Genomic DNA, 72089 nt, shown 5'->3' with positions numbered 1-72089 from the left:
GAAAACCATTTCTACGATGGCATAAATTAGCTGGTAACCAAGAAGAAATGACTACGGCGGGGTTAATAAAGGATGGAATGAACTCAGCCCAAACCAGTAGCTTCCAGAAAACCTGTTGATGATCCAGACATGGCTTTCCCTCATCCCTGCTGATGTCTTTGAACTCAAGAATTGCCTGTGGGTTCAAAGGAAAGGTCAAGTCCCAGTTGTTTTCCCCATGTGCAGGACCATTTTCAGCTCCACCTTACTCATTGGGGAGGGGGTGCACATAGTTTAACTAAAGAAGATGAGCTGTGTGTGCTGGGATGTGGATCACACAGCTCATTTTCCCAAAGGATCCTTCCTTCCTTCCTTCCTTCCTTCCTTCCTTCCTTCCTTCCTTCCTTCCTTCTTTCTCTTTCTTTCTTTCTTTCTTTCTTTCTTTCTTTCTTTCTTTCTTTCTTTCTTTCTTTCTTTCTTTCTTTCTTTCTTTCTTTCTTTCTTTCTTTCTTTCTTTCTTTCTCTTCATTCTGGAAACCCAATTCCAAGGAGGAAAAAAATACTCAACTTAGACCTATAAGAGACCATTGATCTCTTCAGCCTGAGCCTGTTCATGGAAGATGCACAGGAAGGAAGTTGAACCCTGCTGCCCAAGCACTGAAGAGGCACATAAAGGCCACCCCTCTGATCCAAACGTACATGGTCATGCTTGGCAGATGCACCCTGCATGTGCTATTAGGCACGTGGAAAGGGAGCTGCTTTCAGCAGTGGGCTTCATCCATCTGCCACAGTCTTGACATAGATATTATGACCCTCAATGGCAAGTGCAATTATGGCACTAGAGTGTGTGNAGGACTCCTGGTGCAATTGTGGAGTAATGTGAAGAGGAGGAGACCAGATAAAACAGGCAGCATTCAATCCAAAGTCCAGAAGGGCACACAGAGACTTTTTTTTAGTCTGTTGCCTGCCTGGTGTGCTGAGTCACGGCCATAACTTCTGTCGTTGGAAAGTTTGCTCGTATCAAATTATGCTGCACCCAGGAAGCAGAGCAGCCCATTTGTACTGGCAGCCTTGTTCTCGTTCAGTCACTGGAACTACAGACTGAAAAGACCTGTTAATGCCTCTGTCTGTCCTCGGGGGTCCGATGTAAACTAGATTATTGTATGCATTGCCTCTGTTTCTTCTTCCATCTGCTTCTGATTAAGAGAGTTGAGAGGCTATCCATGGCCTGATTGGGCATCTGCAAAGCCTAAGAATGATGGTGGTGTCCAATCAAATTACCCAACCATGACAGAATCACCACACTTGGATAGGCACTTCGATGCAAAACTCTATTTACGGAAGTTCTTCCTTGCATTCTTTTCTTAGCAGTTGCACTTCCTCAGCTAATTCATTCTCTCCAGAAAAGGGTAGTTTATTGATTTGGGTAAATAAAAAATAATGTACATAATAATAGTTAGATACTGTTTATAGATCCTATGCCCCTGATGTTATGCTATGTGTTTCATCATACTCAGTCTCATTTCATTCCTACAGCCCGGAAACTAGTCATTATTCTTCCCTTTTTCTAAGGAGGAGAGAGAGACTGAGAAGCGAAGCAGCCGACAGTCAATGGCAAGTGCAATTATGGCACCAGTCGGGCCCCTTCAGGGGTCACTCAGAATCCCATCCTGCCTTGATGCCTCCCCTCAGGGACAGCTTTATTAAGGCCTTTGAATCCAATTCCCCCAGTGTGATTTTCATCATTGGCCGATGTTATCATCATTCTTAGTTAGAGGGATATGTGGAAATACAGATATCCCCGGGGAAAAGGAGCGATTTGGAAGAGGACCCACCAGGCTCATTGCAAACATCAGAGAAGAGAAGCGCCCACCGGGTATCACAGATACCCTTGTCCCTTATGTGCTCTACAGGCCTGGGGGAAACACGTCCACAGATGTGGAAAGCCATGGTGCTTGCCTGAGTATGGGAATGGCAGAGCTCATGATGCCAGCCAGTTTCTCTGGAAACACACAACACTCGGCGTAGGTAACCACTCTGGTGAGAGCATCATGCTCCAAGCAGAGCCCCACCAGAGGCGTGAAGACATAAAACACGTTGCTTTCTTTGTTTACACCACTGGCAAATAAAAACGTATTCCCAAATCAGCTTTGTCCTTCCCATTCAACACAGGGGTTAGGGCAAATTCTTCATGTACAGTGTTTTTCTCCAGCACACAGGTCGATAAATGCTATTTCTACAGAATTCATCAGAGGACGTGTCCTGCACAATCTCTTGACATCGAGAGACTCTCATTTTTTTTTTAATTTCACCATCAAAAGCGTATAGCAAAAGCTGCACATTTGTTATGCTCTTTCTTTCTCTGTGTTGAGGGTTAATCACATAGTAAGTCTGAAGGCTCTGTTCCCCCTATCTCTTTCAATTTTATGAGTTATTACATTGGCCTTCTAGGTTTAAATCAACAGATATCCGCTAGAATTATAACCCAAACTCCATTTGAGCTTTCTGATTGCATGGGCTTTCTTCTGGACTCAATGACAAACATGACCTCCGGAAGAGATGGAAAGAGCTCCCTAGGAAAGAATGATCAACAGACTTTTGAAAGTAAAACATCTTCAAATTTAAATTCTGCAGCTATAGAGTTTATAGTTGCATCTCTTAGGAAAACACATCTACTGAGTGTTTTATTATGTTCCAAATATTCTCAGGATCTCTCATATACATCATTTTCATTTACCCGTGTGATCTATTATCATCCCTCATTTTTCAGCAAAGGAAATGGATTGAAAGGTTACGTGAGAGACACAACTAGAGTCTGAAATAAACCTTGTCTTGCCTTAAAGCTCATGGTCTTTCCAATACTCTGGGCTGTAAAGCAGGGTCAGCAAACTATGATCCTGTGCCCCCCCCCACACTTGTTTTTCTAAATAAAGTTTTATTGGAATACAGCCGTAGTAATTTATGTCTTGTCTGTGGCTTTTGCAATACATTGAGAGCTGAGGAGTCATGATCATATGTCTCACAGAGACTGAATTATTTATTGTCTGGCCCTTTACAGAAAAAGTTGGTTGACCTCTGCTGCAAAGAGTCACAATATAATCCAGAATACACAGTGATGAATAAACATGGCCCCTACTTTCCAGCAACTGAAATTCTAGTTGAAGAGAACAACAAGCACTCTGTAACAGAGATATTCTACCTCAACAGAGTTTAGACTTCAAAATAAGGGAACATCTTTTTATTTTTGTCAATAAATGGCTCAAGTCTCCTATCCCTTTGGCAAGAATATCATTTTTCAACTTCTACAATTGCCTCTCCTTGAAAATCCCGGGAGCCCCGGAGCCCCCACAGTCTAGTGCATCAATCCTAGATACAATTAAATTTTGTAGAAAGAAAAATGGGACCGCTGATCAGTGCCTCATACCATTGTGACAGAAGGAAGGTTACAATGTCATTGCTGAAATGCAGTTGTCTGGTCCGGAGGACCAGTGTGTACAGGGCACATTCCTCCACAAAACCTGGTGTCTTCTTTTGTGCTAATTGCTACTCATTGACTTAGAGATCATTCTGAGCTAAGGGTCTTCCTTTGTGTTGGCTATAATTCCTCTAGCACAAGATCTCTTGTTTCTTTGATTTTTGACACTTCCCAGGGACATCCAGTGCTCCAAGTGGCTCCAAGGCCACTTGTCAGAGTTTAAGTCTTGAGTCATTGGGCCAGTTGGCTCCTCGGTCTGAGGTGGCATAAGTGCAGGCTTCTAAACTGAGGCACGACCCTGTTCTACCCTGCTTCCAGTGAGGCTAGACATTGCATATTTCTGTTTCTTTCCAAAGAGTTTCAAATGCCCCGACTTCTCTTTTCCAGGCTTAGTGGCAGAACGCTAGCCTTTCCTTCCAGTCTCCTGAGAGCAAAGAAATTATTTCTTTGAACCTTCTGATTTGGTCAAACTCAAGGGATTGTCAGCCAATCTGTTATATCATTCCCCATTGTGATGCCATTGAATGGGGGCAGTTTTCAGCTGGTCAGATACTTTGTGCAAATTAAACTCATTACTTGATGACTTAAAAAAAAATATGGGCATTATTTTCTAGAGCAGCTATAGGTTAACAGCAAAACTGAGATGAAATTCCAGAGATTTCCATACACCCATGTGTCCACATTTGCATGGTCCTCCCCCCATCCCCACCACTATCAATATCCCCCAACAGAGTGGTACCTTTGTTCCAGTTGATGAACCTACATTGAACCATCATTCTCACCCAAAGTCCATATTTTATATTAGGCTTCACTCTTGATGTTGTACATTCTATGTTGTACATTCTTGATTGTATACTCTATGCTGTACATTCTATATATAATGACATGTATTCCTTATTATGGTTCCATACAGTGTATTTTCACTGCCCTGAAAATCCTCTGTGTTCTACCTGTTCATCCCTTTCTCCTCCCTAGCCCCTGACAACTGCTGATCCTTTACTATCTTCATATTTCTGTCTTTTCCAGAATGTCATAGGATTAGAATCATCACAATATGGAGCCTTTCCATATTGGCTTCTTTCACTCAGGAATGTGTGTTTCCGTTTCCTCCAGGTCTTTTCATGGCTTAAATAGTTTCCTTCTTTTTAGTACTGAATAACATTCCATGGTCTGGATGGACCAAAGGACATCATGTTTGTGTCCAGATTGTGACATTTATGAATAAAATGCCTGGAAACATCCATGAGTGGGTTTTTGCACCAATATAACTTTTCACCTCCTTTGGGTAAATACCACAGAGTTTGATGGCTGGATTCTATGGTAGTGGTATGTTTAGTTTTGTACTTGATACCTTTTGGGAAGCTCTTGTCTTCAGGTGTGGACATTACACCTGTGTATTACTGTTAAAAACAGATGGGATGTAGCTAACTGAAAACTTTCTTAGATTTGCCTGTTCACTGGGTTTTACACTGAGAGAAACTTCCCAATCCCTCAGTTCCTTCTCATACCTCGAAGCAGAGATCAATGGACAATTCCATTCCTGCTCAAACATGGAACAGATAATCATTCTGAGTCATGCAGGGAATACTACCAGTTCATTGTTTATTCTTATCTTTCAAATATTTTTCTATGGCTGTGATGCTGTTAGCTGAATGTTGTTTGGTTAAATATTTCACTTGAAGGTCCCTTTGAGGGGAACAGGGTATGACCCGGGACATTTTTATTCCACCTTAGTGGAATACTTCACACAGAAGTAGACTCTCAAAGTCCTTCCATATCAGAGTGGAAACTGATTACATAGGAAACTTCCATAGGAAACTGATTACAGAGGAACATTTATCTCAATAGGTCTTGGGTTCTTATTTTTACTTCTAGTCCCTGAGTCTCTAGTAGGAAAAGATTCTGCATAGCAATTGAAGTGATAAATCACCACAAANGGTTACCAAAAAAAAAAAAAAAAAAAAAAAAAGGTTTGCACATGTAACGAGAACTATCTGTAGTACTTCCACATGAACTTCCTATATTAGAAAGTTACTCTGCTGTATGATCTGAGGCTTACTCTTACAGTTGAAATGATGTCCTCAGATCTCATGGCACCCCACCTCCCACCCCAACCCCAAAACTGTTGCATTAATTACTGGTTCTTTGTCTCTTCAGATGGCCAACATGATCAGGGGAATCTCCCTGGGCCCTGAGATGATTTTCCTGGGCCATCTTCCAGCTTGGGTGGGGGACGTGGTGAGGCGTGACATAGAGTGAGAGAAGACTCCAGCCCTGATAGAGAATTTCAACTCAAATGAGTGAGTTTAAAGCCTGAACCAATTGAATAAATATCCCCAAGAGACAATTTGAAACTGGGAGGGATTGAGTCACTGTCAGTGGAGATTCCAGAACTACTACAGGGGAGGATTGCCATCCTATTGGAAGGGAGGAATAGGGAACTATGAAGTGTGACATGCATGGAACTTCTAGTGACCTTTTTTTTAAGTGCCAAGCTTAAGAAATGCTCAACATCAGTGGAAGTGGCAGGTCCAAAGATAAGATGGCACATAAACATTGCTAGTGCTTATGACAATGTCTGGCCATTCTCTCCTTTGAGATACATATTTCTGTAAGGGTGTGTGTGTGTGTGTGTATGTGTGTGTGCGTATGGCCATCTGACTTGCTCTGAACAATCAAATTTGAATGGAAATGACATATACCATTTCAGTCTGGAAACATTTATGGACTGCCGCATGTACAATTCTCTCCATTTTCTTCTACTCTGGCAAAACCTGAAGACTTCTGTTAAGGTGTTAATGTCATAAGATGATGGAGATTCTATCATCCTGGGGTTGTAGTGACGACGGATTCATATTGAACATGTATCATGAGTGGGAAATAAATCTTTGTTATTTTAAGCCATTGAGATTTGGGGGTTGTTACTACAGCTAGCATATTCTGATGAATAAAGGAATTCAGTTATAGAAAAATAAAATTCTATACATGCACATCTAACTTTGTCTGTAAATTTCAAACCTGCTCCACAGAAATTTAATTTATATGAATTTGACTATAGCTGCTCAGCAAGGAAAATAACAAGCTTTGAAAAATGTGGCTGATTAATCCTGATCTCTTTCAAGAAGTGTCCATTCCAACCTGTGATATAAACCTACTGTTCTTTATGGTAGTGTGGGTCCCCTACTCTGCACATAGTGAAGAATCCTCACACTGAGGCACTCTAGCCTTTAAAGGTATATATTTTGGGGGCACCTGGGTGACTCAGTCGATTAAGGGTTGGATAGGTCATGATCTCATGGTTCGTGAGTTTGAGCCCCACACCAGGCTCAGCACTGACAGTGTGTTGCCTGCTTGGGATTCTCTCTCTCTCTCTCTCTCCCTCTCCCCCCCTTCCATCTCCCCCACTCACTCTTTCTCTTTCTGTCTCAAAATAAATTTTAAAAATAAAGGTATATATTTTTTAATACAAGAAAACCCAAACATGAATGAATTACTTCATCTAGAGTTTTATTTAAAAAAGAAAACCTCTTCCCACATTGAAGCAAAATACAGGCTGTCACTGGTTCCTCATGTTAGTACAGGGAACACAGTTTGTGAATGGGATGTCAAGTCTTACTATCAGGCAGATGTCTGCTGGTGAAATTAGGGGCTTCCTGAACCTACTATAGATCAATCTATAGGTCCTCAAATCTGTTATTCAAATGCAGACAAAGGGTCAGTGGGTTCAGCAAATGATGCATCAATTAGGCCACTGCGGTCCCCGATCACTTGGCAACACATGAAGCCTGAAGACCCACAAAGTGCTCAGGGTTGGGAGACTGGGCTCTCCTCTGGTCCTGGACCTCCCCCTTCCTTGTTTGTATTCCCAGTAAAAACTGAAGTTTCAAGGTTATGTCAATTAAAGTGTTTTGGAAAAACGGAATTCGTTTGAAACATCCTAAAATACTCACCAAACTGTAGGAGGTCTTTAATTCACTTTAACAGGGCCATCTGGTACTTTTAATGGTTTTAGAGGACTGTTGCCCATTCGTCCCTTTCTTACAATACCATATGCCCTACAGATTTAACTGAGGCCACAGAACTGACCTATGTGACAAGGGCTAATTTCAGAGCTCTTGCTCCCAGGTAGTTTAGTGGAAAGATAGTTCTAAGAAAAACACAACTATACCATCCATATATAATATAACAAGATATAGATAGAAGATATCAACGCTTCAGGATGGCTCATGTCCAAATCACCTTTGTGATTAACACCAGGAAGGGAGAAGAGGCTCTTAATTTTTTTTTTGAAGAATCTCCTTTCAAATGGTTAGAGCTCTAACCATACTTTCTTCATTCTTTTTCATGAGAGCCATTTGATAATATATAGCTCTTAATCCTTTACCGCATAGTTCTCTCTCTTGCAGGAAGTCCAGAACATTGCACTATAAAGTGTCTGATAGAATTCGATAATCCAAGCACGTCTGGGTTTTACCTGTTTTTGTTTGTTTGTCTTCTTGTTTGTTTTTAACTGGCTCACTGGGGGGAGCATTTAGACACGGAACGCCAAACGTTATTGTCCTGTTATTCGGTGGATTCTAAGGTCTCAGAAATGATCAAGCTCCAGAATGTTCCTAGGTCCTGTGGCCCTATTTGTTGCCATTTTCTCAGAGCACACACATTTTTTTCCTCCTATTTTCCTGGTGCTAGGCATTCATAAAATAAAATCTCTCTGGATTAAATTTAAGAGCCCAGTTGGGAAAGCTTCAAGATGTGAAACTCAGAGAGGTCGTACTTGGCTCTTCTCCTTTCTATTTTCTGTAGTCTCTGAACACAGGTGGTGCAGGGGCGGATCACCCAGAAAATTTGGCTCTGGGTAAGCATGTTAAAATCCTGAAATGAGTTCCTAACAATGCAAACATCTTTTGCATATTTTCTGGATCAAAGCATGTAATTGCTCACCCCACTCCTCCTGAAAGTTTTCCATCTTGGCAATCAGATGATGAGGAGAGGCTAACATATCCCAATTTAGTAAATTTTGGTAATAGGAATGGCTTTAAAGAACTTCTTCTAAATGTACCTGAAAGCAAGGGATGAGTTCGAGAAAGGGTAGAAAGGACCCAATCCTGCTAACCGAACACCTTCTGTGTGCAGAGAAAGGTGCTAGACGTTTTACTTACTCCCTATGGGGCTCTCAGTAAGTACCCTGTGCGTAACTTAGTGTCTGTGATAGGATCCTACGTCCTGAAGTCCCAAGAAAGTGTGGAAGCTGGACTTTGAAAACTAGAGTAATAGTTCCCTTGTGTTCCTATCTAGGACACTTGGGGTGCTTCTTCCTAACTCAGAGATGGCCATTTGTATCCACCATAACTCCCCCTCTCCCAACCCAAGTATAGCTGTATTTATTTCTAGTGCACAAAGGGAGGCTGCAAAACCACACCGTTACTATTTTTGACAAACAAATCAGAACATATACTTCAAAATGAATGGTGTTGCCTATGACATAGCTCTTATCAGATACTAGATATTTGCACCAAGGATGTTTTCAGGGCTCAGGGTAGTACTGAGAACCTGGATCACCTCTTGGGAATTGCATCCTGAGTTTTTGTGTCATTTTAGGGTATTCTCAGGATCTCCACATTGTCTGCTGTGGAGGAGTTGTGAAACAAGAAACTAGAAGTTAAAAAGACTCTATCATTATGAATTAAAAGGATGAGATGAAGCCAGATAGGGCTTGGCCAGGATGGACATTACAGTTGGAAGTACCCACATTCTCTGGGTACTGAATGTGCTGGTTAGGGAGGAAGGGCTAATGACACTCGAGAGCTGGGGATCGGACATAGGTAAAACTGAGGACACAGATAGGACTGTATTAGCCTGAGTCCTCTGAGAAGCAGGTGTTGAGATAAGATGGAGGAAATACTTGTAGGAGAGAAAACAGGAGGCTGGGAAGGTCATCAGACCTCAATACAAGCCTGATCCCCAGTGATGGATAAAAGAAGGGAAGGTTGGGCAGAAGTTTCCTGGATGACCATGTAGTCTAAGAGAGGTTTGAGAGGTTACTAGGAGTCCTTGAACCAAAGCTCACCCATTGCTGACCACATCTCCTTGGCGCCAGGTGTCCCTGCCTTACTTTGTGATTGACTGGGAGTAGCCGGTGGAGGAGGCTTTACCTCCATGCAAAGCACAGAAGCTGGAGCCCCTGGCTAATTAACGTGGCTGTTTACTGTTGATAGAAGCCTTTGAGGCGCATTTCCACGATGTCCAATATAACCAAGAAGAACTCTGAGAAGGAAGAACAACAGCCAAACAATATGGCGCCCGAGACGCCTACTGAGTCAGAACTGAATTTTGAAGCCAAAACGATAATTGGTTCACTGATGAGGTGGGAGACAGGGGATTCCAGGTGTGTGGATGGCATCGACACTGGGCAATTAAAATGGAAGACATTGCGGGTGAGACACTCCTCTGCAGCTGCCTCCCAACTGAGCCCAAGTCCAGGCCAGTGCCTTCCTGCTTCCCAAGGGAGCTCTGGAAGCTTCTGAGAGACAGATGCTCAAGCTGTACAGGGTTTATTTTGATTATGAAAAATGACATGAGATCCTCAAATGTGGTCCTTTCTTGGTGTGACTAGTAAACTGGCTTGAAAGATAATGCTCCAATTCCAGAAATAGTTTGATCAACAGTGACATTATTGGAATAACTATTTTCCCAAAGGGACTCCTTTGAAAGAAACAGTGCTCATTTGTACACATAGGGTTTTGTGGCTTTGTATTAAAATAGTACTTATTAATACTTAACTAGGAACTGATTACTTTTAAGGGGTGATTCACAACCGTTTTTATCTGCCTACCCATTGAACACACCCTACCTGTTACCATCAATAACATCTTTACTATTTCTGATTATTTTGAGGAAGTGGACAGGAGAGCATTCAAAAGCCACTCCCCCACTGCACCCTTCCCTCCCCACACCCAATCCATCACCAGGAGAGGCCTGAGGTTAACTATTGGGAGATCTGAGATGGCAAACATACTTCATTCCTCCTGGGGGCAGGATGGTGCCAGAAGACGGGAGATTTTCTCCATGACTCCTTTGTTCCTTTCAGGCTCTTTAATTGGATGCAAATTCTCCCATCCAGCTCACCTCCCTACAGGTATTGTACTAAGTGATAGCATAACTTCTGTAAGGTCTCTGTGGGTATTAGGGTCTTCGGAAGGATGAAGAATGCATACTTACCTTTCTGGTATATAATAAAATCTAGAATTCAGAGTTTTGAGGTGTCTGATGTAAGGCACCATGGAGGCTAGCTATTTGGAATATCAATGGATGAGGCCGACTCTTTGGAGAAAGAGCAGATGTCCCCTGCTCTCCAAACCCTTCCCTACTTTTGTCACGTTGATGGCATCGGGGCTCTTCTGGGATGGGGCCAAACTGGGGGGATGGGATTCAAGAATTCTAGCTTATAAAATAATTACGGAAGGGCCTCTCTGTGTCTGACGTTGTTCTTGCTCATGATTTGGAGTGGGGAGTTTGGGGTCACTGCACTTCCCCATGAGAGAGGGGTATCATGTGGCCAATAAAATCTCCCAAGAGTCTGAAAGACAAGACCTTTGTCTTAAGTGACCATACATCTGAGTCTTAGGGCCTATAGCTTCTAGGAAATGTGTGTACACGTGTGTGTGTGTGTGTGTGTGTGGTGGTAGTGGTGGTAGTGGTGGTGGTGGTGATGATGGAGGGGAGATAAGTTTTTTCTAAAAGTCCCCTCCCCTTCATTCTACTCCTCCTCCCAATTTTGAAAATAACTACTGGGGCGCCTGGGTGGCTCAGCCGGTTAAGCGTCCCACTTAGGCTCAGGTCATGATCTCACAGTTCGTGGGTTCGAGCTCCACGTCGGGCTCTGTGCTGACAGCTAGCTCAGAGCCTAGAGCCTTCTTCAGATTCCGTGTCTCCCTCTCTCTCTGACCCTCCCCTGCTCACGCTGTTTCTCTCTCTTTCTCAGAAATAAATAAAAACATTTTTAAAAATTTAAAAAAAAAAGAAAAGAAAATAACTACTCACATATCAGATTGTAAGTTACTCAATGTAAGATCTAGGTTATAATTTCTAATTTTGCAAATGGTAGAAACACGATTACTATTGCTTTTATGCACATTTTCTGCTTGACTTTGTTACTATCTGATGGGTAATTTTCCATATCCATGAAAGGTGAAATTCATGAAGCTCTCTCTGGAAGAGGGCAGGATGCACCATGTAACATCACCCAGTTGTTGGCAATCTGTCCAAAGCAGAAAGTTCTAGGCCAAGGATGTGTTGTTCCTTCCCTTGGGAAAGAGCTAGTTTGGGTGATCCAAATTCAGAAAGCTTTTAAGAGATAGATTGGTAAGAGGTGGGTAGTTGGGAGGAGGTAAGAAACAGAGCCTAAGCAACTCACTGCCTTCCCCGAAGCTCATGCTTCCTGTTCCCAACACAGGTGCCTGGAGTTTTGGACTCGAGAGTGATGTACCAGGGAGTGCATGTAACCAGAACAGGATCGTATGTCTAGTCCTTCTCAGACTTAGGACCTTCAGAGCATCTGGACAGAAGGGAGAAGAAATTTCAGTCCCCTAGCAAGGATGAGTATTTGCTGATATTCAACATATTTGGACCTTGGTCCCATTTCTGACCTTCCAGTCCCTGAGCCATCAGTGATAAATCACCAACATTCAAGGAACACACCCATGCACACCATTGCCCAAAGCATTCATCACTGTCTTTGGCAAGGACTGGGGCTAAAAGCACGTACTCAGATTGGATGGCAGAAGAGTAAAGGAAATGAGGAAAACCCTTCAAACCAAATTCCTCATCCTTTGTCATTTTGTCCTGACAAGGTCTTCTTATTAAACAAGTCCCTGTGTTTGGTTCCCAGGGATCTTCCTGTCTTCACCATCTGAAGAAGGTCTCCCTTTCTCTCACCCTCCCAAGCTTCCTTTATACTTCCATCATTGTACTTGTCACTACGAGAAGCTATATTCTTCACTTCTTTGCTTTTTTATTGTGGTTCTTCATCTTCTAGAACATATGAACACAAAGAAAACAAGGGCCGCATCTGTCTTGTTCACTGCTGTAGTTGACATCACACACATTAGACAGTAATTACACGCTCAACAATCACCAAACTTAAAGCACATAGTAATCATCTATTAGAGAGTTGTTAGATGAGCACTTAAGGTCCCTCTAAACCCTGAAATCCGATGACCCGTGGCATTAATTTGTTAGCTATCTATATTTTTTCTTTTCTTACAAATGTTCCATATTTTTCCAAAACAATTCCTTTGGAAAGCCTAGAAGCACACCCCCATTTTAAAGATCAGGTGTGCCTGGGTGGCTCAGTCGGTGGTTAAGTGTCTGACTTCAGCTCAAGTTATGATCTCACAGCTCTGAGTTCGAGCCCCACATTGGGCTCTATGCTGACAGCTCAGAGCTTGGAGCCTACTTTGGCTTTTGTGTCTCCCTCTCTCTCTTCCTGTCCCCCACTCGCACTCTGCCTCTCTCTCTCTCTCTCTCACTCTCTCTCTCTCAAAAATAAATAAACATAAAAAATTTAAATCAAGAGCCACAGGGATATAGCACTGACTATTTGTACCATACACTTATTTCATGGTATGTTATTAATATGTTTTCTTTCCTATTATGTTCTTACTTTTCCACTAGGCAGTTCTTCTTAAGAGAGAAAGAAAATTTATCTTCTCTATATCCACAGTGCCTCACATACTCTCTGCAACACAGTAAGCATACTCCAAGCCCAGGTCCGACAAAGCTTGCAGGTTGTATGGAAAGGGTCCATGATCTTGTTCTGCAGCCCTGCTTTTGCTTCCCAGAGATTTCAAACTCACCGTCCTGGTCTGCGAACTGTCAGGTGGGACAGAACAGGACTCAGACTCACTCTCCCAGATGTGGAGCTTCTGGCCGCAGGCGTCAGGCACTGAAAGACTCAATGTGTCAGTTTCCAGGTGTGCTTCGCTTCCGACACGTTAGCACGGCAGCATCGCACCAGGGTCCGCGGCTTTGCAATCATCATCCGGAGCGGCCTCCCGGGTCAGTCTCGGCCAAGGAGAATAGTCTCAAGGAAACCACTTCCAGGACTCACAGGGTGTGTTGCTGACATCAGTATTTGTCAAGTACCAGCAACTCCACGTGAGCCTCACCAACCAAAATTCAAAGCGATGGCAGTAATGAGGAAGGCAGCCATATCAACATCCATAATCGCAGCAAAATTACAAAGTTAACAGTGTTATTAGGTTCAGACAGAGGGGGTAACTCCACGTGTGTTCTTTTCATGTGCACTCCCAAACTCAAGGCCTCTGATCTCCCGGGAAGATGCTATTTTATGAGGCTCTCAGGGCAGCAGACAGGAGTCACGTGGTCCTCTGGAACCCCATGGTGGAGAATATGGCTTCAGAATCACTAACAGTGAGTGTGTAAGAAAGTAGCTGTTATTCTTTGTTTAAATTTTTTTTTACTGTTTTATTTATTTTTGAGAGAGAGAGAGAGCATGAGCGAGCGAGAGAGAGCACATGCAGGGTAGGGGTAGAGAGAGAGGGGGACACAGAATCTGAAGAAAGCTCCGGGCTCTGAGCTGTAAGCACAGAGCCCAACGTGGAACTTGAACCCACAATCCGGGAGATCATGACCTGAACTGAAACTGGTTGCTTAACGGACTGAGCCACTCAGGTGTCTGAAAGAGGCTGATATTCTGGCCCAGCACTCCACACCCAGAAAACACTCAATACAGGGGCACTTGGGTGGCTTAGTCAGTTAAGTGTCCAACTTCAGCTCAGGTCATAATCTCATGGGTTGTGAGTTTGAGCCCTGCATTGGGTTCTCTGCTGTCAGCATGGAGCCCACTTTGGATTCTCTGTCCCCCAATCTCTCTGCCTCTTCCCTGCTTGCTCTCTCTTGCGCACACACTCTCCCTCTTTCAAAAATAGATTTATAAAATCAAACTTAGAAAATACTTGATACAGACTCTTAAATACAGAGAGCAAACTGAGGGTGGATGGGGGGTGAGGGAGATGGGAAAATGGGTGATAAGGGCACTGGGTGTTGTACAGAAGCCAATTTGACAATAAATTATATTCATAATGAAAAATAAAAGTTGATAGTAAAAAAAGAAAATACTTGATACAAATTATTGGCAGACAATGTGTGACATCTAACAATTTTGCAGATGTTAATTGATAGAATGGTCAAATATTAATACCATGTCTTGGCAAATAGGTTTTTCTTGCTGTAATAGGATTCTCCCTGACACGTGCTATGAGAAGAAAAAATTAGCACATGAATAAAGGAAGCAATCTGTCTACTGGAAGTTGTTGAAGATGTGATAACAGAAATTCAGTTTAGCTTCCCATCCTGTCCTCTACCAAGATGTCAGTTTCCCATTCTAAAACCCATGATGGGCTAAAGTAAAGGCAGAAGTAATCTGCACGACGTCCCATGTAAATAGGCATCAGTGTGGCACTGACCATGGTAGCAGTGCATTTGGGAGATTCAGCGCGGCCTTTGGAAATCCAAAACCAATGTGCGCACTTTGAGTCATCGGCTGATCTTACATATTAGCTTCCCATTTATATAAATATCTTTCATATCAACACCACTGAAATGCTCATCTGTATTTATTATGCAGTGCTTTCAAAATGAGATTTTTTTTTGGATACCATTAGGGTAGGAAGACTGGTATTCTTTGAGGCAGACATTCAAATGCTGGGTAGAAAGTTTTCCTTTATAGACTCTCTCTCATACTTCCAAGGAAGTAGCCCTGTTGATCCAACTTCTGACAGACTAGCCCTCATTATCTTCAAGGATGTGAAGGCACTGCATGCCTGACCAAGCATCTTCTCCAATCTATTTTTTAATGGTTATTTAGTTTGAGATAGAGAGAGAGAGAGAGGGAGAGGGAGAATGAGTGGGGGAAGGGCAGAGAGTAAAGGAGACACAGAATCCAAAGCAGGCTCCAGGCTGAGCTGTCAGCTCAGAGCCTAACATGGGGCTTGAACTCATGAACTGTGAGATCATGACCTGAGCCGAAGCCAGATGCTGAACCGGCTGAGGCACCCACATGCCCCACATCTTCTCCAATCTAAATGAAGATGGCTCCTTCTCCCATTAATGACATGGTATGATTTCAGGTCCTCTCGCCATGATGGTCATAGTTTTTCGGGGTATGTTCCAGAATTTTAGTGTCCTCCTCCAATGCTGCTAGGAGCAAACTCAGCTTGAATGCAGAACAGAAGGGAAATTCAACCTCTAGCCCTTTTGACAGCTAGTGCATCTTATTCTCCCCACGCCCCCCCCCATAAAATTATATTAAGAATGCTTCCATGAGATCTACTCTCTTGACAGGTTTTTAGGTGCGCACAACAGTTGTTATGTACAGGCACAATGTTGGGTTCTCTAAAACTCAGTCATCTTGCTTCGCTGGAAATTTATACCCTTTGATTAACAACTCGCCATTTCCCCTCCCCTGCCCAGCCACTGGCCACTACCATCGTATTCTTTGCTTCTATGAGTTTGACTTTTTTTTATTTTATTCTCATTTTGTTCTATACAGTCTGTGTTTATTTGGATTAAATGACATAAACACATACATGTCTTTGCTCTTTATTTCTCCCAGCAGCTCAGATTTTTGATCTGGGAATTTCTCCTTCCTGAAATACATGCTTTAGAAGTTCTTTTAGGATAAGGTGTGTTGGTAAATCTTGGTTTTTTTCTTTTTTTGAAAATGCCTTTATTTCATCTTCATGCTTGTCTAATTGTTTTAGGTTGGTTTTTTCCCTCAGCACATTGGAGATACTCTCCCAGTGAAATGCAGCACAGAGTTTGACCATTTTAGAAACCTTATACACGTGAAATCATGCAGTATTTGTCCTTCTGTGACTGGCTTATTTCACTTACCATGATGTCCTCAAGATTCCTCCCTGTTGTCACATTTTGCAGGATATCCTTTTTTTCTAAAGGCCAAGTAGATTGCCCACCCCCCCAGAAAAAACCCACTTCTGCTTTGGAAAAGCAGAATAGAGCAACATGCGATATAGATCTGTGATGAGGGTATGAGCTAAGAATCTTATTAAAAGAAAGAAAATGTCTTCTCATTCCAATACATCATCAGCATTATTGTGATGATCATTTATTGAACTGTCTTCATGAGTTAGTCATTGTACTAATTGATTTACTTATATACTTTCATTATATGTAAAATTCTCCATGTCTGGTACAATCATCCCCATTTTCAATGATAGGAAACTGAGGCCAAGGATAATTAAGTGGTTCCTGTAAAGTCACACTAGTAGTGAAAGGTGGATTTAGAATTCATGCCCCGTACTGTTTGATTCCAGAACCATTGGGATCTTAACTATTACACAGTACAACCTAGCTATGAGCTAGTTCAAATTAAGTTACTAGTTCAATCTAAGCATAGGAGTATGGCTAGATAGAGAACCTGACATAGAGTTTTTATTTCTACTAATGGGACAGTTTGGTCTCATAGAAAAAATAGACACAGCAGAGCCAGTTACAATTAGGTTCACATTTATTAGATTTGGAGCCTCCACCAAGTGATGGGCTAGACTATGTGCCGTTGCCTCTGGAGAGGTACTCCCTGCCCTTCTCTACCCTGCTATGTGTCCCAGGAGACTAATCTGTACTACACTATGTCTGCCTCACTTCTGGCTGCTGTAACAAATTACCGTGTATTTTACATGTACGTTACACATATATTTCTTACAGTTCTGGAGGCTGAATGTTCAAGATCAAGTTGCCAGCACGGTCAGGTTCTGGTAAGAAGTTTTTTGAGGGGCTGTGGATGGCCAATATCTCACTGTACCCTCACATGGTGGAAAGAAAGAGAAAACTCTTCTGGGGCACCCGTGTCATTCGCAAGAGCTTCAACCTCATGACCCAATTACGTCCCACAGGTACCACCTTCTACTACCGTCACATTGAGGGTTAGGATTTCAACATTTCAACATATGAACTTTAGGGGGACACAAACATTTGGATCATAACAGAGGTTTCCTTCTGTTACCTGCCTACCTCTGGGCTTCCAGTTGGTTGGGCCAATGGGTACATGGGGAGCACATTAGAGATGGGGAGGAGAGTGAGGCCAGTATACTTCTATCCTTGGTTTTCTTCCTGTATGGATACTGTGGGGGCCACTGCAGGCCATTGCTGTTGATCAATGACCCTCTCAGTATAGCAACTCCCAGGGAATTGTGGGCCACTCTCTCCTGCATCTTCAGATGTAGAGGTAAAAACACCTCCTCACTGTTGCTTGCTCCAGGGTATTACACCATGTTTTGTTGAGTTCCCCAAATCTTGCCCCCTCCTTTGTAGTTAATCTCCACTCCCCTTAATTTCCAAGTTTGAGGGTCTCTTCTGTTTCTTGCCTGGAAGCTGATTGATAGAAATCCCCTCAGTTCGGTCTTCCCATTTGTAAAGTTGACAAAATAACGCCTTCATCATATAGTATGAGGTTGAATGAGGTAATGAATGGGCTTGGTGCATGGCCAGACTTCATAAATAGTACTCAGAATGGTGATCGTGATGACCCCCTGCTTTTTTATTAGCCTCTCCTGGATGAGAAGTCCATCTCCTCTGGACTGGGTCAATGTGTGCAAATGTTTTGTAAGCTAACACATTGCTTAGAAATACCAGCAAGTGTCATCTACAATCCAGATTCCAACTTCTCTCTCACCACTAGAAGTTCCGGCAACACTGAGCTCACACAGTTCAGTGGGAGCTGAATAGAGGTGGTCTCTTTTCGATGGGACAACGGTTGTCTAGTTTGCCATAGTCTCCACCGGTCCCTATTAGGCATCGGTTGGCTGCACACATCGGTAATGCCTACCCACTCCCATAAGTATAATTATGAACTCCTAGGGAGCAAGTGCTTGACTTATTCTTTTTTGTGCATAACCAGCTCAGTGATATATTTTATTAGAATAGAATAAACAAGTCTGCTTTCACTCCCTGGTGCCCGGACACTCCCCCTTCTGCCACCACCCACTCATACTGTAGCCATCTGCTGTTCTAATAACCGCAACGTCCATTTGACCAGTTGAGTGCGGAAAAGGAACATAGTGCAACATGGCTGAGGGAGAGAGACTGGGCCAGGAGGAAGACGTGGCTGAGGATACGGGCTGCAGGTGACACTGAGGAGGTATGCGAATCCCTCCTGGCACAGAGGAGATCATTTCTTCCCCCTTGTATGATGCTTCCCTAATTGGCTTAATAAGGTATGCCCCAATTCCCCTCATTCCTGTTGCTAAATATTCAGATTTCGGTGACTTTCCACTCAGGTTTGAGTGGTTAAGTGTCTTAGAGCTGGGAGCACAGTTCTGCTGGTCTGCTACCCAGAGTTCATTACCTTTCCCACCTCCCCAGGTGGCTTGAGTAGAACGCCTCATAGCCCCATAGATATTGGAGGGCCCGGCTCATGATTCTGTTCGCTAATGGGAAGGTAATGGCCCAACAGCTGCAGATCACTTTCACCCTTCTGGCCTGCTTTAAAAAAAATCTACAAACAACCAAAAAAATTCAGGCCTGGCATTCTATTATTCCCTTTTTAATAAGGGCCTGGAAATGTCAGCCTCAGTGATTACGCCAGCAGGTGCCCAGACTTCAAAGTGGGCACCTGTCTCTGGAAGGATAATTGACTTTATTCAGCCGATTGTCTCCTTGTTGTAATCAAGCCATTTCATTCAAATGGATCTTTCAAACTGTTCTTTTGAGTGGGTGGGGGAGGCCGCAGCCCAGTGGATCACAATTACCGCAGAGGGGGGAGGAGGGGGGGATGGAGCAAGCGCAGAAACAGAGGCGGTTTCTGAAAGGAGGGACTGGCCCAGAGGAGAGTTTGTAGGTGGGAAAAAACGGAAGAGCGATTAGCTAGAGGTGGGGGGAGCTTCCTGCTATTCAGCTATTCATGCCATCTTGTGTTTATTTAGCTTGCCTCCTGGCTGTCCACAGACACTCCAGCCAGAGTCCGCATACTGTTTTCAGCAGCAGGTACCCTGAGGGGATGGTGGGGGGGAGAGAGCTTTGTGCCCAAAGCATCCCTTTCCTCCTCCTGGGATGGAGATTCAGTGTAAACTTCAAAGAGGTGAGAGGGTCCGTGGACAGAAATGGGGTAAGTGTCTCTGCTCTCCCCAAAGGAGTTAAATACTACTTGATCATATGGTGTCTGTCTCTGGATTTGACAGACCTGGTCATCCATGGCACAGAAGGCTAGGATTTGAACCAAAGGGAGCCACAGGCACCCACCTCTGGAGTTCTGTGGCTCCCAATTTTCCTGCAGTGTAGACAAAACAAATGCTGGCTTTTGATGGGCTGTGGGAGGGTGGGTCTGCTGCCTTCCAGCTATGTCCATGCAGTGAGGACTCAGGAGGTGCCACGTGGACTGCCAATCTCTGTCCACAGTGAGAAACCTTAGCTGACCTTGGTTCCGAGCTCAGCCACTTAGTTGCCCTCTGGCCTTGAGCGAGTCACTTAAGTCTCTGAGCCTCAATTTTCTCAACTAAGACAAGAGGCAATTAGCCCATAGCGAGATGGAATGAGATAATGTGTTAAACCACAAAGCTCCATGACTCAAATGGGCACCCATTTAAGTGCTCAGGGAAACAGAGGTCTCTTCTCTCCAAAAAAATAGGGTGAAACAAGCCCCCAAATCCTGCATTCCTGCAGTCCCCTATTCTGGTTTCCCTTGTGGGCACAGGGACACAATGAGGGGCTATTCCCATGCCGGAGGGGGCACGACATTGAATAGCGAGTGTTTGCTGATCCCACCAACACCAAGAATCTCTCCCATCACCATTTCTGTCTTCTATAGCCATTGTTTACATACCAAACATCATCTCCTCAGAGTGGCCAAGTCCCCTGAGTGTCCTTGTGTAACGCCCAGTGTGGTGCTTTATACACAATAAACATATAAATGAAAATATTGTTAAGCCTGGGGCTCTGGTAGTATTTTAATGTCCCTGGGGAGCCAGCAATATCATCCTTCGTTTTCAGGGCTGATTGAGTCTTACTGGGAAAAATATCTGATAAAATTACAATTGATGCTACCAAGCCCTAGGCAGGTAGACCTCAGTTAACGCACCCATCTTCTATTATGGGGGCATCAATCATTGTTGGATGAAATGCAAAGATAAGGGGCATCTGGATGGCTTAGTCAGTTAATGGTCCAACTTCGGCTCAGGTCACGATCTCATGGTCTGTGAATTTGAGTCCCACGTTGGGCTCTGTGCTGATAGCTCAGAGCTTGAAGCCTGCTTCAGATTCTGTGTCTCCCCCTCTCTCTGCCCCTCCCCTGCTCTCTCTCTCTCAAAAATGAATAAACATTAAAAAAAGAAGAAGAAGAAGAAGAAGAAGAAATGCAAGGTCAAAATAAGCTCTTGTACAGGAAGAAAAATAGCTTCCCGGGAAGCTGGTGTCAGGAACTGAGTTGTAACCATAAGCAGGTGAGCCAGACCCCAGGGAAGAGGGAAAGGCAAAGCAGGGAGAGGGTCCACTGTGTGGTTTAATCAATGACATCTTGTGCGGAGGGTTGGGAAGGAATTTGAGAAAAGTTTGTAACAAGAAAAGAATGATGTCCAAAATAGGATGAAAGGGACACATTGGGTAGAACTCTGATTTTCTCTGTAAATTTGCTGCTTGGTTTGGGTGAAAACAGAATGTATCGAGAATCTCTCAGGACTCAACCTAACAAGTGTAAGAATAAATTGGAGCCTCACCTCCAGAGTTCTGGGTGCTGAGCTCTGGACTGTCTGAGTTATAACATGGGAAGTCTTGTCAAATAGGGGAGTGCTGTGGAATTTTCAGCTGTTGTTGGTATTACTAAAACAGATGATAGACCTGTTTTCCTCACTGACTCTGGGGCAGGTATTAGAAAGATGCATGGATGTTTTCTCCCAAAGCCACCACTGCTGAAAAGAGGCCCCAGACACCAGAGCCCTGGACAGAGGCAGATAGCCATCACGGCCAGAGTCATGAGCTTGTGGCCAGTAAGGTCCAGCAAGGCTCTGCTCTCAGCAAGCCTGTGCTTAGGGATAGTGGCCCGTGGGTGCTATCTGGAAATTCTGAATAATTTTATCATTGAATTTGTGTGGTGTGTGTGTGGCTCAATAGGGTAATGGAGGATGTGCCAGAGGCCGGAAGCCTCAGCTCCCTCCCTGACAGGGGTCACTGCTGCCCCTTGCCCTAACAAGCTCAAGGAGGGATGGGTTCAGCAGCTGTGCACTGGGCCAGGCACCGTCGAAGGTCAGCACTCACTCCTTGGGCGGCCCCATGATGAAGGGGACACCAAATTAAAAAAAAAAAAAAAACCCAAATCAAAAAAACCAAAAAACAAAAAACCAAACACTCCACAAAGTTGAGGGACAGATAGCAAAAGAAAGAAAAAAAAGCTTCTTCCCACTTTTGGAGGACAAGAGACCCCATATTCATTTCATTTCTTTTTCACTGGGCCCTGCAAATGGTGTAGCCAGCTCCCATGCTTGATCTTTGGGCACCACGTGGAAAGGTCCAGGGCCATTCCTCTCGTGTACTTTGAGAGACAAGCTCCCAAAGGCAGGTTTCTGGAAAGGGAAAAGCAGAATGTGGAGGTTGGAGTCTGCACTCAGTGTTTGCCTTTGACTATTTGTTGTGACATGTGTATTATGTTTCAGGTAATGGGTAACTACTCATCCTTTTTAGGGACTTGACAGTGTTCCATCTAAAGAGGAAACACCTGAAATCATGGCTTGAGATATGACTGAACATTCAGACTTGGGATTACATCCTTGTAATTCCCTAGATTAGCTTTGGTTTATGGGTCCATTAGCTTGGGTGTCAGGTGAGATTTTCTTGTGGTTTGTTTCACCTTGACTATCAACCATTATAATACAATATTGTGCTATGTATAGATTACAGTCTTCTTTTTTAAGGTGACTAATTTCTCTGCAAGACTTCCATCAGCGCTAGGTGACAGGGAAGGATAACTTTAATACTGGCCGTTTTATGTGGACACACTCACACGACGGCATATGGAATATAATATTGTTTTATTTATCCCTTAGCGACGGGTAGGAAACAATTGAGGTACTCTATCAGGATACACACTCCAGAGGTAATTAGTGTTTTAATGAATTTAACCAGAAGCTCACATTCTAGGGGAAGCTATTCCAAGCTGTCAACTATCTTTAGAACATTTGCTGATTGGCATGAATGATGTTAGAAATGATTTTTTGTTTTTACTGGTGAAATGAGCTATATTCAGTTATGTAGACTGACTAGAAATAATACTAGAGAAGAAAACCTCCCTTCCACGTGTGATTATGAGACTAGAGACCCAGTCAGGCAATAACTATTGAAGTGGTGCCCTGGCTAAAGGACTCCATCAAATTCTGTGCTCACGTTCCCTTAGGACATAATTCCTTGTTCTCTTTAAATCACAGTGGTAAATACTTTTTACCTTATAACCTAATATACACACATGCACATTGAAAGGAAAGGTTTTGGGGCTCTTGGGTGGCTCAGTCAGGTAAATGTCTAACTGTTGATTTCGGCTCATGCCATGATCTCATGGTGCTTGGGGTTCGAGTCCCACATTGGGTTCTGTGCTGACAGCATAGAGCCTGCTTGGAAATGTCTCTCTGCCTCTCCCCCACTCGCACTTGCTGTCTCTCTCAAAGTAAATCAATAAATTAAAAGGAAAAGGACAAGTTTCCGGACAAAGGACTTCTTACCCTCACTTTATGCAATGCATTCTATTATTTCCTATCTGATTCAGTTCTACTATATTTCATTTTGTTAATTGCTGGTTGCAGTCTGCTCCGTTTATTTCACAACACCCTAGCGGGATGCAAACGAGAGTTCTAAAAACCCTAGCTCACAGAGCTAGCAGAACCCTGCCACTGGAATACGGTTGCATACGCCATAGTGAGACTTTCCTGCAAGGTACTCATTAGAGGGCTTGACATGGCCAGGAGCGAAGGAGTCATGGAGTTATAGGAGAAATGTCCACCTGTTTCTGTGTGATGGAGCTAACGAACGTTTGTTTGTGCACCTGAATGTGGTCTGGGACTTGTTTGCATTGTAATATACGGCCGGCTGGTGAACAGGTGGGAGAGGAGACCTCTGTTCAACCTACATCCTCTCACCTATGTTCAATCTCTGGACGTTACCAAAAGCTGCCGGGAAGGACCTAGCGGTGATGGATAACTATATTGGTTTAGGTCAGTTTACAAGTCAGTAAAACCTGGAGTGTTCTAAAAGGTGAGAAAACATTTCTAATAAATTTTAACTTGATAAACGAGTGATGTCTTGTAATACGCGTACTACGTGATGCTGAATGTCACATGATCACAACTGAGCCAATGGTTCTTGAAATTCACTTTGATATATGAGTGCTTTGGATTATAAGCCTGTTTCTGGAATGAATTATGTTCACAAACCAAGCTTTTACTGTGTTCCTGTTAAAAATAAAAGACTACCGGGCATTGTGGTGGGCATGGAGGCACCCCCAAAGAAGCTGTGAATGTAAACTTATTTGTGAAAAGTGTCTTTGCAAATGTCATTAAGTTAAGGATCTGGAGATGGGATCACCCCAAATTATCCAGGTGAGCCCTAAATCCAAAGATAAGTGCCATTACAAGAGAAAGACAGAGGGAGATTGGAGACAGAAGAGGAGAGGGGGTCACGTGAAGATGAAAGTGGAGATTCGTGGCACAGGACTACAAGCCAAGGATGGTCTGGAGCCACCAGAAGCTTCAAGAAGCAAGGATTGGATTCTACCCTAGGGCTTCCAGAGAAAATGTGGCCCTACTGACCCCTTGATTTTGGACCTCTGAACTTGAGAACTGTGAGAAAAGAAATTTCTATTGTTTTAAGCTACAAGCGTGTGGAGACTTGTTAAGGCAGCCCTAGGAAACCGATACAGACGTTACATAGACCAGGACTACACAAGTCCCTTTGATAATCTGTCAGTTGCCCCATCGCAGCCAGAATCACCTCCCCCTGGAACAAAGGAGCAGAGATCAGTTATGTATCCTTTTTGCCAGCTGACGTCGAATCAGCTTTCAGGGAAATATTACATCTTGTCTGGTCCAAAGTATTTCAAAACATCACTTATCACCTCTGATGATATTTATGGCTCCACACTCCTGATAGCAACCATACAAAATTTATGTCACAAAATGTGATGGGCATTCTTAACTATACACAAGGAGGGTGAACAAACTTTTTCGAGAACCAATAAGCAGATGGATATGACCAGGTCATTGCTTCTAGGAGATTTTATTTCTTTAAGCAAAAGTGACCCCGGTTGTGCATTGTTGAAAGGCGGAAGTGCTATCTTCATGTCAATAGAGAATCAGAGGCAGCCGATATTCATCAGGTTGTAGAAGTTCAGATATGCTCCAAAGACAAAGCAATTGACATCCTGTTACAAACATCATGAAGGAGAGAAGTGGGGAAACAAAATGCTGGAGACCTAGTATTTACTTGAGAACATCAGAGTACATCAGCAAAGCAGAGTCCCCAATATAGGGCTTCTTAACTTCTTAAAACTGTTTATCTCCAGTTGCAATCCTAGAAAACAGGGCTTTAGAAAGAATTCTTCTGATGCAATGGTTTCACTCCCACAAACCACCTACAGAGCAAGCTTCAGGCACAGTCTGACACAGGTGTATGTTGCAAGGCCAAAGGATGATGGAAACAGAGATCTTTGGATTTATCTTTGATGGTGACTCTGAGGGGGTAAGTTGATCATTTCTACTGAATCATTGAATCAGAAAGCTTGCAAAATATCCTGAACATTGCATATGCAAATTGTCTTTGAGAACACTAACATGCAATTGTTTTTGGGATCTAATAAAGCAACAGTTTTAGGGCTGCCCAGAAGCATTTATTTATTAGGGCCAATGTGAAACATAAATATTATGTTTAAGAAGAATTTACATGACATGAGAGTCGTTAAAGATATGATAGTATTATCACGATCTTATTACTTATTAGTAAGTTCTGTGGACATTTTTTGAGTACTTTGTTTATTAGACAATTTCATTTCATTGGATTTGTTTTTATAATTTTTTTAACATTTATTTATTTTTGAGAGACAGAGAGAGACAGATCATGAGTAGGGGAGGGGCAGAGAGGGAAAGAGACACAGAATCTGAAACAAGTTCCAGCCAGAGCCAGCTGTGAGGCTCAAACCCACGAACTGTGAGATCATGACCTGAGTTTGTTGTGCCCGAATCGCGAGTCCCAGAGGCCTCCAAGGAGCCGGTACCGATGCAAGTACAAAAGGGTCTTTATTACAAGCTTGAGCAGGGGCTTACCCGCCTACCGGTGTCGTGGCAGCAAGATGAAGCCAAGAACAATAGTGAATAGGGTTTTTATGGGGTAGGGGATGGGGGTGTTACAGTGCACACGTTGTACATATAGCATCATCACATAAGCGCCAATTACAATTGTACAGTACCCATGGTAACAGCTTTGACCATTCAGTATCTGTGAGGTGTTTATTACTTTTGGTGGGACCCAATCATGACTTTTGAGAATCCTTTGAAAATGACCAATTATGAGGTTAGTTTAAAGGGCCCATGTGGGGTTCAGGCAAGCAGTGAGAAATTGGTTCATTTGTATAAAATAACTGCAGTTCCCAGCCTTGACTCAGACCATAGGAATGTTTTTTTGATTAGTCGATCTGAGGGCGGTCCGAGGATGGCTTTAGCTTTGAACAATCTGAGGCTTTTCCTGGAACTGGGGCTACGTGCAGCCCGAGGTTTTTCTTAATGGAGGCCTTAATTTTAGTCTCTTCAAGTCAAAATGGACACTTAACCGACTGAGCCACCCAGGTGCCCCTGAATTCTTCCTTTAAATCTTTTTAACCCTGGAAAACAACTTAACTTATTTTTAGGGTTTAAATTCAACATGGGTGGACATTATACCATCTCAGCCATCTATGTGGGAAACAGAACTTCCCCCCTTACAGGCACTTACTCAGCTCCTAGGGACACACTCAGACTGGACTGGCCCGGGTCACATGACCATCTGTGGGTCAATCACTGTGGAGGCTGGGGGGCTATGGTCTTCTGACTAGCAGAGCCTCCCGCGTCTGCATGATGGAGGTGGGGAAGTATTGCTTCTCCAGAGCAAAGGTGGTTATGGTATTATCAGAGGGAGTAAAGCACAGGGTTATTCAGAAAACCAGCTGTTCACACATCCACTCAATTACATCCACAGTTGCGTTTAAACACACTGAAAAAGTACTGGGAGAAAGTGTAGCAATGTGTGTGTTAGCCACTGCTCTGGTTGATGGGATTATGGGGATATATAAACATGCCTTGCTTATGGCAAGTTGCCAGCCTTTACCACTTTGCTTTTTTGTAAACAAAAGTGTTTAAGCTTCACTGACACTGGATATGTTACTATACATGAAAATTGACAATATAAAGCTTTGGTTGAGCCATTGGGGGTGAGAAGAATTCCATGCAGAAAATTATGGGCGCACTGTGACCCTCCAAGTTGTCCAGTGCCTGGACAGGGCTTTGATTCAGGGCTGCGAATTTGTTCCCTCTCTTCTCCTTCCATCTCTCAGCTTACCCTGAACAGGGACCCATCTTTTTCCTCTATGGTACTGTCATTCGCCATCCTGGACTGCACATTTGTTCTGACTAATTCACCCATTCAAGCTCAGTTGGGAAGGTTACACCTAATCTTCTGACAAGGAACCCTTCTTTAGGCCACATGATCCTCCTACCCATGAGAAACAACAATTGTTGTCGTTACAATTACAAATGACTCTAAAAGCTATAATTTTTTTTTTCTGGCACCTGTGTTATTTAGGATATTTTATTTATTATTTTTTTTAATTTGTAATGTTTATTATTTTTTTTTAATTTTTTTACAAATAGTTTATTGTCAAATTAGTTTCCACATAACACCCCCACAAGTGCTCATCCCCACAAGTGGCCTCCTCCATGCCCATCCCCCTCCCCCCCACATCCATCAGTCCTCAGTTTGTTTCTCAGCATTCAAGAGTCTCTCACGGTTTGCCTCTCTCCCTTTCCCCCACCATTTCCCCCCTTCTTCTCCCCCTTGTTCCTCCGTCAAGTTCCTCCTAATCCTCCTATACGTGCAAACATATGATATTTGTCCTTCTCTGCCTGACTTATTTCGCTCAGCATAACACCCTCAAGGTCCATCCATGTTGCTACACATGGCCAGATTTCATTGTTTCTCATTGCCATGTAGTATTCCATGGTATAGATAAACCACATCTTCTTGATCCATTCGTCTGTTGATGGACACTTAGGCTCTTTCCATGTTTTAGCTATTGTGGAGAGTTAAAAGCTATCATTTTTGAAGCATTTGTCACATGTACACAGGATTTCGTTGAGTTCAATAAATTGTGGGTTACTGTTCCAAATTTCAGATGAGTAGTGGAGTTATGGGAAGGTTCTATAACGCGTCAAAAGTCACATTGCTTGTAAATGGCAGTCCTGGGATCCGAATGTGAGCCAGATTCTAAGCCCACGATCTTGCAAAGGGATGGGCTAATGTTGCTTGTTGGGGAAGGTTATTGAGAGGACTCAGTTGATCCATGAGCTGGACCCCAGCAATGAAAGGCTCCTCCCTTTCTCCCCCGTCCTTGGAATGTGTACTTTGCTTGGCTTTCCTGCTCCCAGAAGCTGCCCCAAGGATGTAGCCTTCAGACCATCTGGACTGTGTCCATTATTGAACATAGTTCAGGTCTCTGTGCAAATTTTTAAGATTTGGTGGGCAAGTGGGAAGATCTACTCATCTTGAGGCTGCCCAAGCTCCCTTGCTTATTAAACCTGCCACCTTGCAGATCTGGAGTGGCCTGCCTCTTTCTGGCCTCTGAAAATGGGGGCCAGTTTCAGATTCTACCTGGGAATCTCTGAAGGATGTTACAAACCCCACTGCTCCACCCTGGTGGTGTTATCTTCAGTAAGTCATCTCTACCTGAACCATTACCTTCTTATCTATAAAGTCAAGATATTGCTAAATCCTGCCCAGCCTATTCTGTGGTCTCTTAGAAAGTTCTATGAGAAAGAGCTTTGTGCATTATAAGTCACATTGCGTATGTGGTGTTTGATAGGTTGAGCCTCTAGGAGACTGGGGGGAGGGGGAGGCACATCTAGTGAAGTTCAGGGACAAGGAACTTTGAGGTTTGCACACCTGACGGAGAAGCATACAGTGAGGAAACATACACACGGAGGCTCCAGCTGTGTGTCGGCAAGAGACCGGATGGGGTCCAAGTAAGATACCGTGAAGGTCCTGGTTTGCCCATTGCTGAGGGGTTTCCCGGAACAGGGGACTGTCTGTGCTAAAACTGGAGTCCTGAGGAAACCGCGATGAAGTGGTTGCCTTGGTCAAGGTAAAAATGACTTTTTAACAAGAAGTGCATATGAACTGGCCATTCAAGAGCAGAATGGAAAATCATCCCATAGTGGTTGGGCTCTGAGGACATGGCCGCATGGGTGCATTTTCTGCAGCAGTGGAAGATCAGTGAACCAATTCTTCCCCAAACTCATAGCGCTATGGAAGTGGATTCTTCCTTTTCCCTGGGCTAACAGGCACATGGTGGTTCATTCCCACCATAACATCCAGTCTTCTCCAGAAAGGAAAGGGCAGCCCTGCCAGGGGGTAAGAGCCAAGAATGCAGGTATTTCAGTTTACACTCAATATTGCTTTCAAATGATGCCCCTCTAACTCATTCTTTCCTTAGAAGGTTGTCTTTCCAGGGTATTCCTTATTCTTCTGACTGGTGAGCTCTTGAACCCTCCCCACTTCATGTACTGTCAGGGCTGAATGCCCTGAGTGGACCTGGCTTCGGAAGGAATCTGGCTCATGTTCCCATGCCTCCACCAAGAGCATTCCTGTTGGAAAACTCTGCAACCTGTGTCTCTTCTAGCTCCTTGGGTGGTCAGCCAAACTGCCCGGTTCCCAACCTCATGCCACCATCTCTTATCATCTGTGTCATTTAAAGCAAGGTACTTTGCATCCCTTTCCCTCATTACTAAAGTGAGGATGATAATTATGTCACCTAATTAAACAGACAGTGAAAGATTAAATAACTGAATATGTGGGAAGGGCTTAAAACAGTGTCTAGAAGCTAGTTAGTGCTCGGTAAGGATTAGTGTTTTTCCTTTTTACCCAAACTACGTGCCTTTGCCTCAAGGTGCTGTTCTCATCAGTTTCTGTAGAAAATGAGGGTTAAAGCTTCCCTTCCCTAGTGTCATAGAAGACGCCTAAGCTTTGGAAGTATGTGATTATCTCCAACATTATGTAACTCCCATACATTTGGTTTCCTAGTCTGCGAAAGTGGGCTAGGAATCAACCAAAGAAGATTCAAAGAGATGGTATGTGACAACTCCCATAACATAACTCCCCCACATAACTTACACTCTATCTACCTAGCACTGATCCCCCTGACTGATTTTATGTTTGTCTCTAGACTGTGAGCCTCTTGAAAAAAAGGGCTGTGTCTTTCCGATTTCCAGGGCTTACCCCAGTGCCAGGCATAAAAGGAAAATCAATGCACGTCTACTGAAATGGCAGCTAGCACAATACTTGGCTTGTCCTTGGTGATGAGTGGATTATAATTTCGTTCCTAAGGTTACAGAGCTGGTTAGTAGCACATGGGGCCTGATCTTGACATTTTTTTCCCCTTAAACTGATTAGTGAAGTTGCCTTCGAAGGAATGTTATTGAGAAAATGATTATAAAATGTCTTTAGTTCATGAGCGGAAATAGCACTTAAATAGAAGTTACACTACACATTTGAACTACCTTTCTGTTTTCCAAATTAAGCCTGCTGTAGAACATCCATTGTATTTCCTTTTCAGTTTTCAGTTCCAATACCTATTAGATGAGGTGGAAACTTTTAGGACACAGTCATCAATATTTCTCGATAAGAATCCTGCCTCCTATGTAATTAAACTGCCCTCTCCTGCTAATTTGTGTGCATCCATATAATATCCCTTTCTTCCAATTAAACACATCACTCATTGATGATGCTTCAAGTCTGAAGCCAAGAGAAGTGAAAAGCGACAGGACCTAGAAGCATTCAAATTGTACATTTCCCCTGAGTTAAGGCCTTTTTCTTCCTTTACATCTTGGCAAATAGTCACTTTTGCAGGGCTAGCTGCTGTACTATGGGAACCGATTTGATAGGTAACATGTTTTATATTTGCACGTCACCAGTGCAACATGGAAACGTTTTTAAAACTAGGGAAGCAGCACGAACAGCCCATTTTTCCCAGCACAAGATTGTAGTCTAGAGCTATTCATCTTAGATGAAACAACTTTCTACAGCAGCTTCAAATGAGGCAAATAATTCTTGGACTGTGTCTGTCTATTCCATTGAAGTGGAATTAGAAGAAGATACTGAGTCAACTTTTATTTCTGCAACATGAAGTGGAAGACCTTCTCATGCACCTTTAGAAATTCAGACACCCAACTCAAAAACATTGAAACTGATGGATCATGGTCAAAATCTGAGCTAGAATGTGTATGGAAGTAGTAACATTTTCCAGAAGAATTTGAATAGCAAAATATGGCATGCCTTTAATTCAATAGTCTGGGCAATTGATTCTCATCAGCCTCCCCACACTGAGGTTTATTTTTCCATCTTGACTCTCTCAGTTACTCTCTTTCTCATATAATGAAGACCAATCTCTCAGTCCTTGTTTCATTAATGTTGGCCTCTCGTGAATGATTGAAACAGAATGGTAGTGATAATATGCAGAATTTAATAGGGGAGGGAAAGAGCTAATTACATATGTTATCAAAGGAAGCCAGGAAGGATCTGGAGAAAAGATACAATAAATCTCAGGGTCACACATCATAGCATGAAGTATAGGGCCTGCAAGGAGAATCTGTATGGTCGATGTCAAGGTCTCAGCTAGAAAATCTTGCACAGAGAGCCCCCAAACTTTTACCTGCAATGTTCCCCTTTGGTCTCTCAAATCAATTGTTAGATGACTTTTGAATTTTTTTTAATGTTTTATTTATTTCTGAGAGAGAGAGAGAGAGAGAGAGAGAGACAGCATGAGCAGGAGATGTTCAGAGACAGAGGGAGACACAGAATCCGAAGCAGGCTCCAGGCTCTGAGCTAGCTGTCAGCACAGAGCCTGATGCAGGGCTCAAACCCACGAACCATGAGATCATGACCTGAGCTGAAGTCAGATGCTTAACTGACTGAGCCACCCAGGCGCCCCAACTTTTGAAAAAGATTAATGATGCAAGTGTCGTACTCCAAATAGAAGGACTGTGGAATCATTGAACTGGCTGGAACTCTTAACAATCCCATGAGTTTGGCCAAAAGAAGAGCCAACTGTAGGCAGGCAATTTATATGAACTATATTCTGGAACCTTCCCTATACTGGGCTCCCACCCACTCTCCACCTCCCGTTACATTTTCCTGTCATATCCTCCGTTAATACTCAGGTATAAATCCACTCACTGGATGGGAGGCAGCCTTGGAGATCCACACCAATGATCCCATTTCACTAGAAGAGAAATGAAACCAGAGTTTATGAGTTCGGAACAGAACATACGACTGGTAAGTGCCAGTATTACATGTGTTGAATTTTCTCTGTAATCACCATCAACAGTTCTAAGAACTATTAGTTTTCAACATTAGCGGAAATGTTGAAGAAGGTAGAATAACAGTGAACGGGCCAGCCACAAAAATAGTCATGCTGGATCAAAGAGGGGAATTTCTCATCTCTGGTCCAATGTGACTTGTGGGGGTAGGGGCTCAGTACCATGTGGTCATTCAAGGGCCTGGGCACCTGCCATTATTTGTCTCCATTATCTGTTAGCACCATATCATCCTCTGAATTCAGCCTGAAGGTGGATAAAGGCAGCCGGATAAAGAGAGAGCATGGAGAAGACTCACCAGTCTCAACCACACATCACTTCTGTGGCTGTTCCATCGTCAAAAGCTCATCACATGGTCTTGTCTAGATGTGAGGGACCTGGAAAAGTTTGTCTAACTATATGCCTATGAAGCCAATGAGAGCACAAATTCTGGAAGATTCTTGCTGTCTTGGCAGTCCCAGTGGCAGCTTCCATAAATGTAGCTATTGTTTCTATGAAGCTCACATCACTGGGTCAAGGTTCTGAGGTTCCTATAAGCACATTTGGGGGAGATGAACTAAGTCTAAAGTTTTCTTCTAGTCTGTCTTTCTACCCAAAGCCTTCACAGATCCGAAGGTGATGCCGGCTCTTGGTCACTCTACACAGTGGCCATCTAGGGACAGGGGACCCAGAAAAACAGTGCTAAGGTCACCCTAGAGCTGCTGGTCTCTGACAGAAGAGAAAAGAACAAACAAAACGGAGAAAAAATTAATTCTGACCTGTTTGTGTTAAGGCCTAAGGGATTTCTAAATAGTGCCAACCTTTTTTTTTTTTCTTTTTTTGTACTATGAAAATATTTTGTTCTGGGTGCCCTGCTTTTTAGCTTTGAGGCTTTGGAAAGTCATTTGAATTTCGTAAGTCTCTATTTTCCCATCTATGAAATGAAGATAATAGTTGTTCTACGTCAGAGTGTCGTTCTGAGGATGAATTGAGATGACGCATGGGTGTGCAGCGGTGATGTGTTAGGTGCAAGGGGCTGCCTTCCTCATCCTTATCCTCGTCTTCCTCCTATTCCTCCTTCTCTTTATCTTAACGTGATTACTATTCCTATTATCATCTATCATCGCATCTAACAAATTTTGCCTCTCTGAATTTCGTTCTGGCCAAGAGAACTGGCATGATGTGTTTAGAAAAGCCTGGACTTTGGAGTCAGCGAAGGTTGGATTCATCCTGACTCTAAAACTTGTTAACTGAGTGTGGGTCCTTGGGCAACTCACTTGACTTCTCTGTGTGTGATTCTTCACCTGTAAAATAAGGCGACGGTTCCTAAGAGTAAAAGACTGTGAAGATTTTGCTTAACCATTCATTGCTGTGGTTGGTATAAAATGAAAGCTCATTTCCTTATTCTTCATGGGAATTCCCCGGAGCTCAAGAATTTGGCNTAATTAAATGTGGATGGTCTAGGATCTGGAACATATGAAATGCTTATAAGCCCTCGGTGTCCAAGAATGAGCAAACGAGTGAGTGAGTGAAGAGAAATGATGCTCTTGATCCTAGGAAAGTTAATTTATGGCACATGATGGCAGATTTTGAGTTAATGTTAAAATCAAGCCGTTTCATTTTTTTCTTTACTTTTTACCTCTAATCCTTTTCTCAGAAAACAACTGATCTCTTGAAAAAGGACTAATTTAATTTTTAAAAATATTTCTTGTTGGGGTTCTTGGGTGGCTCAGTCAGTTGAGTGTCTGACTCTTGATTTTGTCTCAGGTCATGATCTCAGGCTTATGGGATTGAGCCCTGCATCAGGCTACTCACTCACTGAGCTGGAGCCTGCTTAAGATTCTCTCTCTCTCTCTCTCTCTCTCTCTTCCTCCCTCTCTCTCCCCCCTCTCCCTGACTCATGTTCTCACTCTCTCTAAAATAAATAAAATAAAATAAAATTCTCGGGCACCTGGGTGGCTCAGTTGGTCAAGCATCCAACTCTCCGTCTCAGCTCAGGTCTTGATCTCAGAGTTGTGAGTTTGAGCCCTGAGTTGGGCTCCACACTGGACACAGAGCCTATTTAAAATTTTTTTCTTATTGTGATAAAATATATAGTATAAAATTTGCCGTGTTAATTGAACAAGTCAGTGGCAGTAAGTACACTGACAATATTGTACAACCATCACTATTTTCAAAGCTTTTTCAGCACCACAAACAGAAACTCTGTATCCATTAGCAATAACTCCAGATCGTTGACTCCTCCCTACCCCCCAGCCCCGGGTAATGTCTCAGGAACTTCCTGTTGCTATGATTTTGCCTCTGCTAGATATTTTATGTAAGTAGAATCATTATCTTTATTTATTCGTCTGTCAATGACCACTTGGATTATTTCTACCGTAAGCTGTTGTGAACAAAGCTTTGATGAACATGGGTAAACAAGTATCTGAGGGGGTCCCTGATTTCAGTTCTTTGGGGGATATACTTACGGGTGTATACCAGGCTTCTGGATCATATGGTTATTCTATGTTTAACTTTTGGAGAAACTGCTAAATTACTGTCCATTGTGGTTGCACCATTTTCATTCCCACTAACGATATAGGGGCGTTCTGGTTTCTCCAGCTCTGCATCAACACATTATTCACTGATTATTTTTATTATAGCTATTCTAGTAGGTGTGACATGGTATCTCATAGTTTTGATTTATATTTCTCAAATGGCTAGTGTGTTGAGCATTTTTTTCATGGGCTTATTGGCTATTTGTATATATTCTTTGGAAGAATATCTATTCAAGAGCCTTGCTCATTTTTGAATTGTTTATTTTTCCTTTTCTTTTTGAGGACAAATTAATTTTAAATAAGCTTTCAGTGCATACTAATTGGGTCTAAATGAAGTCTATCTTCAAACTTATTTAATTTTGTTTATTTGACCTGTCAGATTTAGAGAAAGACGTTTCAAATGTTCCCACCTTAATTACAGCTTTGTAGAAGCCTTGTGTTTTTAACAGTTTTGTCTTACACGTTTTGATGAAATGTTGTTTGATGCTTCCGGGTTCGTTGTGATTTTGAGATCTTGGTGAAATATACCTTTGATGAATTTAAAATGTTTCTCTTTTCTTTTTGAACCTGGTTTGCTTCAATTTTACCTTGCTTAATGTTGCATTGCTCACATTTAAGATTTGTTTATATTAGTCTGGAGTATTTTGGTCAGCTCATTTTGCATCAAACTTGGCATCAAATTACTTTATGCATATTTCTAGGAACAGCTTATGGTGGGATTTTATTTTTACCCAAAGAAAGAGAATTTGCTTTTATTTATTTATTTAAATTTATTTATTTATTTTGAAATAGCAACAGCTTGAGCAGAGGAGGGGCGGGAGAGAGAGAATCCTACGCAGGCTCCATGCTGTCAGCACAGAGCCTGATTCAGGGCTCGAACACACGAACTGTCAGATCATGACCAGAGCCGAAATCAAGAGTTGGCTGCTTAACCATCTAAGCCACCCAGATGCCCTGAGAATTTGTTTTTTAAACTCTGTTGTCATCATTGGGTGTGTTAGATATTATTCTTGCTGTCTTTTATGTGTGTGTGTCTGTTTTTCCCCTGAGGTCTGACGTTTCACCCTTTTTCTATTTATTGACTTTCTAAACATTCAAGTTCCCTTTGTTTTAGTTTTTCTCCTATTTATGTTTCTTAAGGTTTACATCCTATTACTTTTCATTCTACTAGTGGGTACCCTTAAGTTTTTTCCAAACACAGGATGAGGATTTCCATTTTGGAAGGAGCTGGAGATGGTGTTACGTCACTGACAGAGAGGTGGCTCCGTCTCCAGGTTTTAATGCTCCAAACCCTGGACAAAGTACCTCCGAAGTGCTCCACAGCACACTGTCCTTGGCTATCACAGCACTGTCACCCTGCCTTATAACTGACTCCTCCTTCTCTTTTGCTAGTGGAGGTGAGCACTTTATCTTGTTCATAGGTCTATCCTCAGTACCTCACTAGGTTGCACCAGAGGGCCAGGAATCTGCATTTTAAATCCCTTCCCCTAAATAACGATGACAGAAACACTGATTCTAGAGCCAGAAACACTGATTCTAGAGCCAGAGACAATGGACGGAAGTGTCAGCAAAATGAATTTTAGTAGACACAGCTGGGGGTTAGCATATCTCTACATATCAGGGCACGAACAGTTTCTTGGGTGGTTTTCTTTGTTTTTGAGACAGAGACAGAGTGTGAGTGAGTGGGGGAGGGGCAGAGAGAGAGGGAGACACAGAATCTGAACAGGGCTCCGGGCTCTGAGCTGTCAGCACAGAGCCTGACACGGGGCTCAAACTCAAGGAGTCTTGAGAGCATGACCTGAGCCAAAGCCAGTCACTTAACCAACTGAGCCACCCAGGCGCCCCCGGGCAAGAACAGTTCCAAGGAAGCGATTTTATATCAGCAATTCAGAGACTTGCCCTGCACTGAGAGGTTTCATGCCCTTGGGCAATTGCAGGAGGTCTATGAGGAAACAGTGAGCTTGCCAGGCGCTGGGGGACAGAAAGCCTGTGTCGTCTTCCTGCTGCTGAATGAGGTAGCCCATGTTCGGGGAATGCATTTAAACCTCCAGAAAGCACAGCTGACGCCAGAAGTCATGGTGCTTTTTAGTTCCTTCTCAAACGCCTCTGAGACACAGAGGAAGCATATTTACATCCGTTTGTCTCATACCCTGTCCTTTGTCATCTCAGGCACCGAGAGGGAGGGCCCGACACCCTGGAGGCCAGTTGTGGGAGAGCCTGGGAACCTGTTTCACGAAGCTGTGCATCCTCTGCGTTTGTGCAAGAGAGCCTCGCTCTCAGTCACTTTCCCACAGTGGCAGAGAGAATTTGTGGCAAGGATGGTTGAAATCAAGATCTCCCGTGGCTTACTTGCCACACTGCGAGGTCTGCTTACTCCTAAAATGTGCCACAGGGACCGAGTATGTGTAGGTGGGTGCGGAAGAGGGTGTGGTGGACAGGAGGAAATGGTGAGGTGGGCCGAGGGGCTAGCTGAGCCCAGCAGGTCCTTCCTTAAAGACATTCTCACTTGGATGAGCTGCGGAAGCCTGTGTTGCACCAGAAGCTGTTGCTTCCTTTCCTGGTTTGAAAGCCTGGGTTATCTCCAGGATCTCTTTTAGAATTTCGATTAACAATGGGCATGGATTGAAATTGGGGTATTTGAGTTCAAGACTACTGTCTATTTCAGTATTGGGTTTGGAGCTGGTTGGGTATAATTAGACACCAGTGTGGTGGGTACCTTTGGGTTTAATTTCACTTCAGAACCCCAGACTCAGCCTCCTTTCTTCTTAAGAAACTATCTGTTGATGAGGAAGCATAAGGCAAGCTGACAGGCCGCAAACATTTCCCCCTATCAACTCCCAGGGGGGAATACCTGAGTTACTCCTCTGGCACCCCTGGCTGCCCAAGAATAAAGGAAAGGGGGGAAGACAAATGGTTAACTTATAGAAGTCATAGTCCTGCAGGACCTAAGTCTTCATCACCCTCGTAGTGATGTGGGAAACAAAGGCAGAAGGAAATGGCAGGTAGAACCAAATTTCCTTATAACCTGCAGGCCATTGACAAATACTTGAGGCTGGCAGAGTAAAATGTTTCTCCAGGAACTCCTTACTGTCTTTTTAATGCTTCGCTAGAGAGAAAAACAACTTTAGCTTGACAATAGCTAGGCCACCAGTATCCTGGGAGTGTTCTTTAGCAAATGAAAATCTCAATGGAAACCTTTCCTGGACTTGACCTCTCCCAAGTGTATACACTCCTCCATAGTGTATAACCAACCAGTCTCTTCTCATGATCCTGGGGCAGCTCTTCCTGCCCAAGGGTCCTGTCCCTGTGCTTCAATAAAATCACCTTTTTGCATCAAAGATGTCTTCAAGAATCCTTTCTTGGTCGTCGGCTCTGGACCTCAAGAGTCCCACTCTCACCCCCAAAACCCTCACCATCTGTTATGAGAAATCCATGTTTTGATTGCCTGCTCTTCATCCCAGTGGTGAGGGGGATTTCTGCTCCAGGGCTGTGGGGGTGGTTGGACACAGGACACCTGTCACTGAACAGATGAGATTGACAGTGGTTGTTTAGTTGTATGTGCTCACAGCCCTGGAGAGGAAGACGCCATATGTCACCCAGGGCCACGCAGGGGTTGCTCTGGGGAGCGGCATGAACAACCAGGGGTGGAGAGAGGGAGGCTTTGTAGGATGAAGAGACGGGGCGTCTCTTGGTTCCTGCAGGAGAATGGGATTGACTTGTTTGAATAATTAAATAGGATACTCAAGAACAAAAGCCCATACTCCAGAATAAGCAAGCACCGTGCCTGGTCCCTTGGATAGGGAAGGTTGTTGGCTAGAAGACCTCATTCATGGGAACAGAGTGAGGGTGGGGAGAATTTGCTGTTAGACCACTTGGGATCATCCCATTTTTACCAGATGTCAGTATCAAGTCTTAATCTCAGATCTGACATCACAGTACAGCACCACTATGCACCTCCAAGAAAGATCATTCTTTCTTTCTTTTTAAATATTTTTTTAAACATTTATTTATTTTTGAGAAAGAGAGACAGACAGAGCGTGAGCAGGGGAGGGGCAGAGAAAGAGGGAGACACAGAAACTGAAGCAGGTTCCAGGCTCTGAGCTGTCAGCACAGAGCCTGACATGGGGCTTGAACTCACAAACTGTGAGATCATGACCTGAGCTGAAGTTGGACGCTTAACTGACAAGCCACCCGAGTGCCTCGAAAGATCATTCTTTAAATGTTTATTTTTGAGAGAGACAGAGAAGAGGGAGGGAGAGGAAGAGAAGGAGCATGTGCAAGTGGGGGAGGGGCAAAAAGAGAGAGGGGGACAGAGGATCCAAAGCGGGCTCTACAGTGACAGCAGAGAGCCCGATGTGGGGCTCAAACTCACAACCTGGGATCATAACTTGGGCCAAAGTCAGATGCTCAACCGACTGAGCCACCCAGGCACCACCAAGAAAGATCATTCTTTTCATTGTCGTTAGAACAGAATCTAGGCACTCCTGGGCACCCTGATTATAGGATATAAAGTACAGGTAATGGTAGCATTTCTTAGCTGTGATAAACCTGCTAATCCTTTGGTTTTCTTAATGTTGCAATTACTTAGCTTTTTATTGATGTATAATTGGCATATAACGTTGTGTAAGTTTAAGGTATACAATGTGTTTATGTAATGCATTTATATATTCATATGATTACCACTGGGCATTAGCTAGTACCCATCACATAATTATCATTTCTTTTTTGTGGTGAAAATAATTAAGATCTAATCTCTTAGCAACTTTGAAGTTTATTACATAGTACTGTTGACTGTAATCACTAGGGTATGAATTAGAGCTCCAGAAATTATCTACTGGCTGTAACTTTGCCCTCTTAAATATCTCAACTATTTTCCCCTGCACCTCAACAACCCCTTCCCAGGTAATCACCACTCTACTTTCTACTGTTTTTATGCATTTGGCTTTTTTAGATACCATGTGTAAGCGATATCACATAGTATATGTCTTTCTCTCTTGCCGACTTATCTCACTTAGTACAAGATTCTCCAGGTCCATCCACATTGTTGCAAATGACAGGACATCCTTTATCGTGGCTGAAAAATATTCCATTGTATACATATACCACGTTTCTTTTATCCATTCATCCATTGATGGATGCTTAGGTTGTTTCCGGGTAATGGCTACTGTGAATATTACTGTAGTATCTTCTGCTTAAGTATTGCTTATTTCAGAGGAAGAAGAACCAGACAATATCTGGTGCTTTACTTACTTGGAAATATGTTAGATGGAGTGGTATTCAAGGTGTGGTCCCTGGGCCTGCAGCATCAGAGTTACGTGGGAGATTGGTTAGAAATGCAAATTCATTGGCTCTACCCTAGAAACACTGCTGTCTGAACCTTGGGAAAAGGACCCAGAATGTGTGTTTTACTAAGCCCTCCCAGCAATTCTCTTTTTCTTAGAGACTCATGACCATTACTCTCAATCTAAGTGGAAACGAGAGAACGGTAAGGAGGGGTGGGGGGAAAGGTGAATAAAAGCCAAAGAGTTCTGCACTTCCCCTACCTCGGCCGCTGGTAGATCGTAAGCTTAGTCCTCTAAACAAAACCCTTTACCTGCCCTGGAAAGGGCGAAGATGAAAGAAAACTGTTAACATTCCAGTCAATATTGCAAAATGGCAAGAAAGGTAGCGAGAGTGATTTTCAGAGAAAACAGTTTTCACAAGAGAAATCAAAACATGTGGGTCAAACTGATGATACCAGAATAGATGAAGAGAGACAAAAACACCCCCAAAAATCAGGGCATGTTTGATTTAAACTGATAAATCAATTTAAAATTACAAAGGTGAGTTTATGACACCTTCTGCAGTGAGGGAGAATACCACGGCCACGGGGTCTGAATGGCACCTCCAAGTGGGGATATTGGAGAAGGATTGTTTATCAGGCTTTAAGGTCTAAGCTGGATACTTTTATTTATTTACTTATTTATTTTTTTAAGTTTTACTTATTTGAGATAGACAGACAGGGCAAGTAGAGGAGGGGCAGAGAGATAAAGGGAGAGAGAGAGTCCCAAGCAGGGACTCGAACTCACGAAACAGTTGATCATGACCTAAGCTGAAACCAGGAGTCAGATACTTAACTGATCCACCTGGGTGCTCCTGAGCTGGATACTTTTAGGGCAGGTCTGCAAGATGACAAACTGGTCGGGATTGGGCAAAGTTCATGGTGTAAGAGCTTTGGACAGATGGGTGCATCGTGACAACCTGGAGTAGACCTGATGAGCAAGTTGTAAGTCTTCAGAAGTAATACAAACAAACTTAAGAAACTCATTTACCAAAACACTTCATGTTATTTTAGATCACTTCATTTAGCTGAAAGAAAAAATTCCAGGGGCACCTGGGTGGCTCAGTTGGTTAAGCGTCTGACTTCGGCTCACATCTTGATCTCACGGTTCATGGGTTCCAGCCCCACGTCAGGCTCTGTGCTGACAGCTCAGAGCCTGGAGCCTGTTTCAGATTCTGTATCTCCCTCTCTCTCTGACCGTCCCCTGCTCATGCTGCCTCTCTCTCTTTCTCTCTCTCAGAAATAAATAAAACATTAAAAAAAATTTTTTTAAAGAAAAAATTCCAAAGGGTGCATGGGTGGCTCAGTTGGTTAAGCATCTCTGGCCCTTGGTTTTGGCTCAGGTCATGATTTCACAGTTTGTGAGTGCACTGAGAGTGCAGAGCCTACTTGGGATTCTCTCTCTGCCCCTCCCCCGCTCATTCTCCCTGTGTCTAAAAAAATAAATGAACTTTAAAAAAATCTTCCAAGATTCAAACATTTCTAAAATATGACATGATCAGCATCAAAGAGTGAAAGCATGATCTTCATGCTAAAATATATTTGATTTATGTTATTAAATGCTTATTTATTTTGGGAGAAAAAGAGAGAGCGCTAGTGGGGGAGGGGCAGAGACCGAGAGAGAGAGAGACAGAGAGAGACAGAGAGAAAGAGAGAGAGAGAGAGAGAGAGAGAGAGAATCCCAAGCAGGTTCTGCGCTGTCAGCCACTGGGGCTCGAACACACGAACCATGAGATCGTGACCTGAGCCAAAACCGAGTCGGATGCTTAACTGACTGAGTCACCCAGGCACCCCTAAAATATATTTTAATTCAACAACAACCTCATCCTCAAAATTATGTGGCTTATTAACCCTGAATATATGTAAAAATATTTATAAATTTTGTTAACTCCAGCTTCTTTCTGATTGAGAGAGTATCACTGCTGATCTGGAAGCAATTATGGACTATTTTCACTGCAACCAACTTAAGAGTACTTCTGTTCCATAAGTTTCTTAATTTAGAACGCTATTTTTTCATGATGCTGGCCTCCGCCAAAACGTGTAGTTGTATTATCATCCCCCAAACAACTTCCAGAGTTGAGTTTTTATCATTGAATTTACAACACATTTACAGTAATTTCAGCAGCATTTCACTTTTGTCACAGGATGAGCTTCAGAAAGCTTTGCTAGAATTTCATAAACTGGGTGAAAAATTTGCACCACTTACGGGATCAACCTAATTTTCTACTTGAAGCATCTCATGCTCGCAAAGTGCTTGTTTCTCTAATCGTACTGGCACACGAACAGCTGTTGCTTTACTTTTTTATAGGCACAAAGTAACTTGGAATGAGAGTGAGAAAAATTATTTTAGAGGTGTCTAAATGATCTCAATTGTATACTTTTCATTTGATCTAGATGACAAGTCATATTTCACGGGGATATGTAAATATACTTTTTGCATAACTGCACACGTGAACTTGTCCTCAGGCACAATGTTCTCTAAGTAACTCTGTAACTCTGACCCCTGTTCATGGTAATTTGTCATCTGTGACCCCAGTTCCTGACACAGAGCTCACAAGACACTTGTAGTTCCCTGAATGATAGGACCATCCTTTGTTCTAATGAGGTGACTCTTGGTGGGGCTCCTAGATAGGGCCTGGTCGCCAGAAACACCAAGCCATGATATGAATCGTGGAATTTCCAGGGCAACTTCTCATCCTCCATGGGGGAGATGTGCTGGGAAATGTGCTAAAAATCAATCATGGTCAGAGGATTAAGACTCTATAAACATCCCAAAAGTGTGGGGTTTGGAGAGCTCCTGGGTTGGTGAACACACCTAAATGCCAGTAGAGTGGCACAGTCCAACTCCCTGAGGACAGAGCCTCCTGAACACCAGACCCTTGTGAACCCCACCCTATGTGTCTCCTCCTCTGGCTCTCCCTCTGTGTCCCTTAGTATGTCCTTCATAATAAACTGATCCATCTAAGTGAGCGTTTCCCTGAGTTCTGTGAGCCATTTTAGCAAATTATTTAACTTAAGGTGGGGGTCCTGGGAACTCTGATTTGCAGCTGGTTGATCAGTATGAGTGACAGACTGGGGCCTGTAACTGAGGCTGAAGTGGGGCCATTTTGTGAGACTGAGTCCTTAACCTGGTCATATGGTCACCCTGCCCACATCTACACTGCATCTCTTTCTGTCTCTAAAGGTCTCTCTGCCCTCTTAAGATCCAGGTAAGATGGGCTCATCTTCTTGCCTTGTAAGTGCCCAGTGCCCTTTCCAGAAGGTCTGTGGCTACCAGGGTCTTGCCTCCTTATGGTTCCTTCTGGCTCCGACTTTCTGATTCTTCTGAATTATTGACCACACCTCTGTTTTCTCCTTTAATCTACATTTTAGCATCAAAGGAAATTCGACTCTTTTTTCGATTTCTACAAAACAACAACTTCCGTGGCAGATGTTATTGGATGTTGGATATTGGATGACAACTTTGGACATGGAAAGAGGAGCAAACCGCTATGTCCCAAGTGACTTAAAACTGAATATTTGGTATCTTTGTTTCTCAAATTCCTTGGATTCCTCTTTCATGCTCTTGCCCATTCTTGCCCTCCTGGCACCACCTTCACAGGACACCCCCCCCTTCACTCCATCCAATTTATACCATTATTGTTATGTGGTGTGATTACCACTTACTGGATTTGTACTCAAACTCGGCTCCAGGTGTCCTGAGTTGAGACAAATCTTGAAATTAGGACGTATAAGGAAGTCCCAAATTAAATACCATTTTCTTTTGTAATTTATGTGTGGTTGATGGGGATGATTTTGCTCTTCCACATACTCTTCTATATGTCCATATAGATATGATCCATATGTATATATGCATACGCACACACATATATATACATATATGTACATACATACATACATATATGTGTGTGTATCTGTGTATGTATTTCTATATTTCCTCCAAAACATTTCCCTAGCCTGTGGGTTTGGATGAGGTCACAATATTATTCACATCCAAATTTCATTCGCTCACGGTATCCACTTCTGGTAGGACCTCGCTTGCAGTCACCCCAATTATGATGGCTCCCTGGGATCTTGTCACATGGATCAATCTGCTTTATCGGATGCTGCTCTGATTCTATCTGAGACCCTCCATCTCCTGTGAGCTTCCAAAGGTGGTTAGTTAGCATGTGTTCTGGTCTCTAGAGTCCTTCCTGATACTTTGCCCCAGTTCCTGAGATCATCCCCAACACAGTGGCAATGGGCCCAGCACAGCAGCGACGTGATCCTCCTAAATAGGCGGCCCAAGAGCCCATCTCCCAAACTTCATGTCACAGGTCTTCATCTGACGACCCACAGTACGGCTCACAGCTCACCCCCATCTTTCTCCTAACCCTGCCTACAGGCGTCTCTGCCCAACAAATTTCTCCAGGCAGTCGTCTTTCCGCACCTGCATTCCCAATGTGAATCAAGTGACACAGATACTTGTGTGGCCCTGGCCCCACACACACAGCTATGTGTACGTGTCAGTTTAGATTCGTGTGGGAAACTGGCCCCAGTTTTTTTGGTTGTTTTATTTGTTCCTAGACTCTTAGAATCACTGAGCGAGAGCTGTTTTAGTCTTTTCTTTTTATTTCTTTCTTTCTTTCTTTCTTTCTTTATTTATTTGGTGGTGGCGGCCGTAAGGGAGGGCTGGGAGAAAGAACTACCACATTGTAAACACTTTTGATTCTAAGATGCATCTCAATTTCAAAAACTTTCAAATGTAAAAAAAAAAAATCAAACTTAAACTTGAAGAAAGAGATCTGATTTAGTGGGTTTTGGGAAGTGAGGCAGGAGATTTGGGGGGGAAATTCACTTTTGTATTTCCTTTATTCCAAAAATATCACCATGGCACTTGGGTGGCTCATTCAGTTAAGTGTCCGACTTCAGCTCAGGTGATGGTCTCACGGTTTGTGGGTTCGAGCCCTGTGTTGGGCTGTGTGCTGACAGCTGAGAGCCTGGAGCTGCTTCAGATTCTGTGTCTCCCTCTCTCTCTGCCCCTCAACCACTCCTACTATGTCTCTCTCTCTCTCTCTTAAAAATAATTAAAAACATTTTAAAAAATATTCAGTGTGTCTAACAATGTGAATCTTTTTTGATGAAATAAGGACAAAAACTTCTGAATATATTTCACATAATAAAATAAATATGAAATTATGTAAAAATCAAAGGCTTGTTTCATCTGGATTTATATGAGAAATTAAAGATATACAGCCATCTTGGGGTTTCCCAGTCCCTTTCAGCATCTTGATTGATTAGAACAGAAGTACAACCTAAGAGAATTCACCATAAAATTACTCATATGAGTAGGAGAGCTCTGTAATGTACGTGGATACAACGATAAAGATTAGTCATTTTTTTGGTTGGTATCCAGTTATGAAAGTAGTAGAAAAAAGGTAGGCTTAACAATATCAATAGAGGGGCGCCTGGGTGGCTAAATCAGTTAAGCATCCAACTCTTGGTTTCAGCTCAGTTCATGATCTCACGGTTTGTGAGTTCAAGCCTCACATCAGGCTCTGCACTGACAGTGAGGAGCCTGCTTGGGATTCTTTCTCTCAAAATAAATAAAGATTAAAAAATAATATCAATGCAAAAATAAATAATAGAATGAATGTTGTGTAACATTCTTTTTGTATAAAAAGAGGGTCATTTGGCTTCAAGAAACTGAGAACGTAAATTAAGGAAGTATTGTTGCCTGTTTAAAATAAAAAATGTTCCAAGGTAGGAGACAAAGGGCTAACTAAAGTGGTGATTACACAGGCACCCAGTTACCTTTTCCCTTTCCTATTCCACCATCCATGGCTACAGTGTCCGACTCTACAGTGCCCTCAGGGTCCTGGATTACTGCTCAAGTTTTTCCCATGATGTCACATTTGCCTTCGTCAGGTTCCCATTGCCGAGAATTGAATCTACTTTAGCTACTGCACACAAAAATGATTATGTCCCGGGGTACTAAAGGGCCTATAGAATCAGAGAGAAGGCTGAAAAAGCAACCTCCAGTTTAAACTTTCAGGAATAACTCCCAAGTCACACAAAAAATCCGGGCCACCGAGCATCCAGCTGTCCCTTCTGCGACCAGGAAGCTAGTTGCCTGGTTAGAAAGCCACCCCTTCACTTGCTGGATCCAGGCCCACGTGGCCACTGCACAAGTAGAGCCACCTGATCTCTGGAGCCACCTGATCACAAAGTTGCAATGACTGGAGAGTTGGAATCGCTGCTGGTGTTTTCCGAACAAGGGTGTTTCTGCTTCAGTCTGCACCCACGACTTCAGTGACCGAAAGTGGGGTCCTCAGCTAATGCTTCCTGGGGTAACTGATCCCACACAATGAGGCTTGCTGGTATTAACAGTGGAAGCAGCACACCTGCATTCTGCTTACTTATGCCTTCCAGATCTTTCACACATGCTCAGATGAGTCGAACATTTACTATGTCCAGAAATTTAGTTGCAAAGAAATCTGGGGAAATTCATTAAAAAATGTTTTTTAATGTTTATTTATTTTTGAGAGAGAAACAGAGACAGAGCGTGAGCAGGAGAAGGGCAGAGAATGACGGAGACACAGAATCCAAAGCAGGCTCCAGGCTCAGAGCTGTCAGCAGAGAGCCCAGCGCGGGGCTTGAACTCACAAACCACGAGATCATGACCTGAGCCAAAGTCGGATGCTTAACCGACTGAGCCATCCAGGTGCCCCTGGGGAAAATCATTTTTAGCTTACCAGCCTTTGAAATATTGGAAGACATAAATACAGGGAGTTGCAATAGACAATAAGCCAATGTTCCGTCCTGCTGAAACGTTGCAGGCAAAAAGAAAGAGAAGGAAGGGGGAGGGTAAAAAGACAGCCCCTCTTCCCTAGATCAGCTTAGATCAGCTTCCCTAGAAAGCTTTTCCTGAGGCCTCAACCAATGATCTCCATTTGCTATTCATTACCCGCTCCTACCTGTAAGGGAGACTGGAAAGATGGTATGTTAGCTGAGCATATTGCTTCCTGTAATAAAACCAGAGTTCTATTAATAAGAAAGAAGTAAGTAAGACCATGGATACCTGGCAAGGAATTAACAGCTTCAGCCGCAACCTACCCTTTTTATTTCTTAGCACCTATACACGCCTTTCTTTTCTTACACAGAACACATCACCTCTTTCCTAAGGAGACACCCAGTCCTCATCCAGGGGATGCACCTTGCTCAAGGGCCAGAGAGAGAAATGTGGCCTCTGTATCAGGTCTAAGTGTGGGTGTCTGATAATCCAGGAAAGTATAAAATTAGAAAAAAAAAATTTGCTGCCAATGCAACTATAATGGAGAAACAGTACGAGCCTGATGGTTGAACTCTTCCTTTCACAGAGCGCTGATGGAAGATGGATCACTCACTATTTCATAGCAATTACGAAATCCTGCCGGGCAAGATTAGCAGGGTCTCCTGCTCTGGCAGAGCAGTTAGCTTATCTGGAAGGTCTGTGCTCCGGGGGGTGACTTCTCCATTGGCTCTATCCTGAGTTTGTCTCTTTCATGGGACTCTGTTAACTAAAGTGAGTAGCTAACACAGGCCAACAGCTACCGTTTTCCTATATTTCCCCCGATGTGGCAGTTTTACACATTCTGACTTCCAAAGTATGACAGGTAAGGGTTTGATCACGCATTTCCCACCGCATCACAGAGGTCAGCAGCTTTCTGGATGTTAACAGGTAGATAGATTCTCACGGCCCACAGCATAGCTGCCTTCAGCGGACAAGTGTAACTATTAGTGTTTCTATGAATACACACTGAGGAAAACAGCATACTGAGGCCTATCATGAAACTAAAAAGAAGTAAATAGAACAGAAATAATTGCTTAGGAGGGAAAACAAAAAGTGTTAAATATCAATCTCCCCCAAAATATAGGTTTAACACAATTCAAATTCCAATCTTAACATTCCTACATGATTCTTCGACACTCAGTGAGTTCTTCTAAAGCTCATCTAAAAGAAAAATGTATGAGAACCAACTAGAAAATGTTTGACAGAAAGAGAAGAGGGTACCTTGCCATCCAGAAATGTAGATGAGTGCTTGTAGCATTATTGCTCATAACTGGCAGAAGGTAGGAACAACTCAAATGTTCATCAACAGGGGAATGGGTAAATCTGTTGGTTTATCCATAGGGGAATGGATAAAATGCGACACATTCATACAATGGAATAGTATTCAGCCCTGAAAAGGAAGGAAATACTGAAATGAGCTACAACTTGGGTGAAACTACACAAACATTATGTGAAGTGAAATATGTCAGACACAGAAGATCACGTATTGTATGATTGCTTTTTCATGATATATTCAGGACAGACAAATCCACAGAGACAGAAAACAGATTAGGATTGGGGGGAAGGGAAAAATGGGGTGTGATTCCTTTAGAGGCATAGGGTGTTTTTATAATGATTAAAAAAAATTGAAACTAAAAAGGATGGCAGTTGGCTAGCATTGTGAATACATTAAATACCACTTACCACCAAATGTTAAAGTGACTAATTATAATTAATAATGTGATTAAAGAATGGGAAGAGGACCTAAAGAGACGTTTTTTGCAAAGAAGACATACAGATGGCCAACCGACACACAAAAAGATGCTCAGCATCACTAATCATCAGGAAAACGCAAATCAAGAATCATGCACAACAAGATATCACCTCACAGAGTGGCTAGAATCAAAAAGACAAGAAATAACACGTGTTGACAAGGATGTGAAAAAAAAACGAACTCTCACGTATTGTTGGTGTGAATGCAAACTAGTGCAGCCACCGTGAAAACAGGGTTTTTTTTTCAACAGGGTTTTGAGGGTTCTTCAAACATTAAGAAACAGAATTATTAAATGATCCAGCAATCTCACTACTGGGTATTTACCCAAAGAAAATGAAAATATTAAATTGAAAAGATATATGCACCCCTATGTTTACTGTGGTATTGTTTCTAATCGCCAAGATATGGAAGCAACCCAAGAACCCACTTTAGATGAATGAATAATGAATATATATATATGTGCGTGTGTGTGTGTATACACACGCACAAGCACACGCACACACACAAAATATAATGTNTGTTTCTAATCGCCAAGATATGGAAGCAACCCAAGAACCCACTTTAGATGAATGAATAATGAATATCTATATGTGTGTGTGTGTGTGTGTGTGTGTGTATACACACACAAGCACACGCACACACACAAAACATAATGTAATATTACTCAGCCATAAAAGAGAATGAGATCTTGCCATTTGCAACAACATGGATGGACCTAGAGGGTATAATGCTAAGTGAACAAATCAGATGGAGAAAGACAAATACTGTATGATTTCACTCATATGTGGAATTTAAGAAACAAAACCAATGAATAAACAAAACAAAAAATAGACAAGCTAATTCTTTTTTCAATGTTCAGTTGTTTTTAAGAGAGAGAGAGAGAGAAAGTGCTAGCTGGGGAGAGGCAGAGAGAGAGGGAGAAAGAGGATCCAAAGTGGGCTCTGCACTGACAGCACAGAGCCTGATGTGGGGCTTGAACTCATGAACCGTGAGATCATGACCTGCACTGAAGTTGCACGCTTAACTGACTGAACCACCCAGGTGCCCCCACACGAAAAGATTCTTAAGTACAGAGAACAAACTGGGGGTAGCCAGAGGGGAGGTGGTTGGGGGGATGAGGGAAACAGATAAAGGAGATTAATTAAAAGTACACATATCATGTGCACTGACTGTGTGTAGAACTTTTGATTATACTGTACACCTGAAACTAACACTGCATGTTAATTATACTTTAATAAAAATAAAATAAAATAAGAAAAAAAATAAAGTGGCTAATTATGTTACATAAATTTCATCTCAGTAAAATAAAATAAAACTAAATAAATGATAGTGAAGGATCATAACATCAGTTTTAAGGGTGCGAGGTAGACTTCGCAAACATCATTTATGTTCTTCTACCATTAGCCAAAACCTAGTGAGATGGACACTCCTACATTCAAGAGAAATTGAGAAAAGTAGCCCCTCGCTGACTGATCACATGTGCAACCAAAATACATTGCCAGAACATTGTGTAGTATAATTAAAAGCAAGAAGGGAAAATGGGTGGAAGGAGACAATAGTCATCACTTGTCTTTACAGTAACTTTCTGAAAGCGACAAGAAGCATTAGTGTGTACACGTTTTGGCTCCCCAACCATTTTCTGGCGTGTGAAAACTTCATAGCGTATGGTCAGTCATTCAGGGGAGCACTGACAAGAGTTCCCAGACATTTTCCCACAAAAAAAAAAACCAACAAAAAACCAAGAGTCATAGGGCTTTTTAGCTTTCAGATCCGTTTCCTCACTTGCTATTGCCAGACTCAACACCAGATATCTTAGTTTGTGTATGACAGCACCCCAATTCGGATATTTCTCTGCCAATGGGGACAGAGGCTAAGATCCTGTATCAAAGAAATCCAAAGATAATGACTAAATTGCATAATTCTCTCCCCCACCCCTCCCATGGGACAGACAAGGTGAGAGGGCAGAGTTTACTGTATAAGGTCATCTAGTGACCCAAGGTGGAAGCTCACATGTGTCTTCATTGTTGGGTCTAAGACAGATGCTCCTGTTTTTCTGACTCACAGGATTGAAGTCACCTGTCCCCTGTTGGCATCTCAGTCAGTGAGGATGCAGGGCGAGCACATGAAGATGAAACAGCTTTGTGTGTAAGAGCACAAAGTAAAAGTTACACCTATTCCTTCTGCTCATATCCTGTTGACCAAAACCAAGTCACATGCCCAATTTTTTAAAAAAAATATGTTTGTTCATTTTTGAGAGAGATTGTGTGAGTGGAGAAGGGGCAGAGAGAGGGGAATAGAGTTTCTGAAACAGGCCCTGCGCTGACAGCAGCAAGCCCCATGAGGAGTCTGAACTCACGAACCATGGGATCATGACCTGAGCCAAAGTCAGACACTCAGCCAACTGAGCTTCCCAGGCACATGGCCAATTTAATTAGCAGAGACAAAAACTGAGAAATGTTAATAATGGTATGGACACACGACTACCAGAATTGTGCAAGTGATTTATTAATAAAATGAAAAAAGATATAATGGACACTAGAGGATAGAAGGAGTCTTAAAATTTTTTTTAATTTTTATTTATTTTTTGAGAGAGAGAAAGAGACAGAGTGCGAGCACGGGAGGAGCAAAGAGAGAGGGAGACACAGAATCCAAAGGATTCTCCAGGCTCCAAGCTGTGAGCACTAGAGCCTAACACAGGGCTTGAACCCACAAATCATGAGATCATGACCTGAGCTGAAGTTGGATGCTCAACCAACTGAGCCATCCAGTCACCCTGAAATGTGCACACAATATTTCTAGGAAAAGAATTTTAAAAATATTAAAAAAGTATATAACTTCCAACAAGTAAAGGGAAACCATGGCATAAGATAAAATATCCATTGGTCTAACTGAAATCCGGAAAGGAAAAGAAAATTAACATTCAAGAATTGAGACAAATAAAAAGCACAAAATAAGATGGTTAAAAAATAAATCTCAATCTATCAGCCATTATAATTGATATAATGACAACAAATCCCTCCCTAGTTTAGAAAGATTGAGAAAAAGTTAAAAAAAATCATGTAGTTTAATGTTGCTTAAAGAAGAAATAGAACATAAAAATCCTGAAAAGTTGAAGTTAAAGGAGGAAGCAGACTGGTATAGCCACTCTGGAAAGCAGTATGGAGTTTCCTCAAAAAGTTAGAAATAGAACTACCTACGATTCAGGAATTGCACTACTAGGTCTTTACCCAAAGAACACAGAAAAACTCATTTGAAGGGGCACATGCACCCTGATGTTTACAGCAGCATTATTGACAATAGCTAAATGATGGAAAGAGCCCAAGTTTCCATCGACTGACTAATGGATAAAGAGGATGTGGCGTATAGATATATACACAATGGAATATTACTTGGCCATAAAAAAGAAGAAGATCTTGCAACAACGTGAATGGAGCTACAGAGTACTACACTAAGTGAAATAAGTCAGTCCGAGAAAGACAAATACCATACGATTTCACTTCTATATGGGATTTAAGAAACAAAATAAACTATCATTGGGGGGAAGAAAGAGAGAGGAAAATGAAGAAACAGACTCTTAACTACAGAGAACACACTGATGGTTGCCAGTGAAGAGGTGGATGGGGGGGATGGGGGAAACAGGTGATGGGGATTAAGGAGTGCACTAGTGATGAGCACCGGGTGATGTATGAAGTGTTGAGTCGCTATACTGTATATACCTAAAATTAATATTACGCTGTATGTTAACTAACTGAAATTAAAATAAAAACTTTTTAAAAGAGGAAGTTTTGAACAAAACTTCATTGAACAAAACTTCATTTGAACAAAACTGAACAATCAGGCAGCCAACAAATATTAGTATTCATTAGATTCATCTAATTTTTCAAATACATATTCTAAATCAGTAAAAATTTTTTAAAAAGAATTATTTAAGAACTAAACAATAGAAAGCAAATTGACCTATATTAATAGCTTCTTAAGGTACATTTAAGGCAACAACACTAATGTAAATAAAACTGACAATTTCGGGGTGCCTGGGTGACTCATCTGGTTAAGTGTCCAACTCTTGATCTTAGCTTAGGCTCTGATCTCAGGGTCGTGAGCTCAAGCCCCACACTGGGCTCTGAAGCCTACTTTAAAAAAATAAAATTTAAGGGAGAACCTGCGTAGCTCAGTTGATTAATTCCGAATCATGTCTCAGGTCTTGAGCTTATGGTTGTGGGTTTGAGCCCCATGTTGGGCTCTGTGCTGGGCATGAAGCCTACTTAAAAAATAAAACAGAACAAAACAAAAACCGCTGACAATTACAAAATATACAAAATATCAAAGGTTGAATTCACTGAAAAGATATTTAAAAGATAAGCTAGCATGAACCCAACAATTTAACTTCAAAATATATATGAAAGAGAATATTGAAGAGCTATGAGGAGAATTGTCGAAACTAGGCTACCCTGTTCGTAACTGATAGATAAAGTAAAGAAAACTCAGTGAAGAGGCACCTGGATGGCTCAGTCAGTTAAGCTTCTGACTTCGGCTCAGGTCATGATCTCCTGGGTTGTGGGTTCAAGCCCCATGTTGGACTCTGTTCTCACAGCTTGGAACCTGGAGATTCTGTGTCTCCCTCTCCCTTTGCCCATTGCCCAGTTACATTCTGTCTCTCTCTCTCTCAAAAATAAATAAACATTTAAAAAAAATCAGTGAAGACTAGAAGTTTTGATCAACACTTTAACATGGTGAATTAATGGACTTATAAAAAATTTCACTTTAGTGAAAAAGCCAAGTGGCTGAAGAATAATGGAGTACCACAACCCACATAAAATTACAGGAAGTTGAAAAATTTGCAAAACCAACAAAACCATTATTTGGGAAATCAACATCTATGGTAAACCTATAAAGAGAAACAAATAAATTGAAAGACAGAACATTTTTATATTAGGTTGTATCTACCTACTACCTATAACCAAAGACGGGATAGTTTGTACCTGTACACTTCTTCTCACTTCCTTTTTTTCTCTTACGTGTTCAAGGTTCCAAACAGTAATGATCTATTCTGCAAGTACATGGATGAGAACCACTGGATCTCTGTCCTGTACAGCGGTTGGCTTTGCCCAATTTCAATGAGATGAATATTCCAAGACTGGCCTCAGGTGGCTCTTGCTCGTAATTCCATAAGGATGTCAAGGCCATTAGCAAGATGTTAACAAGGGGGTCGCTACTAGTAGATTTTGGGATTCCTGCTCTAGGGAGTGCCTCTTTCTAGTCCCTAGGCAAAGAAACCAAGGAAAGTCTCACCTCCAAAAGTTTGTGAACAATTTAAAAGGAGAAATTTGGGTGGGTAAGATGGGTTATTCTGGCATATACATGGTACAAATTTACTAGTTCAAATGATAGCACAAATATATAAAGAATATGGCTCACACTGAACAGGTGCCTCAATCTCAAGCAGCTTCGAATCTACTAGCAGCTGTGAGCTTCGTGGCACTTGAAATCTAAGAAAACTACCTGTCTCTGGATGGGGCACTGCTTGTTAAGTTCCCACCTAGTAGTAAGAGATTTCTGTGTGTCCTTTAAAAACCCCACAAAACCCACTGTAATTGCTTTTCCTAAACCATCCAGATAAACTGTATATTGGTGAAGATCTAACATGAAAAATCCGTTTGTCGTGTATAGTCTCACCTTTCCAAAATCCAAAAGTCATTTTTAAAAATCTGATAAATCTTCCCACACAAAGTGCATATAAACACCTTAAGCAAAGTCAAAAGAAAAATGGCAAATCAGGGGAAATATGTGCAATTCGTATCAAAGATAAAAGCCTATTCTTCCCCATGAAAAGACGGGCAGAGGATGTGCACAGACCATTCACAGAAAAAGAGACTAAAATGGTCTTTAAACACAAAAAAAGATGCTCAAGTTAACCAAATGCGAGAAAAAAGCAAATAAGAGATACCATTTTTTACCGATTAGACAAGCAAAATCCAACACTTTGATAACACATTCTGTTGATTGGCTGTGGGTAAACAGGCTCCAACATACAAGAAAGGAGTGAGTAAAAAATGGTATTATTCCCATGGAGAAAATTTTCATCGCAGCATTCATAATAGCCATGACATGGAAATAATCTAAAATGTTCATTGATGGAGGAATGGATTTTTTTAATGTGGTATATAGCTATAATGAAATGTCACTCAGCCTTGAAAAAGGAAATTCTGCCATTTGCAACAGTATCACTGGACCTGGAAGACATTATGCTAAATGAAATGAGCAATAGAAAGACAAATACTGCATGATCTCACTTATATGAAGAGTCAAAAAGAGTCTAAAAGAAGCTGAGAGTAGAGGGGAGGCGATGGTCAAAGGGTAGAAAGTTCCAGTATGCAAGATAAAAAAGTTCTGGAGATCTACTGTATAGCACAGGGCCTATGATGAACAATTCTGTTTTGTATACCTAAAAATTTACTGAGAAGCTAGATCTTGTGTGAGGTGCTTTTACCACAAAAAGAAAAACAAAAGTAAACCTAAAAACGTACAAAAACCAAAAGGGTCAGGAAGAGACTTTTTGGAGGTGATGGATAAATCTATGGCGTTTACTGTGGTGACGATTTCACAGGTGTATGCTTATCTCATGGCTAAAAATGTGAAAGTAAAAATAATTTTTGTTTGCATTTCCAAATTTTCATACAAAGGAACGTTGGAAAGATAAAAACTAACACAAGTGATTTTTCTAAGTGAATCAGGATAGGATTGATGGAGAAAGTGGTAGAAGCAAAACTTAATAAATACTTTTATATAATTTTGATTTTTGTCCCTCATGACCATATTTACTCTTCAATACAAAAAATAAACAAATAAAATTCTAAATCTGAATAAGGTAGTCAGGTTAGTTGCCTCAAGCACTACTTTTTATTTCTTTTGGTTTTATATCATAATGCATTCAAGATGTCCACCAGTTCTTGTACCGTTTCCTCTCCCTTATTGAGGTTTTATTTTCTATCCATGTTTTGATTTATCTTTGTTAACTAGATTCAATGAGTTTAAGAGCTCAGGGATCCAGTAAACAGTAAGTTCTTATTTAGTTGGCAATGTGTGCGTTGTCAATTTTGCTCTGGTCTGTTTTCCTGAAAGGCTAACTGGGCCATGTTAAACATCACTGCCCTTTTTTCTGGCATGAGCTGTTTTGGTGAAGAAGTATGAGGTCAACTTGATTTTTTTTCTCTTTGACATGACAGGATTTTTCTACCCAGTTGACCATAAGATTTATTTTTTCATCCTTGATGTTCAGAAATTCATGAAGCTATATCTCAGTATTTTTTTTTTTTTGCATCAGTTCTTGGGAAAGTTTTTGCCCTTTCGATCCAGAGATTCAATCATGTTTCATACTTGTGGTTTGTGGTGGTACTCCTTTCCTTGTTTTATTGAGGTCAAAAATACTTATTTTCTATTTCTTTCTCTTTATTATTTTCAGTGGCGTTTTCTTTCAACATTGTATTATGAAAATGTTTGTGCATGCTGAAAAGAAGTGAAAAAGAATCTTATTAACTCCTGCATGGATTCTATAATTGACATTTTACAATATGTACTTGATTATATAGCTGTCCTTTCATCCATCTTCAATACATTTTATTTTTTTGATGCACTTCAAAGTAGGTTTCAGATACCAGTGTACCTCCCATTAAGTTCTTCAACATGTATTTCATTAACTAGAATCCATTATTTGTTTGTTTTCTCTAACAATAATTAAAAAAATTAACACACACCCAAATACACAAATTTTAATTCTATGATTTTGAGAAATGCATAATCGATGTAACCTAAACTCTTTACAAAATATAAAATATTGCAGTGACCCCGTGTCCATTCTCAGTCAATGCCCATCCCTAGTCCTTACTCCCAAGAAGTAACTGCTATTCTGATTTTTCCCACCATAGATTAGTTTTGCCTGTTTTAGAACTTCATATAAATGGAAGCACACAGTAGTTTTTTGTGCAAAACTGCTTCTACTCAGCACAATGCTTTGGAGGTTCACCCCTGACACTGCATGAATCAATAGTTTGTTGCTTTGTATTGCTGTGCAGGAATGTTCATTGTATGAGTATACTATCCATTCTCCTGAGGATGGACATGTGATTCCAACTTGGGGCTATGATGAATAAAAGTTACCATAAACAGTTTTGTACCTGTATTTTTGTAGATATGTATTTCCAAATCTTGTGAGTAAATATTATGTGGAAGGAATCGGTTGGTCAAATAGAGGTAAATGTTTACTTTTAGGAGAAATCCAATTTTTTTCCAAAGTGAGTTTTTACATTTACATTTTACATTTCCACCTATATCATATGAAAGTTCCGGTTCCTCCATATCTTTGCTCCTATTTGGTGTTAGTTTTAATGTTAGCCATTCTGGTGGATGTGGAGTGATAGTTCAGGTTTGGTTGGCATTTTCCTGATGAATAACCATGATGAAAACTCTTTCAGATGTTTGCTGTCCATTTATATATCTCCCTTTGTTAAGTATTGTTAAAATTTTAGGCCAATCTTTAGAGAACTGTTTGATGTTATTATCTTGGATCATAGTCCTTTGTAAGGCATATGTTTTGCAAATATTTTCTTTTGGTTGATGACATTTTAGTGATTTTAATCAAATATTTAATCGAGTTTTAGACTTACATTTAGGTCTCATGCGTTTCATGTTGATTTTGATGTATAGCATGAGACAGGGGTTGACATTCATTTATTTAACACATGGATATCAGTTGTTTCACCACACATTTACTAACAAGATTTCCTTCCTGTATTGGATTGCTTTGGTTCATTTGTCAAAATTAAATACTTTATTTCATTAATCTATTTGTCAAACTTGGCCACCGTCTTAATTACTATACCTTTATAGTAAGTCTTAAAGCTGGGTAGTTTAAGTCCTCCAAATGTGTTCTGCAAGTAGACAGCGTAATCATATTCAATCTCCCAATCCAGGAACACGGTATGTGTGTCTACTTTCTCCTCTTTCATTTCTTTCAGCAATGTTATGCGGTTTACAGTGTACAGGTACTGCTGATCATTTTTAGCTTTCCCCAAGTATTTTATTTTTTTGACAGTATTATAAAAGAATTTGCTAAACTTAAAAATTTCCAATTGTTTGCTAAGAATATATAGATATACTTTGGATTCAGTATATTAACCCTGTATCTTGCAACCTTGCTAAATTAACTTATTAATTCTACAGTTGTTTTTATTAATGTAACTAAATATGTCAATCTTTTTTTGACTATTTCTCAGGTTTAGGCAATGTTTACAAAAAGCCTTTGTTATTCCAAAATTAAGAAAATAAGTTCCTATTTTCCTAACAGATTTATAAATTTAACATTTACATTTTCATTCTACCTAGTATTTAGTTAAATGTATGCTAAGAATGTAGCCTTATGCCAATCTAATAATTGATATAGCAAATTGTTTTAACACCATTTATTCAATAAGTTATCCATCTTTGCACTAATACTGAATTGTCATCTTTATCTTACACAAGTTTCAAAGGAGACATGGGTCTCTTTCTGGAATTTGTAGCTTAGTCTATTAGCTATTTGTAGCTTAGTCTATTGTAGCTAGTCTATTAGCTTGTCTATATTGTTTCATCAGTATGGTGGTTTTATTAATCATGGAAATTTATTTTAAAAAATATGTTGGCTAATTCTATGCATTGACTCTTCCAGATAAATGTAAAATTATCTTAAATTTATGTAATGTCCCACTGGGATTGTTATTAGAATTGTACTGAATTTATAGACCAATTTGAGATAACTGTGTATCTTTGAATATTGAGTATTCCCATCCAGAAAAACAATTTGCAACATTTTTTAGACGTTGTTTTATGACTGCAGTAGGTAGAACTTTATCATTTTCTTCACATAGATCTAGGTTATTTTCCTCAAGCTTTTTGTAAGTACTTTATAATTTGCTATTGTCATGGGATCTTTGTACATTATATTTTCTAACTAATTTTTGGAAAGCAGTTGATTTCTTCAATTTTTGTCTTTGATGAGTTTACAATATAACTGAATATAATTGAATTCAAATCAATAAAATATAATGGGATTCTTAAATAGCTACTCAGATAATTGCCACTTCCGTAGAGAAGAGAAGGAAGGCTGTAGGATACCAATGAATTGCCTTGTACTCTGAAAACCTGCTGCATGAAACAATCTGAAACTCACTTGCATTTTGTATCTGCAGTCAAGTGATATCATAATATATACCAAGAGGTTTGAATTTAAAGGGCTCCTTTCACATCAAAGACACAAGGTTCACAGAGGCATCTATGTGGCTCAGTCAGTTAAGCATCCGACTCTTGATTTAGGCTCAGATCATGATCTCACAGTTTGTGAGATGGAGCCCCGAATTGGACGCCATGCTGACAACACGGAGCCTGCTTGGGATTCTCTCTCTCCCTCCATCTGGCCCTCCCCTGCCCCTCAAAATAAATAAATCAACTTAAAAAATTATAAAAGGACAAGGATCACAGAAATGAGCATTGTGCTTTCCTTGTTAACAGTATTTTTCTTTCATCAAGGAGAAAGTTACAAAAGAATGAATCTCCCAGATGTTCCATTTTTGCTGATATATTCTCACCTTTAGATCACGTTGTGAATCTAGCCTGAAGATTTTAAGTTGAGTTCATCAATTTATCAGGCCTGAGGGATAAAAAGCCTAGTCCCAAGCTCCCCTCCCCTTTCTTGAAAGTAGCAGTTTTAAAATAAAATTTTTTTTAACGTTTTATTTATTTCTGAGAGAGAGACAGTGTGAGAAGGGGAGGGTCAGAGAGAGAGGGAGACACAGAATCTGAAACAGTCTCCAGGCTCTGAGCTGTCTGTCAGAACAGAGCCGAACACGGGGCTCGAACCCATGAACCGAACTGTGAGATGATGACCTAAGCCGAAGTTGGCCGCCCAACCGACTGAGCCACCCAGGCACACTGAAAGTAGCAGCTTTTTATGAAGGAGTGAGGAACCTGAATTTAGAAAAATCCCAAAGAGTATGCTAATCAGATCCCTTCTTGGACACAAAGAAACCTTGCTAATTTTTAAATGCTGTCTGCCGTCCAATACAGAGTGGCCACATTTTTCCATTACATGGTTCTGCAATATTTAAGCTAAATTCAGTTTTTCGGTGTTAACAAAGGGATGAACAGGCAGGAATATATACCCACCTGTGTCTCTTAAAAAACAACAAAACCTTCTCATACATTTGAATCCAGAAATGTCACCCAATTTTCTAAAGTGTCTCACCAGCCATTTATCCTCATGAAACTCCATATAATGAGGCCAAATGCAGTGCAGATGTCAGGAGGAAATGCACTAACCACTTCCTGTCAGCCATACAGGTATTCAACAAACCCTCTCCCTAAACCTTCCTACGGTGTCCTAAGCATTTATCTTCTCTGTGGGAAGCACTTGAATCTGACAGCCCAAAGTGTTTTATTTCATTTTTAGTTTCTCGTGAAGCTTTTCTGAGGTAGGAAAAACAGATAATGTGGCTAACAATGATTACCACTCTTTATTTTCCTTATTCTTGGGGCAAAGGCTCCCCTAATTTCAAATCTCATTGTCAAAATCAGACAAAGGCTGCAACATTCTCTTGACTTCATGTCCTGTAAAATCTCTAAGCTGCCCAATCAATCTCTTTCGTATGTTTTTTGGGATTTATTAATATCATCATGAATGATTATCAGTCATTATCAATACTATCTTGGGCTCTGGTTTTTGAAGACTTTTAATTTAATTTTTAGTGTATTTCCTTACAGTCTGATTTACTAATGACCCATTGGACTAGCCCAGCCTTGTATTAAAATGACCTGCAGCCATGATCTTCGTGGGTTCGAGCCCCGCATCAGGCTCTATGCTGACAGCCAGCTCAGAGCCTGGAGCCTGCTTTGGATTCTCTGTCTCCCTCTCTCTCTGACCCCCCGCCCCCACTCACGCTTGTCTCTCTGTCTCTCTCTCTCTTTCTCAGAAATAAATAAAACATTTAAAAAAATTTAAAAAATGAAAAATGACCTGCAGCCATGGTCTTATGTATTGTGGGCTGTGGTGTGTTTTTGCTAGGGACACCTAAGGAAATTCATTCAATACATACGTGTTTAGCTCTTGCTGTGTGCCTGTCAGCGCCCTCTCCACCCCAGCCTTCTAAGTCCAACGGAGATGTGATCAAGTCGAGAATGAATTAAAGCACAGTGAGATAGGGCAAAGGTGAAGGAGGGGAGTTTGTGGAAGGCGAGGGGTTAAGTAAGGCTTCCTGGAGGGCATCATTCATCTCAGGGTAACTCCTGAGGATTAATATCGAAAACCTGGAGGGGTAAGAGTTGAGGGAAGCAGAGAAAAGGGAGCGTGAACATATCTGGAAACAGGAGATAGCTTGGTACGCATAAGGATGGTCATTCATGCAGACATGAGTCTGGAGACAAATACTGAGCTACAAGTACTGGAAGTGCTAAGAAGCTACAGTTAAGGAATTTCCTTGAGGACAATGAGTACTACAGGTACTGAGAGGCTCTATGCAGAGGACCACACTGGATTGTGGGTCACCCTGGCTACAGCATGGGGAGCGAAGAGGTTAAGGACACGTTAGGAAGTGGTGTTGCAGTAATCCAGGCAAGACATGAAGGTTTAATTTAATAAAAGCTATCGTCTATGTAGGATGGAGAACTGCGAATGATATGAAAACCATGAAAAGGAAAAATTGTCAGACCTTGGGGAACAGTGGTGGCTGCATGAGATGGGGAGAGAAATCAGAGATGATTTCCATGTTTCTAGCTTCGCAGTTGTTCATTACTAACGTGAGCTCGTGCCTTGGAAAGTCAGAAACGGTACCAGGTTGAGATGACCCATGAAGAAAACTTATATTTGCAGCAAATGAGGAGGTCACAGGGAATGGAATGGCTTCCAAAGCCGTGACTTCCTGAAAGTGAAAGTGAACGAATGGGTTCCTTTTGTTTAGAATTAGGATGAATATTTAGATAGTGAAGCCTTGTAATCCTGAGTATAGGTGGGTATAAGGTAGTGAATGTGCCTTAAGGAAACAAGCCTGTATATATTGTATGATATGTAAATGAGGCTGAGGCTTCTCCCTGGACGGGTTTAGGTCTTTTTATAAGGTTTTTTTTGTACATTTATTTTTGAGAGACAGAGTGAGACAGAGCACGAGCAGAGGAGCGGGGCAAAGGGAGGAGACACAGAATCTGAAGCAGGCTCCAGGCTCTGAGCAAACGTTCAGCACAGGGCTCGATGAGGGGCTTGAACCCATGAACCCTGAGATCAGGACCTGAGCTGAAGTCGGACACTTAACCAACGGAGCCACCCACGCGCCTGAGGAGATTTTAGTATTATAATGAGGTAAAGGTGATTGTGGATCATTCCAGAGATCACTCCACAGTCTATATCCGCGCAGGTGTGAGTCGCGTTTAGCTCAAATGGTCTGGGCAGTCCGGCCCAGTGGGAGGTCTTGTTCAGGCCATCTCCATCACCTGGGGGTGGTTTTGGGTCTCATTTGCCTGAGTTAAGAGGAAAATCCAAAGGAAGAGTTTAGGGGAAAATGTTAAGACAAATGTTAATGAGTATAAGTGGGTGGGCGGTAAAGGCCAGGTCTTGGGATCTAGTGACACAATGACATGTTTTATTTAAAAGCCCAATGCAGAGTTCTTGGAAGAAGAGCACAGTTTTGGGATACACCCTCAGCTCCACCCCTTGTTATTAATGTGTGTCCTTGAATTAATTCCTTAATCTCTCTGAGCATCAGTTATCTATAAAATGAAGATAATATTGCAAGGATTAACTGTAAATACAAGCATGTTGAAAATAGCCTAACAGTACTAGTCATATATTTGGACATCGAGAATGACAGTAGCTGGGGCGCCTGGGTGGCTCAGTTGATTAAGCGCCCAATTTCGGTTCAGGACATGATCTCATAGTTCATGGACTAGAGCCCTGTGTCGGGCTCTATGCTGACAGCTCAGAGTCTGGAGCCTGCTTCAGATTCTGTGTCTCCCTTTCTCTCTGCCCCTCCCCTGCTCACACTGTGTGTGTGTCTCTCTCAAAAATAAATAAAACATTTTAAAAATTAAAAAAAAAAGAATGACAGCAGCTAATATAATTGACATCTTTGTGATGTTGTCTCTCTCTACACAAAGAAGGTATACCTCTTTATTCTAGTCTTCTTTAATGGTTTATGAGAAAAATTTATTCTAATTTTTTGCTCCTATTTTAAGTGGGGTATTCGTTTTATTACATTTTCTAACTGTTCTTTAGTAGTGGACTAGATATTCACTTCTGTGTTGTGATTTTCCATTCATCTAATTTGATGAGCTCGCCTACTATTTCCAATAATTTGGCTATAATTTTTGGAAAAGTTATGCAAACAATTCTATCACCAATAAAATAAATAAAATAAAAGTTTTATTTCTTCCTTTCCAATTCTTATACCTTTAATTTCTTATTACACTGATTAGATCCTTTATACCGATGTTGTGTAATAGAAATATAATGTAAGCTCCAGATGTAAATTTTAAAAAACCTAACAGACTTTATTTTTGAGAGCAGTTTTAGGTTTTCAGAAAAACCGGAGATTACAGAGTGTTCCCACATACACCCTTAATGCCCCCCCTCACAATTTCCTATATTATCAATATCTTCCATTAAGATACATTTATTATAATTGATGAAGCAGTATTGATATGCTGTTAACTGAATGAAGTCCATAGTTAACATTAGAGTTCACTTTTTGCAATGTACAACCTGTGGATTTTGACAAATATATAATGACATATATCCACCATTATAGTATCAGACAGAATAGTTTCACTGCCTTAAAGATTTTCCTGTGCTCCACCTATTCATCTCTCCCTCCCCCTGAACCTATGGAAACCACTAATGTTTTTACTGTCCCCATAACTTTGCCTTTTCCAGACTGCTACATAGTTGGAATCATACAGTGTGTAGCCTTTCCAGATTGGCTTCTTTCACTGAAGAATATGCATTTAATGTTTTTCATATCTTTTCATGGCTTAATATCCTTTCTTTTCTCTTCCTTCGTTACTTCCACCCTCCCTCTTCCTTCCTTCCTTCCTTCCTTCCTTCTTTCTTTCCTTTCTTTTTCTAAATAATATTCCACTTTATGGATACATAGTTTGTTTATCTATCCATTCACTTATTGAAGGACATCGTGGTTATTTCCAAGTTATAGCAATTATGAATATAGCTTCTACAGACATTCATGAACAGGTTTTTGTGTAGACGGAAATTTTAACTCATTTGGGTAAATACCAAGAAGCACAATTGTTGGATCATATGGTAAGAGTAAGTTTCCTTTTGTAAGAAACCATCAAATTGTCTCCCAAAGTGGCTGTCCTATTTTGTATTTCCCACTAGTAATTAATAACAGTTCTTGTTACTCCACATCCTGGTCAGTATTTGGTGTTGTCAGTGTTTTGAATTTTAGCCATCCCAAAATTGTTGTTTTAATTTATAATTCCTTAATGACATGTGATCTTGGACATCTTTTCACATGCCTATTTTCCATCTGTATACCTTGGTGAAGTATCTGTTCAGATCTTTTGACCGTTTTCTTGTTCATTAAGGAATAAGGTCTCCAAAAATCAAGAAGTTTTGGTTTCCCAAATGAAAGCTAAATGAAAAATTGTTCTCCAAGTTACTCCAACTCTCTGGCATCACGTTATTATGTCCCTGGGTCTATTCGAGACTCCCAAGCAGTCACAGACATGTGGATAGTGCTGAAATGGTACCCCTAGCTGACTGTAATTTCTCTCCTTGATTGTTGGTGAGAGAGGAGCAGCTCAGACAGGGAATAAATGCCAGACCTTCAATGTTGCAAAAAATGAGCTGCACAAAGACATTGCCAAGACCCTTTGTGTCAGGGACTAAGTTTATATGTCACCTCACCATTAAGTGACTAATCTTATTTGTTTCCATGATTACAGTCAGAGGGCAAATGAGGGACCAGAAGGAAGACTATGCCACAGTGCTGGGAAGAAGGCATGTTGGAAGCTAAGTGATAGGTGAGACACCATCCATCCATTAACCACACAAAGCATCATGGCCAAACTTCTTCTTGACTGACACATGCAATATTCCAATTGTAACAAGTATCCTTCGGGTCAAATATAATGAATCTGCTCTTGCTTAAGTAGCAGGTGGGGGGGGGAGGTCACTGCTTTTGCTTTTGCTATTGACAAATCAATAAAGAGGAAAACACCCTTCTTGTGGAGGACGGAATCTGTCAAATTCTAGGGCAGGGACTCAATTCCTTAGCAGCTGGGCAGCAGCTAAAAGAATCCAGGTGGTTTTGAAAAGAGACGTTGCTGTGCCCTCTCCCTCTGGACTCAATCTCCATATTGCAAGGGTGAGTGGAGGAGGGGGGGGCAGAGCCATGGAGGAGGGCAGGCTCCAGGCCAGCCCTGAACCAGCACTCTGGATACCGTTCCACTTCAAAGGTCATTAGCAAGGCTCTTGACCTAAGTCCGACTGCAGATAATGGGTGAAGATCGCAAGAGAACAAAGGCAGCTGGACGGCTACTTGCAGGTGATTTCTCTTAGGGCAGGAAGGACTCTCTTCAAAGGAAAAGGTTGGAAAGCTGTTACCATGGTAACTCGTCAAGTTCTGAAGTGATGTAATCAGATAATGTTCTGGAGAGCAGAGGGAAGATGGTGGATTTAGCACACATGAACAGCTAAATTCTACAAGTAGGGCTTTTTCTTTTTCTTTTAATGGTAAATCTCAACATTAAGAAAAAAGAAGAGGGAAAGAAGGGGAGAGAGAGAGGAAGAAAGAAAGAAAGAAAGAAAGAAAGAAAGAAAGAAAGAAAGAAAGAAAGAAAGAAAGAAAAGGAAGAAGAAAAGAAGGAAGGAAGGGAAGGAGGAAAGAGGTGGAGAGGGAGGGAGGAAGGAACGAAAGGAAAGGAAAGGAAAGGAGAGATAGAGAAAGAAAGAGAAAGTTAACAAAATAAAGTAAAATAGACAAAAAGAAAGGATGCAAGGAAGAAAACTCAAACATAATTTATTCTAAATAAATATCTTTAGCAGCAAGAAAGAGCTGCCTATGGAGTGGAAACTGAGAGAGGGAGATTCGATTCTCTACGATTTTGACCTTTGTGTTTTATGAAGATTGATAGCGAAGCTCATTGCTATTCTAAGTACATCTGGATGAGTATTATTATAAGACATACTTACCTGGATACAACTGGGTTATTATCAGTTTAACATAAGATTTCTGCCATTTTGTCTTCAATGGCATGCTACTAATGGCGTTGTGAAATATGATTGTACCTCTGCTTGATAGCAATAATGAAACTAATTAAAAGCTACTTCCACTTCTGAGACAATACCGCTTACTGTAAATAGTAAAACATTGTTCTTGAGAGAAGACTTTTCAAAACGCTGAGAAATTATTCAGCGTTCTTTGAATTCTTTGACATCACAGGCCTGTCAAGTGGGTTGTTCACTCAACAACCTAGGCCCCTCCCCCTTTGTCATACCTCCCTGGTAAAACCCCACTCAAGTTCAATCCTAGTCCCTGCCCTCTATGCACAGGCTGAATGTGGTTCGAGAAACACACATACCCATGACTAGTGGCCACACTCTAGTTCATGAACTTACTGAGCTCCCATCACTACCAAGGGGCCCTACACACTGTCCTTGCCACATTCTTCTATTGTCCTAGGTGACCATCTACCCCTCCCACCCCATTTTCTCAAATCTCTAATATGAGGATGAACATTCCTCATCCTTAGCTTCAGCTATTGACTCGTCCTCATTTTGCTGAGAAAACAGAACCCAAAAGCAGAGTATTTCCTCATCCTCCTACCCAGTTTTTTTTTTCAAAATTTATTTATTTTTGAAAGAGACAGAGGCAGCGTGAGCAGGGGAGGGTCAAGGAGAGAGGGAGACACAAAATCTGAAACAGGCTCCAGGCTCTGAGCTGGCTGTCAGCACAGAGCCCGACGCGGGGCTCGAACCCACGAACTGTGAGATCATGACCTGAGCTGAAGTCGGACACTCAACTGACTGAGCCACCCAGTTTCTTAACCTGTCTTCATCTTTAATGATATGCTGCCTGCCTCCTCCCTTGTTACATGCATTATATCCAGACTGTGGCTCAGGACCAGCTCCTCCATATGTGACTGAATCCTGTGGCCTCAGAACACTCACCACCATCAGCTCCTCCCATCAATCGCATCCTCTGCTTCCTGTGGCATCAAGTTTTTTCTCTCTTCCAGATCCTTTTCAACAGCACAAAAATATGTTATTTTGTCTCCCATGTTTCAAACAAAAAGATAAACACAAACTTCCCCAGCCTCCTTTGCATCCTTGTTGCAAAATTCTTGAGAGTTCCCTGTTCTCACCATGGCTTCTTTCACATGCTCCCGCTCTCTCTTGGAGCAACTCCATTAATGCCTTTTCCTCTCATCACTTCAGAGGGAAAGCTTTTGTAGTAGTCATCAGTGAAATCACATTGCTTAACCCACGACCTGTGCATAGTCTTCCTCTTAACTGACTAAGGACCATTTTAGGAAGCCAGTCAGTCCCTCCTTCTTGAAACTCTTTTTCTCCTTGGCCTCTGAAACATCCATCTCCTGCTTTACTTTCAACATAACTCAGTTTCCCTTCCAGTCTATTTTGTTGACTCTTATTATTTCAGCCTCTAAATGTTGCATTTATTTGTTCCCCTGATGGATACTCTGATGATGACTGAATTTCGTTCTCCAGCCAACACCTCTTTCCTGAACTCCAGACTTAGGTATTCCAATCTTCATGTAACATGTCCGCTTCCATGTGTAATAGGCATCTCATATAGAGTCCTGGAGTTCTCTCCTGCTCAAACAAGCCATCCTCTCTTCCAATGCCGTGGGCAATGAATGTTTGTGCCTCCTCAAAATTTGTATGTTGAAGCCCTAATTCTCAGGGTGATGGTATTTGGAGGTGGGGCCTTTGGGATGTAATTTAGTGTAGATGAGACTGAGGGAAGAGCCTCTGTTAGTGCCCTCATAGGAAGAGGAAAAGACCAGAGCCCTCCTCTCTCTCTGCAATATGAGGATAAAGCAAAATCCAGGAAGCGGGCCGTCACCAGATCTAAATCTGCCTTGACACCTTGATCTTGGACTTCTCAGCCTTCAGAATTGAAATAAATAAATGGCTGTTGTTTACGCCATCCGCTGTATGGTATTTTGCTACAGCAGCCCAAGCTGACAAAAAACCCCGTACTTCCCACTGCACCTCGTTGCTTAAGTCAAAGTCAAAATTTGGAGTCATCTTTGAATCCTCTCCTCTCATATTTAAAATCCAACCCCTCATCAAAATTTGTTGGTTCCGAGTTAAAAATATATCCAAATATATCCAAAATCCAACCACTTTTCATCTTCTGCACTGCTATCAGGCTCCTTCAAACAACCACATCATGCCTTACCTTAATTAGTACATAATTTCTTAGCTGGCTTCTCTACCTCTACTCTTACCATGTTGTCATCTCTTGACTCAGTAGTCAGAGACCTTCTTTAAACATGAAGTCAGATAATGTCATTTCCTTGCTCAAAACCTTCTAGTGGCATCTGACCTTATCAGAATCAAATCCAAATTTCAACAAGGTCCCACATGACCCTGCACGACCTGGCTCCTGTCTGCTTCTCAGTCCTCACCTTGTACCACTGTGATTCCTACTCACTGTTCCCTGTACATCCTGGCCTTCTTGACCACACCAAGCAACTACAACTCTGTTGTAGTGGCCAGGACACTTTGCCCCTAGATACTCACATGGTGTATGCCCTCATTTTATTGAGGTCTTTATTCAAACGTCTCTAAGAGAAGCTTTATCTGACTACTCTATATAAATAATTCCATTCCATTCTCTTACTCTCTTTTATTTTTTTCACAGTGCTAACTTATATTCTATATTTATCTCTTTCTCATCTGTCACTTCAGAATGGAAGATTTATAAGAGACTATGTTTCTTTTGTTCATTGCTGTAGTCCTGGAGAAGAGACCATGTTTTTCACATCATAGACTCTTAATAAGTATTTGTCAAATAGATGAATGAATGAATGAATGAATGAGGTATTATGTTAGGACCCTCCACTCACAGAGTATCTCAGTTATTTTTGTGGTTACAAACAAGATTCCCAGCCTTATGTAGAGGCAGAAAATTAACAATCAGGTCCTTGATGCTGATATACTTATGCACTTTGATTACATGATGCTGTTATTGAACATGGATTCCAGCTCCCACGGATCAGCTTCCTAGGCCTCAGAAATATCTTTCACAAGAATCATAAACCCTAGACTCAACATTTACAGGTGCCACCTCTTTTGGATGTTGCATTCTAGCTGGGCTCCCATCTCTTCTACTCATTGTCTACCTCCTCCCCATCCTCAGGGGAAGATCAAACCCCCTCAGAAGATACCATTTCCAGCTCACCATTCCAAGAACTCCCATCCTTGTCTCTTTGGAAATATTAAGAAAATACCCTCATTGAGGCTGTGGAGGTGAGGGAGCCCTTCCCTCAGTGTTTTGTCCAAGTCTTGTTGATTCCAGAGTTTGGAGGAAAGGAGATGAGTAGAAGGAATCAGAGAAATAGGAGGATACAGCCAGAGCTTAAGCAGAGGAATTTCCTCCTCTTTGAAATTAGTTATGGGGACACACAGAGGTTGTTTCGAAGCCCTCAGACAAACACTTACAAAGACAGAAGAACTCTGAAGGAGCTAATTTGAACAAAAGTTGTCTTTCATTTGAAGAATATGTTAAGNAAATGAAAAAAAAAAAAAAGAATATGTTAAGTTGTTCACCCAACCCTCTAAGGTGGAATAATTCACATGGTCATAATATCCAGGGCTCCAGAGAGCTCAAGAAATGACTCTGATACTCAAAAGGGCTTTATCACTCATTATTGTCATGGCCCCCAAATGCATCTCTCAGTCTTGATGCCATCTTGCTGGGGGAGCTATCTGAGAAATTACCAGTCTGTCTCTCTCAGAAAACCCTTTATCAATTGCTTCATAAATGAACTTCTAAGAGCTAAATCAGCCCAATTCTTGGCAACAGTTGGAATGGAACCCTTATGAACTCATTTGTGATGACAGTTGGGAATGAAATGGAAGAGCCAGGCAGCAGTTGTTGTACTCTGGCCCACATAACCACCCTAGTAAGTACTAAGCACAGCTTTCGTTTCCCCTATATTAGTGACAATTGAAAAGAATGTATAGTTAAAGCATAACAATGATGTTGGAATCAGAAGGACCTTGACCCATTGATTCTAATTATGTCCCAGTCCCTTATTATCAACTTTCCTTGGGTAAGTTTACCAACCCTTCTGAAGCTCCATGCCCTTATGAGAAATGCATTAAATAATATCCCCTACCTCACATCGTTATTCTCACATTGCAGTGAGATTATCAAAATGTTGAGCACATAGTCTGTCAAACAGTTCATGTGCAAAGGCTAGTTGTATTTATTACCAACTATTGCTACAATGATACTGCGTAACAACCCACCCCAAACTCAGTAGCTTACAATGGTCCACATTTATTCTTTTGTTCAAGACTCTGCAGGTTGATTGCAGTTCGGGCTTTGACTGGGCGGCTCTGTGTGAGTGGTGGTTCATCTGGGCTCGGTGCCAGGATGCTGGTTGGGTTCAGTTCTGTTCCATGTGTGTTTAATTCCGTGGCCAAGGCTAAGAATCAATAGCTACCGGCTGTGCTCTTCTCATGGTGGGTCACTGGAGCACCATGCTAAGTCAGACACAAGCACATTGAAGCCTTCTGTTTACATTACATCTGCTAACATTACACTGGTCAAAGCAAGCCACACGGGAACCCCGACATAATGGGGTAGGGCAAATTTCACCGACTATAGGGAAAGAGAAGGAAGTGAATATTTGATAAACAATCATTTTAACTGTCATACTATAGTAGCAACGCTATATTAGTTTGGTAGTAGTACGGGTAGTACAAATAGTAATAGTAAAGAAAAATAACCATTGATTCTTTCTCTTGATTTTGTCTGGTTGCCCCTCTGTGCCACGAACTGCCTAGCTCTCCCAAGGAATGTTAAGCTTTTCCCAACCATATAGTGCCTTGGGTGTGTGGTTTAAAGGATGGCATCGGAGGGGCACCTGGGTGGCTTAGTCGGTTGAGCGTCCGACTTTCGCTTAGGTCATGATCTCGCGGTTCGTGGGTTCGAGCCCCGCGTCGGGCTCTGTGCTGACTGCCAGCTCAGAGCCTGGAGCCTGTTTCGGAGTCTGTGTCTCCCTCTCTCTCTGACCCTCCCCTGCTCACGCTGTCTCTCTCTCTCTCTCTCCTAGAAATAAATAAAACATTAAAAAAAATTAAAAAAAAAAAAAAGGATGGCGTCGAAGACAATGACCTGAGTTGTGCGGATTATTTACATCAGCTTGGAAATAGACAAACAGAAGTTAAATGAGTGACCAAATGCAAAGTATGCTGATTAACTCATGGTTTTGGGGACTCCTTGGATAGCTCTGAGCATGGGTTTTTCTAATCTAAAAAACGGCAAGATGTTCTCTTAAGTTCTTCCTACTTTGCTGAGGATTTTCCACATAGAAAAAGAATGCTGATACATAGGAGCACATGTACCCCGATGTTCATAGCAGCGCTCTCAACAATAGCCAAAACATGGAAAGAGCCTAAGTGTCCATCAACGGACGAATGGATCGAGAAGATGTGGTTTATCTATACCATGGAATACTACATGGCAATGAGAAAGAATGAAATCTGGCCATGTGTAGCAACATGGATGGACCTTGAGGGTGTTATGTTGAGCGAAATAAGTCAGGCAGAGAAGGACAAATACCATATGCTTGCATGTATAGGAGGATTAGGAGGAACTTAATGGAGGACTGCAGGGGAGAAGAAGGGGGGAAATAATGGGGGAGGGGGAGAGAGGCAAACCATGAGAGACTCTTGAATGCTGAGAACAAACTGAGGACTGATGGGGGGGAGGGGGAGATGGGCATGGAGGAGGGCACTTGTGGGGATGAGCACTGGGTGTTAAATGGAAACCAACTTGACGATAAACTATTTGTAAACAAAAAAAAGAAAAGAAAAAGAAAAAGACTTTTGCTTTCCACCAGCCAATCTCAAGCATTTTAAGTAGAACAGACAGACATTAAACATGGTCGATTGATGTTCATTAGAGGGAAGGCTGGCATCGAATGCCAGGTTCAGTTCAGCCACAGAGTAACTCAAAAACAATGGAAACAATTCACAAAATGCTTTGCCTTTTGACCCTTGCTGTGAGGGATCGGCAACTTGAAGAGGGTAGTCGAGGAGTGCCTGTGTGGCTCTGTTGGTTAAGCGTCCAACTCTTGATTTCAGCTCAAGTCATGATCTCACAGTTTGTGAGTTCGAGCCCCGCAACTGGCTCTGCTGACAGCATAGAGCCTTCCTGGGATTCTCCTTCTCTCCCTCTCTCTCTGTCCCTCCCCTGCTCATGGTCACTCTTTGTCTCTCAAAATAAATAATAAACAAAAAAAAAAAAAAAGAAGAAGAAGAAGAAGAAGAAGAGGATACTCTTACCTAAAACCAGGTGTCTTGTCTTAGGAATCCCC

Source organism: Crocuta crocuta, unplaced genomic scaffold (assembly GCF_008692635.1).
Source record: "Crocuta crocuta isolate KB4526 unplaced genomic scaffold, BGI_CrCroc_1.0 scaffold7, whole genome shotgun sequence".
Taxonomy (NCBI): Eukaryota; Metazoa; Chordata; class Mammalia; order Carnivora; family Hyaenidae; genus Crocuta; species Crocuta crocuta.
Note: the sequence above shows the minus strand (reverse complement) of the source record.